A 72,089-nucleotide genomic window follows, 5' to 3' on the forward strand; every position below is an offset into this window, starting at 1 on the left:
GTACATAACAAAGTATTGAGATGAACTTTGGCATTGACCAAATACTTATTTTCCACCATGATTTGCAAATAAATTCTTTAAAAATCATACAATGTGATTTTCTGGTTTTTTTCCACATTCTGTCTCTCAAAGTTGAGGTTTACCCATGTTGACAATTACAGGCCTCTCTAATATTTTCAAGTGGGAGAACTTGCATAATTAGTGGTTGACTAAATGCTTATTTGCCCCACTGTATCTTGAATTTCATTGACAGGTATTGCATATCCAACAGTATAACTTGTAACAATGGAAGAACAAATGTGAACAGGCCCCAGGTGCGATGAGCGTAAAAGGGACCCCCCCGAGCGGAACGTCAGACAGGGGCGGGGGGTTCTCGATGTGCTAGTGGACAATTATTCGTGCACCCCTTCACACTTTTGCGGGCCACTCAAGACGATCGTCCGGTGTGTGTGGGGATGTTGCTACAGTTGTCTGGTTACTTACCTACTTGCTTGTTAGCAGTCGTGAATGATGTCATGCATACTGTGATCTTGTACATTTTTGATCCACAGCCTTTTATCTATAACCTTTAACAGGGCAATGTAGAAATGGACACAAAGTGTTCATTAGCATTGATTTAGTAATGTTTTCTGTCAGACAACGACAATATGATTTGGATTATGTATTTCTCTCTTTATTTTCATTTCATGAATATTGTTGGGTGAGCTCCAATTTTCTGGAGCTACTTCCAACACAGGAGTCATGTTGAGTGCTGATGGCAAGCTTGACAACATGCAAAAATTATTGTGGAACTTGTCCTCTCTTCTTGATGACATGCTCCATTTCAGCCATGTTGGAAGTATCCAGTTGGGCGTCATACTTGGCCAGGATTTTTAAGACGGGCCTCAGCCTTATCCACCATTGTTCTTTTGGAATACGGTGCCTTGAAGGAAAAAAACGACCAATTGGAAGTTCAACACAATACGATTTTGTCAAATCTGATTGAAACAACAAAATGTCTTACTCAAAATCGACTTGTTCTTTCAGCTCTGTCAGAGGCTGGAAAATCAAAGACCTCTTCCTCATGCCCAGCACACATGCGGAATCATGAGAATTGGCAAAGATACGGCCTGCAGATATAAAGTAACGTAAAAAACGCAATCGGACGTATCAAGCGACATGTCATCAAACTATCCTTTTTAGCATTTTGTGTTTTGGTCTCACCATGTCGGTAGCATTCCTTCAATTTGTCGGTCAACCATAAGATAGACTTGATTCCCATCTTAGTTGCAAAATTCCTATCGAAGGGGCTTGGGGTTCCACCCTAAAGAAAAAATGAAGTTTTTGCTATATTCATGGAACTGAAAAATAATTAATGCTTAACCGTTGTCTAACTAAAAATGCCATACTTGCTGCATATGACCAAGTACATTCTTCCTACAGTCAAAAATGCCTTTTCCTTCTTCAGAGTACAGATTGAAAAGAACATCTGTAGTGTAGTTTTCATTGCATTTCTCATTTCTGTGGAAGAAACAACGGCAATGAACCCCTAGGAAATGTCTCTAAAGGGAATTTTACCTGTAAAAGTATTGCATTCTGTCATATCTGTATGCCTTCTCAGTTGTTTTTTTCTTTCCAGCATCTGATTCAGCTGGATGGGCGGGGCCGTGGCCGCACACCTGTGGCGCATTAGGAGCGCTCACTATTTAAGGATTCCTGTCACCGTCTGCGAGTGTCGGACTATTGCATATGCTTGTTCCTGCCTTGCTTACCGCTGTGTGCTCATCGTCATCCTCGGTGCCTTCCGACGTTCTTCGGTCGTGTTCTGGTTTGATCTTATTTACTTTTGTGCTCTTCTGGTTTTTGTAGTTAGGATTTTGTACTCTGTTATATTCACGCCATCTTGGGTGCTCTTTTAGTTATACTTGTTATATCCGCGTTTTCTAGCGTGCGTCCTAAGTTGTACTTGTTATATCCGCGTTTTCTAGCGTGCGTCCTAAGTTGTACTTGTTATATCCGCGTTTTCTAGCGTGCGTCCTAAGTTGTACTTGTTATATCCGCGTTTTCTAGCGTGCGTCCTCAGTTGTACTTGTTATATCCGCGTTTTCTAGCGTGCGTCCTCAGTTGTACTTGTTATATCCGCGTTTTCTAGCGTGCGCCCTTTGTTATACTAATTAAACACAAACAATTGTTCTATTGATCTCCTGGTCTGTGTTTTTGGATCCACATTAACGGCTTGCCGTCATAACAGAATAGTCCGACCATGGATCCCACAGACTCTGAGGGTATTCGCCACGCGCTTGCCGGTCATGGTCATATGATCAGCAAGCATGAACAATCTTTAAATGAACTAGTGAACGTGATCACCGCGCTAACCACTAGAATTGAAAATATGGCCCCACCTGCACAGTCCGGTGGCGTAGGTAACGCTGCCGCGGCGCCCGGTCACTCCGCCCCGTCTCCGGTTGTTCCACCGGCTGCTTTCCGGGAGCCAGTGTTGCCACACCCCCATCGTTACGAGGGAGAACCCGGCGCATGTCGACAATTTCTGCACCAGTGCTCCCTTGTATTTGACCAGCAGCCATATACGTTCGCGAGTGACAGGTCCCGTGTAGCGTATACCATGAGTCTCCTCGCCGGTAAAGCGGCCACTTGGGCAATGGCGGTAAGCAACGCTAATCCCGCAATCCGTCAGTCATTCGAGACTTTTAAAACAGAGTTTGTGAGAGTGTTTGATCACCCGGTTAGAGGCAAGGAGGCAGGCAGCCGCCTGCTGGATTTTTTTCAAGGCGAGCTTAGCGTGGCGGACTACTCCATCCAATTCCGCATTTTGGCCGCGGAGTGCGGTTACGATGAGGCGGCGCTGTGTGGAATTTTTCGGAGGGGGCTGTCGTCTGCGGTGAAGGACGAGTTGGCGGCCCGGGAGGATTCTTCGGGCCTGGAAGACCTTATCTCCTTGTCCGTGAAGTTGGACAATCGACTGAAGGAGCGCGAGAGGGAACGAGCCTTGGAGCAGCGGGGCCGTCGTGGGTCGTCATCGCGGTACGGTCCGGCAACGTTACGTGCAGACGGCTTCGTCGAATCACCATCCACCTCTACGCCGACGCGGAGTCCGGTCCTGGCGGGGGAGGAGCCAATGCAACTCGGCAGCGGTCGTCTTTCTACGGAGGAGCGGCGGAGACGGATGAGGGCGGGCTTATGTCTTTACTGTGGCTTGCCGGGACACCACGTTGCCGCCTGTGACGCGATCTCTTCACGTCGTCCTGGATCTTCGGCCCCTGGGGTTCCTCTCGCCAGAGGGGGGACCAGGTTCGTACATTATGGCAATCAGTCTAATGATTTGCCTCGCAACGAGTCGATTGAACTAAAACAAACTCGAGGTGAAATGAGACTGCAATTGCCGGGAGAGGTTTCGCATGGGGGGGTTAATTTTAGGTTCACTGCTTTAGTAGATTCAGGGGCAGATGAATGTTTTATAGACCAGAGTGTTGTTGATGCTCTTAAATGCCCATTAATAAGACTCTCTACTCCTAAAAAGGTTCTAGATCTCGATGGGCGACCCCTGGCGGACGTAAGGTTTATAACGCCCCCGCTTAAAACAAAGCTGTCCGGGAACCATTTTGAGGTTCGTAGCTTCTTGGTTATGCCATGTAAATCGGCTTCGGTTGTGCTAGGGCTCCCCTGGCTAAAGATGCATAACCCTAATATTGACTGGACTAAAACACAAGTAGTGACTTGGAGTTCCTTCTGTTACGCGCACTGCTTACGCTCGGCGTGCCTGCTTCCGGATCAAGCCCAAACAGTTGCCGAGCCTGTAAATTTAGTAAATGTTCCTGCCGAGTACCATGATCTCGAACAGGTTTTTAGTATAGACCAGGCTAAGACCCTGCCTCCGCACCGCCCTTACGACTGCGCCATTGACTTGCAGCCCAATGCCCCACTACCTAGCTCGAGGTTATATCAAATTTCTAAACCTGAGCAGGAGGCTATGAGAGATTATATAACCTCTTCCTTGGCAACTGGCCTAATTCGCCCTTCGTCCTCACCGTTGGGAGCGGGGTTTTTTTTCGTTGGCAAAAAAGATGGGGGTCTTCGGCCGTGCATTGACTACCGGGGTCTTAATGAGATTACTGTTAAAAACAAATATCCGCTGCCATTATTAGATTCGGCCTTCGCACCGTTAAAGTCAGCCACCATATATACCAAGTTAGACTTGCGCAGCGCTTACCACTTGGTTAGGATTCGGGATGGAGATGAGTGGAAAACCGCTTTCAAAACCCCGCTCGGACATTTTGAATACCTAGTCATGCCTTTTGGTCTGACTAATGCACCCGCTGTTTTCCAGAGCCTCATAAATGATGTGCTTCGTGACATGCTAAATGTCTTCTGTTTTGTTTATTTAGATGACATCTTAATATTTTCTAGAAACTTGCAGGAACACCGCCAACATGTCCGCATGGTCCTCCAAAGGCTTCTGGAAAATAGGCTGTTTGTCAAGGCCGAGAAGTGCGAGTTCCACCGCGGGTCAATGCAATTTCTTGGTTTCATCGTCGAAAAAGGGCAATTACGGCCTGACCCAGCCAAAATTCAGGCAGTTGCAGATTGGCCAACCCCCACTTCACGTAAGCAGTTACAAAGGTTCCTCGGGTTTGCCAATTTTTATAGGCGTTTTATTCGGAACTATAGTATGAGGGCCGAGCCCCTTACCAGGTTGACCTCTAATAAACGCCCGTTTGTGTGGTCCTCTGTGGCGGAAGCCGCTTTTGTAGGTCTTAAAAGGGCATTCACTAGCTCACCTGTCCTTGTTCACCCTGACTCAGATCTTCCTTTTGTGGTCGAGGTTGATGCGTCGAGTTCCGGAGTGGGGGCCATCCTATCCCAGAGGTCTGCAGTCGACCAGAGACTACACCCCTGCGCATTCTACTCCCGCCGCCTCACCCCCGCGGAGGCAAATTATGACGTCGGCAACAGGGAGCTGCTCGCTATAGTTCAGGCTTTACAGGAATGGAGGCACTGGTTGGAGGGGACGGAGGTGCCGTTCCAAATACTCACCGACCATAAGAATTTGGAGTACCTCCGGGCTGCCAAGCGCCTCAACACACGCCAGGCCCGTTGGGCGCTGTTCCTGACACGTTTCAACTATGTGATTACTTACCGTCCGGGATCACGCAACGGGAAGCCCGATGCCTTGTCAAGAATTCATGAACCGGTGGAGGAAATGTCTTCAGAGGAGCCTGTTGTTCCAGAGAACCTGATCATCGGCGCACTCCGATGGGAGGTTGAGCGGCTAGTGGAAGACTCTCTACGGGGTGTTAGGGTGCCCGGAGGCTGCCCTGCTGGCAAACTTTTTGTTCCGGACGCTCAGCGTGCAGGTGTGCTAAAGTGGGGGCACACCTCGAAGTTTGCCTGCCACCCGGGTGTGTCCCGCACGTTCTTCCTCATTTCCCAGAGGTTTTGGTGGCCGGGTATGCGAAAGGACGTCATGGACTACATTTCTGCGTGTTCCATCTGCGCTCGGGGCAAATCGGCCCATCAAGCTCCAGCAGGACTTCTGCGTCCGTTGCCTGTTCCATCTCGTCCTTGGTCCCATGTTGCACTCGATTTTATTACTGGCCTTCCACGCTCAAGGGGATATTCCGTCATCTTGACAGTGATTGACCGATTCTCCAAGATGGCGCACTTCGTCGCTCTCCCCAAGTTGCCTTCAGCTCTGGAGACCGCTGACCTGCTGGTAACACACGTTTTTCGAACCCATGGCATTCCGTCTGACCTAGTTTCTGACAGGGGACCCCAGTTTGTGTCTCGGGTTTGGAGAACATTCTGCAAAGCTCTGGGGGCCACGTCAAGTATGTCTTCCGGCTACCACCCACAGTCCAACGGACAGACAGAACGGGTCAACCAGGAGCTGGAGGCTGCCCTCCGTTGCGTTTGCCAACTGCATCCGGCCTCCTGGGCCTCACACCTGCCTTGGGTGGAATATGCCCACAACACCCTCATTAGCTCAGCCACTGGGAGGTCGCCTTTTATGTCGGCATACGGGTTCCAACCACCACTGTTCCCTTCTCAGGAAGCCGAGGTCGTCGTGCCGTCCGTCCAAGTGCACCTGCGGAGGGCCCATAGAGTCTGGAGGGACGCTAGGGCTGCACTAGTCCGCACTGCAGCCCGCAACCGCCTGATTGCTGACCGCCACAGAAGACCCGCTCCGGTCTATCGTCCGGGCCAGATGGTCTGGTTATCAACGCGGGATTTGAACCTTGCTGGGACTTCCAAGAAGTTGGGCCCTAGGTTCGTGGGCCCTTTTGCTGTGGACTCTGTGGTGAACCCCGTCGCGGTCAGGCTACAGCTTCCCGGTTCAATGAAGATCCACCCAGTCTTCCACGTGTCTCTGCTCAAGCCGGTCTCCACTAGCCCCCTGAACCCTCCACCAGTGCCTCCTCCTGCCCCTCGCGTGGTTGACGGTGGGCCGGTATATACGGTGCGTACTATTCTCGATTCTAGGAGGCGGGGAAGGGGGGTGCAGTACCTGGTCGACTGGGAAGGTTATGGCCCTGAGGAGCGCCAATGGGTCCCCCGCTCCTGGATCCTCGATCCATCGCTTTTGCGGGATTTCCACTCCCTTCATCCCTCTAAACCAGGTGGTCCGCCAGGGGGCGTCCGTTGAGGGGGGGGTTCTGTCATATCTGTATGCCTTCTCAGTTGTTTTTTTCTTTCCAGCATCTGATTCAGCTGGATGGGCGGGGCCGTGGCCGCACACCTGTGGCGCATTAGGAGCGCTCACTATTTAAGGATTCCTGTCACCGTCTGCGAGTGTCGGACTATTGCATATGCTTGTTCCTGCCTTGCTTACCGCTGTGTGCTCATCGTCATCCTCGGTGCCTTCCGACGTTCTTCGGTCGTGTTCTGGTTTGATCTTATTTACTTTTGTGCTCTTCTGGTTTTTGTAGTTAGGATTTTGTACTCTGTTATATTCACGCCATCTTGGGTGCTCTTTTAGTTATACTTGTTATATCCGCGTTTTCTAGCGTGTGTCCTAAGTTGTACTTGTTATATCCGCGTTTTCTAGCGTGCGTCCTAAGTTGTACTTGTTATATCCGCGTTTTCTAGCGTGCGTCCTAAGTTGTACTTGTTATATCCGCGTTTTCTAGCGTGCGTCCTCAGTTGTACTTGTTATATCCGCGTTTTCTAGCGTGCGTCCTCAGTTGTACTTGTTATATCCGCGTTTTCTAGCGTGCGCCCTTTGTTATACTAATTAAACACAAACAATTGTTCTATTGATCTCCTGGTCTGTGTTTTTGGATCCACATTAACGGCTTGCCGTCATAACACATTCAAACCTCAGAACAAGTCCTCTCTTCACTGTTGTCTTCATCTTCTCTGTCAGATGCTCCACGTTCATCTAAAAGGAAGTTGAGAGAAAACAAGTTCGTGCATAAGGATGTTAGAAAAGAAAACAAATGTATGTATACTGTATTTTACCAGACAAAAAAACAAACAAAAAAACTCTCTATGCTTTTTTTCCCTGATGGTCACGACGCATGAAATTTTCCGTTATTTTTATGGACTTTTCACCAAAATGAAACAAAAGAAGCACTCATGACATTAACCTAAACTATGTCTTTGAAGATTTTAGGGATATTGTCAGTCTGACAACCTGAAATAGTTCATTTTTAGTTGTAAGACGGTTGTCTATTACATAGACTTCATAAATATATTGACGGGTCACAACCGTCACACACGAGCAATCTAACACCGGATTTAGGTTAAAAAAGTACGAAAGCTGTACCGCATAAAAACAGGAAGGATTGTCTTAGGAGTGATTTGTCGGAGGATTCAAGGTAATTATTATATTTTTCGTACCATACATGCATTTTGAAACGTGAATAAAAATAAATTAGCTGCTGCAGCATTGGCGTCATAGTTGGCAATATTTACATAAAATAAATGCTAACTGCACGTTTTTTTGCTTTTAACCAAGAATTAAGATTGTTTTACGTCCTAATCTATAAAGTATTAAGAGATTTAAGCATTTATGCACAAGAATTTCAACGCAAAAAGCTCTTTGTTGTACTAAGGGGGCCGCCACATTGGGTAACAGACTAGCATCACATTCGACATATTTATGTAAAATAAATGCTAACTGCCCGTTTTTTTTTTTTTTTTTGTTGCTTTTAACCAAGAATCAAGACTGCTTTACGTCCATATCTAGAAAGAATTCAGGGATTTAAGCATGAATTCGCAAGAATTTCAACGTAAAAAGCTCTTTGTTGTGGTAAGGCGAAGCCACAGTGACTGAAGGACTAGCAGCATATTTGACATATTTACGTAAAATAAATCAAGAATCGAGACTGTTTTACGTTCATATCTATAAAGAATTCAGAGGTTTAAGCATTTATTCACAAGGATTTCAACACAAAAAGCTCTTTGTTGTACTAAGGGAGCTGCCACATGGGCTAACAGGCTAGCATCACATTCGACATATTTACGTAAAAAAATAAAAGCTAACTGCCTTATTTATTTTTTGCTTTTAACCAAGAATCGAGACTGTTTTATGTCCGTATTTATAAAGAATTAAGGGATTGAAGCATTTACTCAAAATAATTTTCAACATAAAAAGCTCTTTGTCTGTGTTTCCACTCGGTCAGCTTAGACGGAGATAGGCCCCCTATTAATCGGCCCCGCGCCTTGTGTCCTGTCAATATCATTATGAAGTCTATGGTCTATTATGTGGCCCAGTCCACAATTTGTTACCAAAATAGTATTATGTGTGTTTTTCAACTAATATTAGTCGTAAATTTATTACTGTAATGCGTCCACGAAAAGCTTTGATGTTTTCACATCAATACAGCATCATAAATATTCAATTTCATGAATATATGAATTTGTTTAGAGTGAAATAATTTAGTAGATTATGATATGATATAATGGTTTCTTACTTTGTATTAAAAAATATTTAAGGAAAATCAATATCCAAGCATGCAGCTTTCATTATTGTTGCACTGTTTTCATAGTCCAATCGTAATCACAGTGTTTCCTTTCCTTTTCTTTTTAAATTTTTTAAATGTTTTATTTATTTATTTTTTTAAATAATGTTATTCTGACCCATAATGCACCACAAAGAAGGCAAGACAACAGGTGGCTACAAGGTAAGATGGTTTGACCTTTTTTGACATTGTTAATAGTTAGGTTTAGGTATTTATATATGCCTTTTTCCCCACCATAGGTGATCATGACCATATTGTGTAACACAAGTTTTTAGACATTAATTAATATATATTTACTGTAAATCAAATATTAGGGAGCTCAAACTGTTGATAAAAAAATACTGAGTCATCATAGTATTCTGCCTTTTTTAAGATAGCTTTAGTAAATGTCCTTCATTACCGTAATGCATGGCTTTCATGAGACTTTTGTGTTTTGATTTTTTTTTTCCCTTGTCTTTATTTCGAGCTCATCATAGCACTAAAACTGCATTAGTCAAAGTAACTAATGACTTGTTACTAGCCGCTGACGTTGGATTAGTCTCGATCCTGGTTCTGTTGGACCTGAGTGCAGCCTTTGACACAATCGACCATAATATCCTATTGCAGAGACTAGAATGTGACATAGGCATTAGAGAAGCAGCCCTCTGCTGGTTTAAATCATATTTATCGAATAGGTACCAGTTTGTCAATGTAAACCAGCAATCATCACTGTACTCTAGAGTTAGTTATGGTGTGCCGCAAGGATCGGTCCTCAGGCCCATCTTGTTTACGCTGTATATGCTTCCTCTTGGTAATATCATCAAAAAAACATGGCATTAATTTCATTGTTAGGCTGACGACACACAACTGTATTTATCAATTAAACCTGAGCAGATCAGGCAAGTCGACAAACTAAGCACCTGTGTCCGAGATATAAATACCTGGATGAGCACTAACTATCTCCTACTTAACCCTGAAAAGACAGAAGTCCATATAATAGGCCCGAAAAGTGTGAGAGACTCTATAGCTGGCCAGATAGTCACTCTGGACAATGTAAGTGTAGCCTCCAGCACCACAGTTAAAAAGCTAGGAGTTTTATTCGACCCTGACTTATCGTTTAAAGCTCATATTAAACAAACCTGCAGAACGGCCTTCTTTCACCTGCGCAAAATAGCCAAAATTATAAATATTTTATCTAAAAGCGATGCAGAAAAATTAATTCACGCGTTTGTTACATCGAGATTGGATTACTGTAACTCCCTACTTGCAGCTTGTTCTAAAAGTTCTCTAAAAGGTCTTCAGCTGGTCCAAAACGCAGCAGCAAGACTTTTAACAGGAAACAATAGAAGAGAGCACATCACCCCTGTGCTCCAGGCCCTTCACTGGCTTTCAGTCGAGTTTAGAATTAAATTTAAAATCCTCCTTCTTACATTTAAGACCATTAATGGTTTGGGGCCATCTTATCTCACCGATGCTCTGGTTCCATACCGCCCCAACAGAACACTCCGCTCTCAGAATGCAGGTCTACTGGTAGTTCCCAGGGTTTCTAAAAGTACTGTCGGAGCTAGAGCCTTTAGCCACCAAGCCCCTGTTTTATGGAATCAGCCTCCAGCTAATATTAAAGAAGCCGAGACAGTCTGCACATTTAAGATTTGATTAAAAACGTTCCTATTCGACAAAGCTTATGGTCAGGCTAGTTGAAGGCGGAGTAGACTCACAGTTTAGTCTACGCTGCACTAAAAGCTATAATGCTGGGGGAAGTGCAGCCTCTGAGTTCTATCTCCTTCTTTTCACTCTACCTAGCACTTGTCTTACTTCATTTCTATTTACCAATGTTAATATCTAGTTGTCTAGTCTCTTCATCACTAGTCACCCGGTGTCTCCTTTCCCTTCTCCCCTCTGGGGAGGGGCTATTTTTCAGCTGCAGCCTCCTTACTGTCCGGACCCCTGGCTGGATGGACGTCCTCGTTGCTACCCCCGTCTCATCTGGCTAGATGGACCTCTTCTTGTTCCTTTACTCCACTGCATCTTTACGGACTGTAACTTTGCCTGCTAATTCCCATTAGCAGTCCTGGGGCTTTCTGTCTATCCGTCCTGGGAGTGGATCTCTCCTGACTGTGGTACTCCCCAAGGTTTCTCATTTTCTCCCAAAGACTGGAGCTTTTGTAGTTTTTCCTTGCCGACATGGAGGGTCTAAGGATGGGCGATACCCAGGACTTAAACTGTATTTATTCATCTTTGTTGCTTCATTTGCTGTTTCTGATTGTGTATCATATTGCCTCTGCAAAGCCCTTTGAGACAACCTTGTTGTGATCCAGGGCTATACAAATAAAATTGAACTGAATTGAATTGAATTAAAAAATTTCAAGGGGGGATCTTTTATGAACCTTGAATTTAACATGAACAGATTAATTAGTCTTAATTTAGACAGACCTTCAGGTCCTTAATGCCGAAAGGCTCTTCATAGATGTAAGCGTTATCAGCTCCAGCGGCTAAACCAGCCATGGTTGCCAGGTATCCACAGTATCCCCCCATGGTCTCAACAATGAACACTCTTCGCTTGGTGCCGGCTGCTGATTGCTTAATCAAGTCACATGACTAAAAGGAATAAATAGGAGAGGACAAGGCATTATGACAATGTTAAATGTTTGCTCATCTATCCTCTTGTGTGTAAAGAACTATACCGAGGTTATTGTGTTAAGCGCCGTGTCTGCGCCAATACTGAAGGCAGAACCGGGAACATTGTTGGACACAGTTGCAGGAATGACGACAAAAGGGACGCAGAATTCTTCAAACTTCTGTCTCGCCTCCACCATCTCCAGAGCGCCAACAAATGCCTATGTAAAGAACAAAAGAAATAAAATAGAGTTTTATCAGTTAGGACAAGTTGATTTCTATATCACGGATCATTCAATATAACAGTCTACAAGAAGCGTCAGTTAAATAACTGTTCTGCCACCCACCTCAAATCCTCCGACAAGGACAATACCATGAATGTTGAACTTCGCGATGTTCACACTTATTTCCTCCAAGTGCTTACCTGGCAGGGTTCTTCACAAAGACACAGGATCAAATCACAGAGTTCACTCATAATGGGACTTAATGTCCATTTAGGATGAATAAATATTGCTGTCTTACCTTTTTGTACCAAGGAGAGAGCCACCCTTTCCTACCCATCCAGCCACTCCAGTCCAGCCAATTGGCTCAATCTGTGCAGGGAAAAGCACTTTTGCTAAATATTTCTCATATACACTGCATACACAATGCATGCAACTATATGTTTCTGACAAAAACTTACCTGACCATTGGCTAAACCATCAAATCCATCATGCACAGCTAGCATCTGGTGACCTTGAAGGAGTCCAGTTCTGACAACTGAACGAACTGCAGCATTCATTCCGGCACATGGGGCTCCCACATTTAATACTGCTATGTTGATATTACTCTGTTATGTTGAAAGTCAAAAATATGTCTTGTTAGATATGCAAAATCAAGTGGGTGACATAAAATTTTGATCAAGGTCTTGCCTTCGTATCTGGAGGATGAATGTGAGACAGCATTTTATAGGCATTCCAGTTGTTCTCGAAGCTCCTGTTTTCAAAAAATCGCAGAGATATGCAGACATTGAGAACATAATGCAACAATCAGTAATTTCTAAATGTAGATCTCAAAAGTGGATGACATACTTTCCCCTGAGCTTCACTGCATCCTCAAACCTTTTTTCAGCCATTGCTTTGGTGACGTCTTTTGTCTATGAATGTGAGATTACATATGTTTAAATGTCAGGCTTTTGTGATATAAAACATTAAAAAATGGGAACAACAGAAATGATGTGGTTTCTGAAACTTAGATGTGGTTGGTTAAAAATTAACCAAAAATCACAAAACTCAAATTCAAACTCATTATAAATGGACTTAAAAATCCCTGAAGGAATTTTGCTAACCAAGGCTCTTTTTAGTTTTTTCATCATTACCTAAACCTTATCTTTGGACCTATTTCCTTCTGAAGACAAAAAGCTCCATATAATGAAGATTCCACTAGGATTTAATAGCTGTACTGGAGTTATACAAGGAAAAAGTATCTAAACCTTGTGGAATTTTTGGCATTTCTGCATAAAATCACCATCAAATGTGATCTGATCGTTGTCAAAATCACACAGATGAAAAAACAGTGCATGCTTTAACTAAAACCACCCAAACATTTATGGTTTTTCATATTTTAATGAGTAGTATGCAAACAATGACAGACGGGGGGAAAATAAGTGAGTGAGCCATTACATTTAATAGTTTGTGCCCCCCCTTTGGCAGCAATAACTTCAACCAGATGCTTCCTGTAAATGCAGGTCAGTCTGGCACATCGATTAGGACTAATCTTGGCCCATTCTTCTCTACAAAACTGCTGTAGTTCAGTCAGATTCCTGGGATGTCTGGCAGGAATCGCTGTCTTTAGGTCATGCCACATCATCTCAATGGGGTTCAAGTCTGGACTTTGACTTGGCCACTCCCGAACGTGTATTTTGTTCTTCTGAAACTATTCTGAAGTTGATGTACTTCTGTACTTTTTGATTATTTTCTTGTTGCAGCATCCATCCTCTTTTTAGCTTCAACTGTCTGACAGATAGCCTCAGGTTTTCCTGCAAAACATCCTGATAAACTTTTGAATTCATTCTTCCATTAATGATTGCCTGTTGTCCAGGCCCTGAGGCAGCAAAACAGCCCCAAATCATGATTCTCCCTCCACCATGCTTCACGGTGGGGATGAGGTGTTGAGTTGGTGAGCAGTTCCATTTTTTCTCCACACATGACGTTACGTGTTACTCCCAAACAATTGAACTTTATTTTATTAGTCCACAAAATATTTTGCCAAAACTTCTGTGGAGTGTCTAAGTGCCTTTCTGTGAACATTAAACGAGCAACAATGTTTTTTTTTTAGACAGCAGTGGCTTCCTCCGTGGAGCCCTCCCATGAAAATTATTCTTGGCCACAGTTTTACATACAGTATAATTGATGTGTGCTCAGATATTGGACTGTGCCAGTGATTTCTGTAAGTCTTTAACAGACACTCTACGGTTCTTTTTACCTCTCTGAGTATTCTGCGCTGAACTCTTAGCGTTATCTTTGGTGGACGGCCACTCCTTGGGAGAGAAGCAACAGTGCCAAACTCTCTCCATTTGTAGACAACTTCTCTGACCGTTGATTGATGAACGTCCAGACTTTTAGATATGGTTTTGTATCCTTTCCCAGCTTTATACAAATCAACAATCCTTGATTGCACGTCTTCAGACAGCTCTACTGACTGAGCCATGATGCACATCAGACATCATCAAGACATTTCTTACCAGGTGTGTGTTTTATAGTGGGCAGGGCAGCTTTAAACCACTCATCAGTGATTGGGCACACAGCTGACTTAAAATGTTTGGTCAAAATTGGTTTCAATTGCTCTTTAAGTCTCCTTAGGCAGAGGGTTCACTTACTTATTTTTCCCCCTTCTGTCATTGTTGGCATGCTATCCTCATTAAAATATGAAGACCTATAAATGTTGGGGTGGTTTTATTTAAAGGAGAAACTGTATTTTTTTATTATTATTATTTTCATCTGTGTGATTTTGACAAAGATCAGATCGTATTTGATGGTGATTTTATGCTGAAATGTGAGATATTACAAAAGGTTCAGATACTTTTTCATTCCACTGTACATGTTTATATGGTGGTGAGCAGTGTTGCATAATTTTGTGAATTTTAATTAATAGTTTAAACCCTGGTTTCACTGAACCATAACCGATTTCCCCACAAGTGTGTCAGAGATTATGCTGTGGTTTGGTAAAACTAAGTTTGAACTTTTTCGCCATCGTTCTAAAATGTTTGGTCCCAACCTGGCACTGCTTACCATAAAAGAACACCAAATATTAGCTCGTCTTGGCACAAAATATGTCATAAAAAGCCCACTAGACACAACCGTGCCATATCTCAGTTGTGAGAGCATTTGCACACTTTTTCAACCATATTATTGCAGTCATTTGTTTTGATTTTCTTACTATAAAGTGTTTCTGAAGGCCACACTAATAATAGAATAAGTATATTTGATGTTTTTTCCCCATGTCATTTTCTCAACTCATTCACTGTCATTGATCGTGGTGACCAGAGGTAGGTAGAAAGAGTAGCAGTACTCAAATCCAAGTAAAAAAGTTTTCGGTGAAAAGAATACAGTAGTACTCAACTAATGATTAACTGCTTACAAGTTCTGATTTTTGGTATGGTATTTTTTTTCTCAGGACAACTTCATATATATGAAATGTTATTAATATAGAGTACTGTAACTTACTACATGACATGACATTAGACATTATTATTAATAGACAAACAAACAAACAAACAAAAACAAAAACACACACACAAATAATCAAATTCCGACTACAAAAATCTACAGAAATGAAACGTCACCCATCCAAAGAGCATGAGTGCCCTCTAGTGGCGAAAACATATTTCCTACCATGAAATAAAACTGATCATATCTCCAGTTTTCCATGGTCTATCGGTGTAAATTAAAAACTGCAAGAGAGGTTGAAATCCGCCCTTTCGAGTAATGTTGATGGCGTTTCAAGTATACTTATGTGAAAGAAAGAGTTTTTTCTTTAAAGACGTGATCATAGGACATTCGACTGCAAGCCTGTGTGTGGTCATGTGATTGTATTGTTACTTTGATTATGGAGTTATGTGATTATTGTTGCGACATCTCATTGGTGAAACTGATAGAGCCACTGTGGGCGTCTCTGGCAAAAATAAAGTCAAATCTCATATGTAGAATAAAGAGGAAATATGTAACGAATGTATTGTAGCCCAAAGTAGTGGAGTAAGAGTAGCATTTCGTCTTCACAAATCTACTCAAGTAAAGGTAAAAACTATGGTGTGGGAATACTACTTTTAGAATTTTTTTTTTTTTTTTCAAAACGTTACTCTATAGCCTCCCAATACAAATGGACTGGACATGTAATGGCAGCCAATGAGTTAATTTTTAATGTATCTACTGTAGCACAGATAATGCTTGTTGTGTAAATATTGTGTTGACCTACCACTTGGACACATTCCATCAGAGGCAGCCTGACAGCCATGTTTCCTGACAAGCTAACTACACTGGCAGGAGTTTCGGGTGTGGCCTCTAATAAGGCCATCACTGCCTGCATACCCATCCTGCTAGCCTGAAAAATCGCAGATGAGAAGAGAAGCCAACAAGTAATATTTTATGATAACATTTTAGACATCTTGCATAGTTTATTAGGTAATGGATAAGTACCAGGATTCTGTCAAAGGCAGAGGGGGTTCCGCCTCTCTGCACATGGCCCAAAACTGTGGTACGAGTATCAAAGCCAAGCCTTTTTGTAACCAGCTGAAAAAAAATATGTTGAATTCATGAGCAGGAGTTAATTTCTCAAATTAAAACATGTCTCTTGAAAGAATGATATCACTGACCTGCTTGACGTAGTCACAGCTGATGGGTTGGCCACTGAGGTCTATTGCTCCTTCTGCGACAATGATGATATGCAAGCGGTTGCCAAGCTGCCTTTGCTAGGAGAAGCAGTAAAAAAAAGTAATTATCAAACATTATTTTGAAGAATTATTCATTTGTGCAGGATCAAATCAAGTTTACCTGAGTCAGTCGTCTGCACATATGATCCTCCCAGTCCTTTTCTGGGGGCATTTCTGGAATGAACACCCAGTCGGCAGCACATGCCAGAGCAGTCACCAAAGCCAGGTAACTGCGAGTTAGAGGTTAAGAGCTTGGGTCTGGTTTGCAGTTGCAGAAACACTTGACTTCCATTAAGATTACCACTAAAACGTTTTGGACAACAGTAAAACATTGTCGTTCCCAGTGTGCATGCAGATTTTCATTCTTTCCCTTATTTACCACTAAATGTGCTGTTGAAGTTGAGCAAATGTGAATAGGGTTGAATTTTTTTTCTGATTCCACATTCATATTTTCCCATTTGAAAAAAGGTTCAAACTTTTGTAATCAAAAATTCGTTATTGACGTGTCTATGTTGTCGTATAGTAAGTTCTTTTTTCCCGCTTATTTTGCCGTCACTATGCTTTGACCCTCTGAACTCCCTTTGAGATAAGGATGGATTAGTCCCACTGAACAAAAACTTCACTCTGCAAAAGCGTTTCAGTAGGCATCAATGGAAATCAGTTAATGTTATAATATACATGAGCATTGTTGTTGAAGCAATGTTTTAATGAGCATATTCTCAGTCCACTGAATAAGCATGTATTTCTAAATGGAGAGAATAATTTTTTAAATCATAAAACTAGCGACATTTTAAGCATGCTACAACTCCAGCCAATTTAAACATAAATGAAATGAACCTTTTAATGCCATCACCTAACTGATAAAACAGAGTTAATCGATTTATAAGGCATTTTTGTGTAAATCTGTGCATTGATATTGACATGATAGCTTTGGTGTAATTTAATAGTATTTTAGAAAATTTACTTGATGCCACAGAATGTGACCTACTGCACATCACATTTGCAAGCTTTGACTATAATCACCACTTTTGCTCAGCTGAGTTACACACAGGCTGGACTCACCCACAATGTCTGCCCATCACCTCCAGGATGAATGTCCTTTGGTGACTGAATAGGGACACAATTTTGTTAAAGAGCTTCTTAGTATCTCATAACCCTCCATGTATGGTGGTGTAAGGTGTAAACCGAGGTGTGTCAGAAAACTTCCAGGACTGGATGAGACAAAATACTGTATGTATTTCTCAAAGTTAAAGTAAAAATCCTCCTAGTGACTAAGGCACTTTCCCCAGATTCTCTGCCACAGTATGCACTATTGGAGGGATGCTTCATCATGGCCATCTTGATTTTCTCCAACACTTCAAAACATGTCCTATGATGATCCCATTTAGCCAAGAGGAAAAAACTAAGGCTGTAACGATACATCAATTAGTACATCGATCGATCCTTTGAATAGAATCGAGATTGTGGTAGATTTAGGATGTTGGCAAATATCGTATCCTATCTTATAGTTATGAAATTGCCAATGTACACCTTTAGTTAAAAATAAGGGTGCAACAATATATCGATTTGGATCAATACACATACAGTGGTACATCTACATACGCAGTATATTCGAACCAGGACCTTGTTTGTAAAAGCAGGATTTTCCCACAAGAATACATTATATTTCAATTAATTCGTTCCACAGCCAGAAAACCAACACTACATTTTTAAATAAATACTGCTCGTACTATTATAAATGGCAATTACACATAGCAAAACAAATAAATTATAAATAAAAAGTGGAATAATAACATACTAATAATTCCTGTAATAATGTAACGAATCCGGTTCTAATGTGACGGACGTTTTTTGCTGTACCTGAACGCATCGCGTGGGTGACGTGACGGTGAGATAGTGAGTGTGGTTCTATTTTACTTTCTCTCTTAATGTTTTGTGTCTCTCTTAATGTTTTGTTTCTGGTGTCAACTGCAGCGGACAGTAGGTGTGTTGTGTTGCCCAAGATGATGAAATAAATTATTAGAAACCTGTCAAAGCTAGGGATTTCTTTGGCGATGTTACCACAATAATAATTTTCACCTGAACTTATAAAGACTGGCAGAGGTCGGAGGAGGACCGTCGAGATCGACACTCTACGGCCATAATGTTGAGCCAGTTCACGGATGCGCACGCAATGCTCATATTTTTCTATCATTTCAATGGTTTTCATTTTTTCAGCTCCTTTACTAACCTTCTTGAAGCCAGTGAAAATCCGCTGTGCGTCCGTCTTCCGGCAAACCAAAAAAACTGCGGGCTGTCATAAATCGTCATATTTCGAGCATGTCGTCGAATATAGAAACAAATGGCGAGTCAAATTTTGCGTCGGGTGTCGAAAAGATCGTGTGTCGAAGTGACCGTATGTCGAAGTACCACTGTAGACTGTTTAAGCAACGATCCAATCAAATTGCCCCAACCCCCTAAAAAACATTCATCACTAACATTGTTTAAATAAGCCGATTTTTAATCTAATTTTTGAAATGTCTCAGCAACAAAAACTTAACATATCATCAATAAAATTGCTTTGTATTTTCATTTTTAATTGCTTTAATTGAAATGTAAATCACTGTGTTAAATGTGTACATTCATTCATCTTCCATACTACTTATCCTCATGTTGCGGGGGTGCTGGAGCCTATCCCAGCCAACTGTAGATAGGAGGCAGTACACACCTTGAATTGGTAGCCAGCCAATTGCAGGGCACAAGGAGACAAGCAACCATTCATGCACACACTCATACCAAGGGACAATTTGTAGTCTCCAATTAGCCTAGCAGGCATGTTTTGAGATGTGAAAGTAAACTGGGGAAAACCCACACAGGCATGGGGAGAACATGCAAACTCCACACAGGAACGCCAGAGCCTGGGCTTGAACCTTTAATCTCAGAACCTTGAGGTAGACGGGCTAATCACTTAACCACTGAGTTGCCTTAAATTTGTACATAATATCAAAATAAATTGATTGGAAACTGAAATCATAATGTGTCAGACTTTGAAACATTGGCAAATATTGTATATGTGGCCAATGAATTGATAACGTATCGTACCATCATGATCTTGGCAATTCACACCCTTAGAAACATCCACCCATCTCATGTCCTGGAATTTTTTGACACACATCGTATGATATACTGTATAAACTATATGAAGTCTACCTCTGTGCTGTGGTAGCAATGGCATCCACTATCTCCATGATGCGATGCAGGGCAGAGTCTGTGCCGATGGTCATATCAGTTCCGCAGAAGTCATTGTCAATAGAACCCACCATTCCGACAATGTTGAGGTGGGAGGATGCCTTTGCTTCATTTGCCGTAATCTTACCTGAGTACAGGTTAAAATGGTAGAGGTCTCAGAAATGTTCAATCAGTAGTATAACCAATGAGAGTGTCATTTGGAGGTCATAGAAACCTCACCAGCTTTCATTAAATCTGCCAGTAGCCCGCTCCATTCAGTCCTGAACTGGTTGGCACCTGTGAGACTGCCATCACCTCCAATGACACAAAGATTGGTGATGCCCAGTTTGACCAAATTATAGGCCGCTTTGGTACGACCCTCCCTTGAGCGGAAGTCCTGACAGCGGGCGCTCCCGATAACAGTTCCACCCTGAGGAATGTCTCATAGTCAACAGCAGGACCAAGCAGGAAGCATGGCAAAGGGTTCATTCCAAACTCCACAAGTGATTCACTGCTTAATGAACCCTGACATTTAAATGCCCATTTCGTTGACGTACAGAATTACACTGTCGAGGCTAAAGCTTTGCTAGGATTACTCACCAAAAGGTTAGCGTGTGACCTGATGTTCACAGGTTAAAAATAGTGCTTAGAAAATTGTACAATATATTAAAATGGGATTTGGGGGGTTTCCTCACCAGCTGCAACATCATGGATACACTTTCCCACGTAGCAGGGCGGATGTTGTCTCCACCATCTACTAGTCCCTGGTAACCCTGTCAATAAGTAAAAAGAATGGAAGAGCACATTGTTGCCTTACAACTCTTTGAGTGAACATGAGTTCAGTGTTTTTGTTTCTCTTAACATGACGCTGGGTGGGTTTGAGTCTGGGCTCCAACATTTGATTGCTATAGGACCAGTTTTTGACAGTTGCTTTAAATCATAACAATGAGCAATCATTTAAAATACGATCAAGTAGATTTTACCTCATGGACAAAAAAGACTTTGGCTCCAGTGTACAGTCCCATCCGAACTGTGGCCCTCACAGCTGCATTCATGCCTGAAGAACACAGTGTGTACAGTAGTCATGTTCAGTAACATAGATTTTGATTTTCATATTTGTTTGTGTACTAGCTTTGGATAACATAAGAGACGTGCACTGGGCACATTATTTATCAAAGAATCATCATTGTTTCTTCATTCATCTAAAGCAGCAATGTAGAGTGACGGTTAAAATAATAAAATGCGTTTTAACTACCGTAATTTTCGGACTATAAGCCGCCACCCACCAAATTGGCACGGAAACAACATTTGTTCATAGATAAGCCGCACTGCACTATAAGCCGCAGCTGTCCTCATTGTATTATGGTATATTTATACCAAAAGATTAGGGCTGTCAAAATTATCGCGTTAACGGGCGGCAATTAATTTTTAAAATTAATCACGTTAAAATATTTGACGCAATTAACGCACATGCCCCGCTCAAACAGATTAAAATGACAGCACAGTGTCATGTGCACTTATTACTTGTGTTTTTTGGTGTTTCTTCGCCCTCTGGTGGCGCTTGGGTGCGACGGATTTAATGGGTTTAAGCACTCTGAGCATTGTGTAATTATTGACATCAACAATGGCGAGCTACTAGTTTATTTTTTGATTGAAAATTTTACAAATTTTATTAAAACGAAAATATTAAGAGGGGTTTTAATATAAAATTTCTATAACTTGTACTAACATTTATCTTTAAACAACTACAACTCTTTCTATCCATGGATCGCTTTAACAGAATGTTAATGTTAATGCCATCTTGTTGATTTATTGTTATAATAAACAAATACAGTACTTATGGACAGTATGTTGAATGTATATATCCGTCTTGTCTTATCTTTCCATTCAACAATAATTTACAGAAAAATATGGCATATTTTATAGATGGTTTGAATTGCGATTAATTATGATTAATTAATTTTTAAGCTGTGATTAACTCGATTAAAAATTTTAATTGTTTGATAGCCCTACAAAAGATATTAACCGGTAACACTTTATTTGACAGCAGCGTCATAAGACTGTCATAAGACCAAATAAACCACCATGAAGCTTTGAACCAATTGGCTGCAAAGCTTCAAAAAGCCTCACTTGGCCATCACCGCTCCCTTAGGTGAGACAATCAACCTCTGCTGAAACCTTCTGTCAGCACTGTTGTCGTCTATCATGCCTCCTAGCATGTGTTGCAGCACTATTAAGCTTTGAACTAATTGGCTGTAAAGCTTCATTGCTTCAGAAAGCTTCATTTGGCCACCATAGCTCCCTTGGGGGAGACAGTCAAACTCTGCTGACACCTGCTGTCAACACTGTTGTCATCCAACATGCCTCCTAGTATGCGTTGCAGCACCATTAGGCTTTGAACTAATTGGCTGTAAAGCTTCATTGCTTCAAAAAGCTTCATTTGGCCATCACTGCTCCCTTGGGGGAGACAGTCAACCTCTGCTGACACCTGCTGTCAACACTGTTGTCATCCAACATGCCTCGTAGTATGTCTTGCAGCACCATGAAGCTTTGAACCAATTGGCTGTAAAGCTTCATTGCTTCAAAAAGCTTCATTTGGCCATCACTGCTCCCTTGGGGGAGACAGTCAACCTCTGCTGCCACCTACTGTAAACACTGTTGTTGTCCAACATGCCTCCTAGTATGCATTGCAGCGCCATGAAGCTTTGAACCAATTGGCTGTAAAGCTTCATTGCTTCAAAAAGCTTCATTTGGCCATCACTGCTCCCTTGGGGGAGACAGTCAACCTCTGATGACACCTGCTGTCAACACTGTTGTCATCCAACATGCCTCTTAGTATGTCTTGCAGCACCATGAAACTTTGAACCAATTGGCTGTAAAGCTTCATTGCTTCAAAAAGCTTCATTTGGCCATCACTGCTCCCTTGGGGGAGACAGTCAACCTCTGCTGCCACCTACTGTAAACACTGTTGTTGTCCAACATGCCTCCTAGTATGCGTTGCAGCACCATGAAGCTTTGAACCAATTGGCTGTAAAGCTTCATTGCTTCAAAAAGCTTCATTTGGCCATCACTGCTCCCTTGGGGCAGACAGTCAACCTCTGCTGCCACCTACTGTAAACACTGTTGTTGTCCAACATGCCTCCTAGTATGCGTTGCAGCACCATAAAGCTTTGAACCAATTGGCTGTAAAGCTTCATTGCTTAAAAAAGCTTCATTTGGCCATCACTGCTCCCTTGGGGATGGCAGTCAACCTCTGCTGACATCTGCTGTCAACACTTGTCATCCAACATGCCTCCTAGTATGCATTGCAACACCATGAAACTTTGAACCAATTGGCTGTAAAGCTTCATTACTTCAAAAAGCTTCATTTGGCCATCACTGCTCCCTTGGGGATGGCAGTCAACCTCTGCTGACATCTGCTGTCAAGACTGTTGTCGTTCCAACATGCCTCCTAGCATGAGTTGCAGCACCATGAAGTTTTGAACCAATTGGCTGTAAAGCTTTATTGCTTCAAAAAGCTTCATTTGGCCATCACTGCTCTCTTGAGGGAGACAGTCAACCTCTGCTGACACCTGCTGAACCAATTGGCTGCAAAGCTTCATTGCTTCAAAAAACTTCATTTGGCCATCACTGCTCCCTTGGGAGAGACAGTCAACCTCTGCTGACACCTGCTGTCAACACTGTTGTCGTCCAACATGCCTCCAAGCATGTGTTGCAGAACAATGAATCTTTGAACCAATTGGCTGTAAAGCTTCATTGCTTCAAAAAGGTTCATTTGGCCATCACTGCAAAAAACTTCATTCGGCCATCACTGCTCCCTTGGGGGAGACAGTCAACCTCTGCTGACACCTGCTGTCAACACTGTTGTCGTGCAACATGCCTCCTAGTATGCATTGCAGCACCAGGAAGCTTTGAACCAATTGGCTGTAAAGCTTCATTGCTTCAAAAAGCTTCATTTGGCCATCACTGCTCCGTTGGGGGTGGTAGTCAACCTCTGCTGACACCTGCTGTCAACGCTTGTCATCCAACATGCCTCCTAGTATGCGTTGCAGCACCATGAAGCTTTGAACCAATTGGCTGTAAAGCTTCATTACTTCAAAAACCTTCATTTGACCATCACTGCTCCCTTGGGGATGGCAGTCAACCCCTGCGGACATCTGCTGTCAACACTGTTGTCGTTCCAGCATGCCTCCTAGCATGAGTTGCAGCACCATGAAGTTTTGAACCAATTGGCTGTAAAGCTTTATTGCTTCAAAAAGCTTCATTTGACCATCACTGCTCCCTTGGGGGAGACAGTCAACCTCTGCTGACACCTGCTGTCAACACTGTTGTTGTCCAACATGCCTCCAAGCATGTGTTGCAGAACAATGAATCTTTGAACCAATTGGCTGTAAAGCTTCATTGCTTCAAAAAGCTTCATTTGGCCATCCCTGCAAAAAACTTCATTTGGCCATCACTGCTCCCTTGGGGGAGACAGTCAACCTCTGCTGCCGCCCCCTCCCTTTGGAACTCACTCCCAAAACCCATTCGTTCATGTTCAGACCTTCCCACATTCAAAAAACTGTTAAAAACTCACATTTTTAAACTAGCTTTTAACTTGTTTTGTTCTGTCCACGTTGTTTGCTGTTTCTGTTCCTACTGTAAAGCGTCTTTGAGCATTGGTAAAAGCGCTCTGCAAATAAAATGTATTATTATTATTATTATAACCTGCTGTCAACACTGTTGTCGTGCGACATGCCTCCTAGCATGCGTTGCAGCATTAAATAACAATCAAAATTCATGTTCAGTGCTAATGATTCCTTCAGTTATTGTTCCAGTGGTTTCATTAATTGCTATTTATGGTGTTTGTTAACATTTTATATGACAGTAGCATCATAAGACTGTCATATGACAATCATAATTATGACATGACACTGTCATGAGCATTAATTATTGCTTATAACACATGTCGTTTAGTGTCATTGGCAAATTATCTCACTTTTGAATGGATGTAAAAGATGGAATTAGTCTTTCATAAGCATTCAGTGATGCAAATCATAGTGTCATTTCTTAATTATGACAGTCTTATGACTTTCTGATGATGCCACTGTCCAATAAATGGTTACTAATTAACCCAAATAAATCAACAACTAAGCCGCACTGGACTACTAGTATAGGCCGCAGGATGCAAAATGAGGGAAAAAGTAGCGGCTTATAGTCCGAAAAATACGTTAGATGGACTTTTCACCATGAAGTTTGAACACTTTGCCCTCGCTTGCATGTATTTCTCCAGCTACTTTGGCTTCCTTTCACTGAAAACATCAATGTAAGCTTAATTGACGGCTCTGAGCTTTCTTGTCAATAAATCAACAGAACCCATCTTGCCTCGTGCCCAAAATGTATAGCTGGGATTACTCTGGCCCATAATAAAGTCGAGCTTTTATTGAATTAGGAATTTTTGATAGATGAAGACTTTTTTTCATGTGTATTCCCAAGAAAATCTCGGCTGACTTTTTGTGTAACAAGCCTTAGATTTCTCTAACTTATAGAAATAAAGAAGGTAATATTGTTGAAATTTTATGTGAAAGCAGTTGCTGCGCTCTCATTACTCAAGGGTCACTTAAAGGGCAAGATGTGGATAGATTGACTTTGCAGGCGCTTTACGTTACAAGAACAGAGAAGAGTGGGGTCGCTGACTCATTTTACTTCAGAGCTTTAATAACACATGTCAGAGAGGTCATGATACTATAATTAGCGAGAAAAATAAATCCTGTGTCACAGAGAGATGAGCAAAATAAGTACTTCGCGTAAGGCTGAATTGAGACTTTCTGGGGTGAATAAATGAGTCAGTGTGGACAAATGCCCGTTGAGGATGTCTGGGAGAATTCATTAAAGCTAGAAAAACTCTGTGGAAGACACTGCAGCCTTGTATGCTCCAGCAAGAAGAAGGTCAGAAGTAAAATCAAGTGAAATGTCAATGGAAAATTAGCCTTACTTCATGAAATACTTTCAATTTCTTGCAACAAAAAAGGAGTAGATATTGATTTAAAATATCTGCGTTTTGTATTTTTGTCATCTGTCTTTAAATCTGTTCATCAAACCCTGACTTTCCACAAACAATCTTCTGAACTCCAAACAAGTCGTATCCTGAATCTCCATCACTTACCCTGGGCATCACCACCCGATGTCAACACTGCAATTGCCCGGCCTTTCCCCATTTTAGTGGGGTCAGTTGGAGCCATTTCCGCCATGGTCTTGGAGCTGAAGCTGGCTAAGGAAGATAGTCCTTCACAATGAGAAGCCCCGCAGCCCTTCTGCACAAGGAGCCGTACCACGTCTAACAGTGATAGCACTTGTAAATGTTGTCCAACTTGACATACGAGGAGGCAGACATAATTGCCAAGACATTTCGACGCATACACTTCCAGCCCTCCATTCCTGTCATGTTGTGTATTTTTATAGCACTGAATCCAAGGGGGATGTAATGAGGTTATTTTGGTAAGTGCATATATGAACTTGACTACATGAGTTATTTTGAACACTTCATTGTCAAACCGCCTAAATCCACTGGGTGTCACAAATGCTGCATGGCAGCTTGCTATAAAGAAACATATGGAACAATATATGGGTGTCATTAAAAATCAACGAATACTAAAACGAAATATGCCTGAATTTACTTAAAGACCTGAATGTTACACACAAAAAAGCCAAAAAAAGTTCCATAATTATTATTTTTCATCCAGTGGATTGACTTTACTGATTTGGATAATTTATAATCAGTATGTGTTTTTCTACATGTTGATGAATGTTTTGCCTGAATCTACCTTATCTATTGTTGCTTTGATCCCAGATAAATAAAAAAAAAATCAAAACGATGTGAACATTTGGAATTTCATTTAAACCTTTCAGGGACAGTGGTCACTACAGTGGACAGTAATTCAGAAGTTATCACATTCTTAACTCAGTGCTTCTCAATTATTTTCTGTTACGCCCCCCCAAGGAAGACGTAAATGTTTCACGCACCCCCAAACTCTGCCGCCACTGTAAATAGTATCATTTGTCTATAATATTACTATTATAAGTACACCTCTGCCTCACATTGTGTCCTTTTTTTCTAGTAGAGAAAATAACAGAGATCAACTTACAAACAAAACAATGTTTATAAAGTTATACTTTATAACAGAAAAAGACTTTAAATGCATCAATTTGCCCGAATTAAAAAAAAAAAAGTCACATCCAAACTGTAAAAATACACTCAAGGTAACTGATAAATAAAATCAGTAAATAATAACAAATTTAAATTGATTAGAAACATTAATTAATGAGGACAATATGCCAGAAAATTTGACCGAAAAAACAAAACTGAATAGAAAAAAAAAAATGTCTTTGGACAGAAGGGCAGTATTTATTTTCGCTGCTCACAGTATCACCTCCAGTTTGCTATGGTGTGGGGTTATTTTGCACTGAGCATGCTAACATTGCTCACTGGTTTACTGATAACAATGACAAAGCGGGACGATTGTTGCAGTGGATTGTTGGCAATATTCGGTGCGTTTTCGCTGAAAAACAACCAAGCGGCTTATCAATGAGATTGGGGTCTCATGTCTTTAAGTGGCGTCTTAATTGATTTGGCTTCCGGCTGTCCGCTATAATTATTTTTAGACATAGTAAACAGTGGTCTTACCTCATCTACCACTGTATTGAATGTCAAAGTCAAAAGGCAAACGGCCCGAAAAAAGCGCATTCTTGGCGGCCGAGGGAGAACCGTAGGTGAGGGCGGTCGTCGTGACGATCCCAAGCCGAAAATGGCACTTTATTAGTCTTTATTAAAAAAAGAAAAAAAAAAACGGGGAGCTATCCAACTTTTATATGACAGTACTTTATTTCTAGTTTAAGGGTGTCTATCAATTAGGTTCATATTTGTAAGAAATGTAGCCTTGACACCTATTCACCCAATCTGTTTGATCTTATTAATGTTCCGTCCCTAGCAAAAAAAGTGTACATGCAGGTTATGCTGTTATATCGTCCCTACCAATGTTGAGACCAAACCTACGCCCTTGAATTGTACATCCACCCACATGTCTTGGTGCATGCATATTGAAAATAAAAGACTTGAGTAGACAAAGGGGTGGGGGGTCATCTTGAAGTGTTTGTTATTTATTATGTACTAGGATTTTAAGCTTACCAAGGATGTATGACACATGTATATAGGACAAATTTGAAATTTTGCCAAATTGGGGGTCTCAGATCGGAACTTCAAGTCATCTGAGCGTTTTCCGGCATATATACGTATATGAATATATTTATGTATCGCCCATTGCAAAATACGTGCAGGCAAAACTAATAGACCCCAATCACGTGACGTCACAGCTCCGCCCCCCTGACTGGTGCCGCCATATTGTCCGTCAGCTCATCGTGTTTACATATTACCGCTACGTACATTCCTCCCATTACTGCGTGTTTTTCTGCTTGTCCAAAGAACCACCGCCTAGTAAACGAACCCAAAAACCTTTCTGACAATCGTTAACAGTGATGAATCAAAATGGTGAAGGCATGTGTGGCGGTTGGTTGCTGTAACAGAGAAGATAAACAGTCATTTTAGTAGTTGCTGTGTGCCCATTGTTAAAAGGGCAAATCTCGAAAGCAGCACGGTTTGTTTATCTCGGTCCATGATGCGTTTGTGTCGACAGCCGTTAGACAGCGGCGAAAACATCAATATGATGCCAACACGATCGCAGACATAATCAGACGGAGACTACGAAGCTCGTCGCCACGGTCGTGCAGCAAGAAGGTGAGCGCAACAACAGGTGTTGTGCCGAAAAATAGCTGCCCTGCGTGAAATGTCCCCCCTGACGGGAGCGCCCACACAGAAACGATTTTCTTGTACCGTGAATATGTATTGTGTAACTCTGCTTGAACTAATAAATGTCATATCTGTGTGATTGTCATTGGGATATGGTCGTGAAAACCTGTAGACTAATACATTTCTGTTCAAAGATGGTTATGTGGCCCAGTCCACAATTTGTTACTAAAATACAGTACTAATATTTTGTGTAATTTAATTATTTAAAACTGATCTTACAGTCGTAAATCCATTACCTTAATGCATCCATGAAAACATTTGATGTTTTCACGTCAATAAAGCGTAAAAAATAAGTGCTCCCGTCAGGGGGGACGTTTCACGCGAGGCAGCTATTTTTCGACACACACCGGCCCGTTGTCGATCAAGTTTCATTTTACCATCGTGACAACGGTGACGCTCGGCTGACCAAATGTCGGTTTATATTCGGGCCGGTGCTGATTTTGCGTACCCGACTCCTCATCGTGACATAAACTGGAGTATGATTGGAAATTTTGTGGTCTCAGGACGAGCTCTGACGCACGGCACGGGACTGGACGGGAGAAACATCGGTTTGGGCATCAAATATGGATCTGGCGACTGGATCGACCGAAGCTTTTCCAAATAACGGCTTTTATGCAACTCATCCAATGAGTTTACAGCGTCTGAAAGCACCGGGGCTTCCATGATTTGCAAGTGAATCCAGCTTTAGAAACTACGATCAATAACAATATGGACACACAATGACGGACAATATGGCGGCACAATACAGCGATCACGTGATTGTGTGACGTTGGTGATTGGGGTCTATACTACAATTGGATGTCAAATGAGGCCCACAACATATTGTCCCGTAGGCCGTTATTGGCTCCGGGGTTGCAAGTTTGAGACACTGAATTCAATGAATATAATAAAAACAAGGGCGTAGGTTTGCAAAGGGACAGTAGGGGCATAACACTACCATCTTTTCAGGATGCTCAGATTGTCCCCACCAACTTTTAAGCAACCTTGTTTGCATTTTGTAATGAGTTCAGTTATATATGTTGTATAGATTGTCTTCCCATATTTTGTAAGGATAGAATTGACCCCACCATTATTAAGCTAATTATTTTCATTATGTTCAGACTTACATTAATCCCTTTTTACTAGCTGAATGTGCCAATCCACCCCCCACCCCCAAAACGCACGTTTGATTGGCGGATGACTTGCCCCCGCCGCCCCTTAGCCCCCAAACACACACAGACACGCACAGTCAAACATGTTGTTGACAACATGCCGCCTCCTCTACCCCCTTCAAAGGGGAGGAATATTAGAAGTTTTTTGGCCAGCAGCAGCTACTGCAAGTAATGTAAAAAGACGTCGATGTTGTGGAGGTGGGGGAAACACCACTAATTTTGCTACTGAAAGTCCAACCTGCATTAGAGTTAGCATAACACTAAACTGTGTGAACCTGCTAACCTGCAAAACTACTGCGGTCAGGACAGCCTCCACAAGGAATAACGAAGTGAAGCTAGCCGTCGCTCATTTGGATCATTGTTTGCATTATGTGCATTATGGTAATTGTATCATTGTTTGCATTATGTGCATTATGGTAATGCAACGCGGTGGCTTCAGAGTGCAAGTCGCTTTAAAACAAAAAAAAACAAACAAAAAAAAAACAAACTGGGAGCTATGCAAGAATGGGTCCACTTCAGGGGGGACACATACATGAGCATTAACTGACACGGGAAAAAATCTGTGAAATGAAATCCCACATCAGAATTTCATGAGAGTACTTTGGTTCGAGTCTTGGGGTAGTCTTGTATGCCTCAGATGTAGATCAGTCCTTGGATATCTTGATATGTTATATCGTCCCTACCAATGTTGAGACCAAACCTACGCCCTTGAAAAAAAACATTTATGAAAATTAAAATTACGATTGGTGCATAATCCGGTTCAATGGATACAGGCAACATCACCATGAAAATATAGGAGAATATGACTATCTCCGTGTCATATTCGTTTTGGCCACTTGGGAGCAGGAAAAGCAAGCACTGTACTGGCAAGTCCTGGGCATTTAGCTCAATGTTGAAATCCTGTGATTGTTAGAGGTTGCATTAAACATTTACAAGCAATTACTTTTTGATTCTGAGATGTTTGTGGATGATTGGTTTTGGAGCCTTTTTACTCGAAACTTATTGTAGTAGTGGAAAACAAAGAATGCAGTCAGCAGTGAGCTGGAGCAGCAAAACAATCTCGACCATCACACGGATTTGAGCGTTTGATAATTCAAACAGGAGGAAAAAATAAAAAATAAAGTTGGTATTATAAAAGGGGGGAAAACGGTAACAATCAGTGTTGTTAATCTTACTGAAAAAAAGTAATTAATTATAGTTACAAATTACTTCTCCCAAAAAGTAATTGCGTTAGTAATTCAATTACCTGAATGTAAGAGTAATTAGTTACTTGGCAAAGTAATTGGTGATAATTACTTTTTTTTTTTTTCCTCCAAAAAAAAAAACAAAAAAAAACATTGGCAGCACTATGTGAAGTTTTTTGTGAAGGTTTTTGGTACAATTGGCCCGAGCCCAATTCTTTACCCTAATTTACCCTTTACCCTGAATCAACTGTTAAAAGTTGTTAAAATTGCTCCCATTATTGCATTAGTTCCCTTCTCTCTACTTTCGACATATGAAAATTTTTAAACTGTTCCATCATTTAAAGATAGATTCAAGTCAAGATTTTGCCGATTTAGAAGTATTTTAGATAAAAAGTTACTTAGGTTCGCTAGGAAGGTTCTCTACAACAGAGCCGTCCTAAAAAGTCTACTGCTTTAAGATGGCGGCTGTCTACTAACTCATTTAGGGCCATGTCTGTCGTTTTGCATCTAGTTATATCTATATACAGAACATGTGATATCTACCATGTCTACCATATTTACCATAACATGCGGGTGTAGTTTGTACTAGCTATCGGCTATAACATGTATTATTGGAGCTACCTAGCATCGCGTTTGCTCGGCGTCACAACTTTCTTGCCTCCTCCCTACTCCTGCTCTGCTCTGTCGTCTCGGTGAGTCCGTCTCCCTCAGACTTTTCGACCAATATAGTAACGCATAGTAACGCATGCCTTTCCGTCCTCAGTAACGGTAATGGCGTTGCCAAGATGAGAAAAGTAATTAATTAGATTACCCACTACTGAAAAAAATAACGCCGTTAGTAGCGCCGTTATATTTTAACGCCGTTATTAACAACACTGGTAACAATGAACAAGAGTGAAAATTATTTGCCGTTATTTTTATGCAGGATCTCTATGTAGGGATGGAATTAGTTGTCTCTTTTTTTCAAAATTGTTTTTATTATTACTATTATTCTTATTATTCATAGTATCTGTGTGCATATATTGTATTACACCATATTTTAAACAAGTAACTACAACCATTCAGGAATGTGCTGATAATGGGTGTGCCCACAAGTGCACTGTAAATGATTGTCAGGGATCAATCATGCCTGCCATCTTTTTTCTCAGGTTCATTTGACTAATTTACAGATTTCAGGTAATTCTAGCAGCTTTAAGAAATATGAAAAACAATATTTTTGTTTATTTGGTACTCATAGTTTAAACATTCAAGTACAGAACCCTGAAAAATTGTCCTAAACACAGAAACATGGTATTTGGTCTTCAATAGTTTTCAGCACTAGGATATATATACTTGTACATCTCGATGATGTTAAACAGGATTCACTAAATCTGGACCTCAGTGCGACTTTTCCTGTCGTGTTTTCCATGTCTCCCTCCTCCAACACACCTGAATCAAAATAATCAGGCTCATTAACAGGCTTCTGGAGAGGTTGCTGATGACATAATCATTTGATTCAGGTGTGTTAGGGGAGAGAGAGACGTGGAAAACACGACAGGAAAAGTGGCACCGAGGTCCGGATTTAGTGAACCCTGATGTAAAGAATTTAATTCTTCAAGTCATTTTCCTCAGCTTCATACAGTGCTGACCATAAGCGGATTTTAAAGGGGAGCCAGGCCCCCCTGGTGGGTGCAAAGTGTCATTGCATGTAATTGACTTTCCTGTATATATAGAAGTTGTAAAGCAATAAAACTGCAACAAAAATACATTAAATTAATGAAAAAAAAATTTTTTTTATAATGGGTCAAAATTATTTTTCGAACAGATCATGTGACTAGCAACGTAGACGGTCATTTGCTTTGCATATAATTAAAAAAAAATTAGGGGAGGGCAATTTTATTTTTCAAATTATTTTTTTTCTTTGATTTAAAATATGTATATATGTATATTTTTGATTGAAGCAACTTTTTTAGGGATTAAATGATTTAGACACAAGTGTCCTACCCATAATGGATTGCTTCAATCAAAGCAAACCTTTTCAATGCAAAATTTTCAATCTCAAATATTTTTTTCGCGTTCAAAAACTTTTTCCATGATTAAAATTGTTCTTTTTTTGGATTGATTTTTCTTTTTGAAAATGTATTTTTTATTTTTTGATTGAATAATAAAGACAGAAATGAACTAGCCAAAATGTGGGCCAAACACAAATCAACATTACTTCAATCAAAAAACAAACAAACTTGACTTCAACCCCCACACCAAAATTTTTGATTGAAGTATTTTTTTAATTGTTTATATTACTATATTATTATTATTATTATTATTATCATCTGTGTGCATCTATTGTATTACACCATATTTTTAACAAGTAACAACAACCATTCAGGGATGTGCTGATAATGGGTGTGCCCACAAGTGCACTGTAAATGATTGTTAGGGGTCAATCATGCCTGCCATCTTTTTTCTTGGGTGATCATTTGACTAATTTACAGATTTCAGGTAATATCTGGTTTTTGCACTGATTTATAACTGTTTTTATCTGGTATATTTTGCTATGCACTTTAGCACTGACATGACTATGCTGCTGTTGAATCTTTGTTGTACTTATGTCCAATACTGTGTCAATGTTTACACTGAAGGGTATTTGTTAAATGGGTTTTGCACTTTACCAACTTAGCTGTATGGATGCTACGAACAAAGTTTCGTTGTGCTCTTTGTGCTCTAACAATGACAATAAATATTCTGAATCTGAATCCAATTATAGCAGCTTTAAGAAATATGAAAAACAATACTTTTGTTTATTTGATACTCATAGTTTAAACATTCAAGTACAGAAGCCTGAAAAAATGCCCTAAACACAGAAACATGGCATTTGGTCTTCAATATATATCAGCACTAGGGAATATATACTTGTACATCTAGATGATGTAAAGAATTAAATCTTCAAGCCATTTTCCTTAGCCTCATACAATGCTGAATATAAATATCATTGATGCTAAAACTTTAGCATCAATGCATAATTTTCAGCTTTATGAGTAAATGAGCTTTTCTATCACTTACAGTAAGTTCCTGCAGACAAAAAGACTATCGTAAACACACTTCAGTTAGAGGTTTCACATTGTTTTCTGAGTTGTGTCTATCCAAACCTAGGCCTAACCGATCGTCGAGGGACACACAGACCTCTCCTAAGGCACAGCCCCAAAGCGATCAATAAGGCCATTTCCAGATAATCACCACTCCTGTCTTCCTGGGCAGTGTTAACACTTGCACAGCCTGTAATAAAACATAGGGATCAATACAGCAGCAGTTCAACATGGAACTTTTCCACCTCAGTTAATGCAGTGAAATGTGAACTGGATTTTGGTACAATCTGACCTTCTTTCTGCTTCAGTCATCTGAATCCCGCTAAACCTGTCAAGATCAACAAGTGAAACAGACAGGTCTTGTTACATAATAACATACGATTTTTACAGACTGACAGACAGCATATCTCCATTGGGGTATGTTTTATTCTCATATGACCTACATTCAATCGTAAAAATGTATTTTTGGTCTCTTTTCCATTTATGATAGGTGTTTTGAAATGACATGAATGAATTTATTCCAAAGAGGAACAAGATTGCAATGGTATCCAAAGTCTGGTGAATAACTCACAATAAAAGTAATACAATAGAGTGAAGTCAACTTGACTTTTTCCTTATTGCACACACTTCGAAAACCTGTAATATCCTGCTTTCTAATAACCTATATAATAAATACAGTGGGGCAAATAAGTATTTAGTCAACCACTAATTGTGCAAGTTCACCCACTTGCAAATATTACAGAGGCCTGTAATTCTCAACATGGGTAAACCTCAACCATGAGAGACAGAATGTGGAAAAAAAAACAACAGAAAATCACATTGTTTGATTTTTAAAGAATTTATCTGCAAATCATGGCGGAAAATAAGTATTTGGTCGATACCAAAAGTTCATCTCAATACTTTGTTATGTACCCTTTGTTGGCAATAACGGAGGCCAAATGTTTTCTGTAACTCTTCACAAGCTTTTCACACACTGTTGCTGGTATTTTGGCCCATTCCCAGGGGTGAAAGTGGCTAGAATTTCTTGCCGGAACCCCCCAACGTGAAGGTCGCCACGGAGCCAGAAATTTGATTTATTTATTCTATCATGTATTTATTTATTTATTTATTTTGTGTGTGTGTGTGTGGGGGGGGGGGGGGGGGGGGGGGCTGTCAACCCTCTTAAACTACTGAAATGCAAAGAAAACTGTTTTAGCACCGTTATTTGTATAACACATACAAAAACTGATTTTCATTCAAAATTGTATTTTTTCAATGATTTGCAAAATAAAAGTTAACAAAAAACAGCAATAACCCCAACCTCCATCTCCTAATTTTTATTTTCCCTCATTTTCTCACATACTAAATGCCAAATCTCAATTATAACTACTTAAGAACATAGGATGTATATTTAAATTGAAGTTAATGTAAACATTTACTTTTTTTTTTTAATAATAAAGACATAAGTAACATACATTCAGAAAAATAAGTACAAATGACTTATATTATGCAGAAGGAAATTGAATATATTTTGAAGATCGCGCAAACATTGACCTTTTTAAATAATAAGGAAATGAATAAGTAGCCTAACATAAATGAACAAATATAAGTCCAAAGTGCACGTTGACAGCTAAGATGTTCAGAACCTCCGCATCAGAGCAAGTAAAACTAAATATGATAAATAATCCTCCTCAACTCTTTCGTTGCTCTTAAAAATTTGATCCATTTTATGTTGCATTGCCCTTTTAATTTGAACCAATCATACCTAACTATCTCTGCTGGTCACATGTCAGTATGTCAGCTAATTGAACGTATAAATGGGTCCAGGCGTTTTGCTTAGCTGCGTGCATTCGCATATTGACGTGACTCATCATCGTCAGACTCAGATAACTGCACCAGCTGGGGAAACCTCCCTGCCGTCCGTGGAATAAAATAAATAATAAATACTGGTGGAAATGGATTACGCTACACAAGTACTTTATTATGTTTGTTGTTAACACTTGTGTATGTATATCTGATGTTGATAGATTGTTTTCTTCTTGGAGATGAAATGCATGTGTGGCAGCTTAGCATTTTTTTTTTTTTTACATAATGTTTTGACAGTTACCGTCATATTTTTCGGAGTCAAAACACCTTGTACCGGAACAGTATTCCGGCCCTGAATCTTATACCGGAACTGCGTTCTGGCACCAAATCTTGTACGGGAACTGCGTTCCTGTCCGTTCTGGCTTACTTTCACCCCTGCCCATTCCTCCTCTAGAGCAGAGATGTTTTGGGGCTGTCGTTGGGCAACACAGACTTTCAACTTCCTCCACAGATTTTCCATGGGGTTGAGATCTCTAGACTGGCTAGGCCACTCCAGGGTCTTGAAATGCTTCTTACGACGCCACTCCTTTGTTGCCCTGGCTGTGTATTTGAGATCATTGTCAAGATGAAAGACCCAGCCACGTCTCATCTTCAATGCCCTTGCTGATGGAAGGAGATTTTCACTCAAAATCTCTCGATACATGGCCCCATTCATTCTTTCCTTTACACAGATCAGTCGTCCAGGTCCCTTTGCAGAAAAACAGCCCCAAAGCATGATGTTTCCACCAACATGCTTCACAGAGGGTATGGTGTTCTTCGGATGCAATATAGTATTCTTTCTCCTCCAAACACGAGAACCTGTGTTTCTACCAAAAAGTTCTATTTTGGTTTCATCTGACCATAACACATTCTCCCAGTCCTCTTCTGGATCATCCAAACGCTCTCTAGTGAACCGCAGAGGGGCCTGGACATGTTCTTTCTTCAGCAGGGGGACACGTCTGGCAGTGCAGGATTTGAGTCCCTGGCGGTGCATTGTGTTACTGATAGTAGCCTTTGTTACTGTGGTCCCAGCTCTCTGTAGGTCATTCACTAGGTCCCCCCGTGTGGTTCTGGGATTTTTGCCCACCGTTCTTGTTATCATTTTGACGCCACGGGGTGAGATCTTGCATGCAGCCCCAGATCGAGGGAGATTATCAGTGTTATTGTATGTCTTCCATTTTCTAATAATTGCTCCCACGGTTGATTTCTTTACACCAAGCATTTTACCTATTGCAGATTCAGTCTTCCCAGCCTGGTGCAGGTCTACAATTTTGTCTCTGGTGTCCTTCGACAGCTCTTTGGTCATGGCCATAGTGGAGTTTGGTGTGTGACTGACTGAGGTTGTGGAAAGGTGTCTTCTATACCGATAATGAGTTAAAACAGGTACCATTAATACAGGTAACAAGTGGAGCCTTGTTAGACCTCGTTAGACCTCGTTAGAAGATGTTAGACCTTTTTGACAGCCAGAAATCTTGCTTGTTTGTAGGTGACCAAATACTTATTTTCCACTCTAATTTGGAAATATTCTTTAAAAATTAAACAAAGGTTTTTTTTTGTTTTTTCTCCCCACATTCTGTCTCTCATGGTTGAGGTTTACCCATGTTGACAATTACAGGCCTCTCTAATCTTTTCAAGTAGCAGAACTTGCACAATTGGTGGTTGACTAAATACTTATTTGCCCCATTGTATATCTGGTATTTCATTATAATATATGTGCGGTCCGCTTTCCTTTGTTGCACTCGGACTAGTTTGACTTCACGCCACCGCGACTTTCTGTTGTTAGTTTCGAGTATTGCTTTCACATTGGGAAGCGGGGGTGAACGCAAGTTCACATTACAAGAAGGCAGAGGAAGGGTAAGCAGCGCAGGCTCGACGATGCCCCCCGTTAGCTCGCAATTAGCCCGCTAGCTTTTAGAGCAGTGTTCGTTCTCACCGTTGGACCGGTGCCACTAATAGCTGCTGTTTTCTGGTGCCACTAATAGCTGCTGTTTTCCTAGTTGATTTGCCCAAGATTTGGACTTTATTTCCCTCCGTATTATTGTGCAGCCATTGAGGTATGTTTTTGTAAGCAACACTGTTGTTTTCGTCAACGATGACGATAACCAAAATATTTCGACAAGGAATTTTTTTTTCAGTGTTTGGTCGTGTCACTCATGTGACGTGCTGCGCCACCCCTCCCCCCGCCCAGTATAGGCCTACACGTTTTAAGCGCTGTGCCCATTCCAGGTTCCTTTTGTGAAACACTTTTGTCAGGTGCTGCTTGGTAAGTTTTGTGTTCTGATCTTGGTTTTGCCATGTTGATTTAGCCTTTAAAGGTCTGTGCTGAGTGATTATTACACACTAAACTAACTTGTAACGTTAGCATAGCATTTGTGTTAGCATTAGCATTTAGTGCGGCGACTCGGTGTCTTCTTAAACACTTGGAAAACATTTTACATACATTTAGTGGCGTCCAGGTGAGTTTAATTAATTGCAAATAATGTGCTGGTTTCCTGCTGAGTGTGTATTATCATCATGAAAATGGTGATGTCCTTGTAGACTATAGTTATGTGCCTGTCATATATTTATTTATTTATTTGTTTATTCATTTATTGATGGACTAAAACTTTTGAAGTTGGTAGACTAAAACCTTTTTCTAAATTGTTGACTAAAACTAGACAAATTTGTCAGAGTTTTCATTGACTATAACATCGACTTCATAATATATTGATGGGACACGGGACGTGGGGCCGATTAATAGGGGGCCTGCATTTTTTGGCGTGGCCGTCAAAATTTCTTGTGAATAAATGCTTATATCCCTGAAGTCTTTATAGATATGGACGTAAAACATTCTCGATTTTTGGTTAAAAGCAAAAAAAAAACGTGCAGTTAGCATTTATTTTTCGTAAATATTGCGAACTATGATGCTAGTCAGTAAGCAAATGTAGCGACCAACTTGTGATAACAACAAGCTTTTTCTGTTGAAAACTCTTGTGAATAAATGCTTAAATCCCTGAATTCTTTATAGATATGAACATAAAACAGTCTCCATTCATGGTTAAAAGCAAAAAAAAAAACAAAACGAACAGTTAGCATTTATTTTATTTAAATATTGTGAACTGTAATGCTAGTCAGTAAGCAAATGTAGCGGCGGCCTTATGAAAACAAAGCTTTTTCCGTTGAAATTCTTGTGAATAAATGCTTAAATCCCTGAATTCTTTATAGATAGGGACGTAAAACAGTCTCGATTCTTGGTTTAAAGCAAAAAAACAAAACAAAAAAAAACGTGCAGTTAGCATTTATTATTCGTAAATATTGCGAACTATGATGCTAGTCAGTAAGCAAATGTAGCGGCCGCCTTATGAAAACGGAGCGTTTTCTGTTAAAAATTCTTGTAAATGAATTTTTAAGTCCCTGAAATCTTTATAGATATGGACGTAAAACAGTCTCGATTTTTGGTTAAAAGCAAAAAAAAACGTGCAGTTAGCATTTATTTTTCGTAAATATTGCGAACTATCATGCTAGTAAGTAAGCAAATGTAGCGGCCGCCTTATGATAACAACATGCTTTATCTGTTGAAAACTCTTGTGAATAAATGCTTAAATCCCTGAATTCTTTATAGATATGGACATAAAACAGTCTCGATTCTTGGTTAAAAGCAAAAACAAACAACAACAACCAAAAAACATGCAGTTAGCATTTATTTTTCGTAAATATTGCGAACTATGATGCTAGTCAGCAGTGTTGTTAATCTTACTTTAAAAAAAGTAATTAATTACAGTTAAAAATTACTTCTCCCAAAAAGTAATTGCGTAAGTAACTCAGTTACCTGAATGTAAGAGTAATTAGTTACTTGGCAAAGTAATTGGTGATAATTTTTTACCTCAAAAAAAAAAAAAAAAACATAGGTCACACTATGTGAAGTTTAAAAGGTTTTTGGGACAATTGGCCCTAGCCCAATTCTTTACCCTAATTTACCCTTTACCCTGAATCAACCGTTAAAAGTTGTTAAAATTGCTCCCATTATTGCATTAGTTCCCTTCTGTCTACTTTTAACATGTGTAAGTTTTAAAACTGTTTCATCATTTAAAGATAGATTCAAGTCAAGATTTTGCTCTGCTCTGTCGTCTCGGTGAGTCCGTCTCCCTCAGACTTTTCTCGCGTCATTCAACCAATATAGTAACGGATAGTAACGCACGCACTTCCATCCTCAGTAACGGTAATGGCGTTGCCAAGATGAGAAAAGTAATTAATTAGATTACTCACTTCTGAAAAAAATAACGCCGTTAGTAACGCCATTATATTGTAACGCCGTTATTAACAGCACTGCTTGTCAGTAAGCAAAGTAGCGGCCGCCTTATGAAAGCAAAGAGCTTTTTCTTTTAAAAATTCTTGTGAATAAATGCTTAAATCCCTGAATTCTTTATAGATATGGACGTAAAACAGACCCTAAGTATTTTTGTCCAAAAGACTAAGACGAAAACTGAGATGGCTGCCAAAAACAACACACGTATGTCTCTATTGATTTACTTTATAGCATTATTGCACGCTCTCTCATGATTGTATTTTCTTAATGTGTGTTCATAGTTTGATGGTGACAAATAAATAAATGTCATTTGTAAGAAGAACTAGGGTGTGATCAATGTTAAGGGAGGGAAAAATATCTATGTAAATGTTTTACTTTACTTTATTAATATGACTTTTAATACATGTTTTTGGATAGTTACTTTGAGATTAAAGGTACTTAAAGGGTTCATTCCGACTGGTGCGGAAATTTGGGTTACGTCCAGGGGTGAAAGTGGCTAGAATTTCTTGCCGGAACTCCCTGACGTGAAGGTCACCAAGGAGCGAGAATTTTTTTGGGGGGGGGAATCAAACCTCTTAAACAACTGAAATGCAAAGAAAACTGTTTTGGCACAGTTATTTCAAAAACACATACAAAAACTGATTTTCATTCAAAATTGTATTTTTTCCATGTTTTGCAAAATAAAAGTTAACAAAAAGAGCAATAACCCCCACCCACATCTCCTAATTTTTATTTTCCCTCATTTCCTCACATACTAAATGCCAGATCTCAATTTTAACTACTTAAAAACATAGGATATACAATAAAATTGAAGTCAATGTAAACATTTACATTTTTTTAAAATAATAAAGATCTAGGTAACTTACCTTCAGAAAAATAAGTACAAATGACTTATATAATGCAGAGTGAAATGGAATACTGTATATTTTGAAGATTGCGCAAATATTGACTTTTTTAAATCATAAGGAATTGAATATGTAGCCTAACATAAATGAACAAATAAAAGTCCAAAGTGCACGTTGAAAGCTAAGATGCACTGAACCTCCCCTTTAGATCAAATAAAACAAAATATGATAAATAAGCCTCCTCAGCTTGTTCGTTGCTCTTAAAGATTTGATCCATTTTATGTTGCATTGCCCTTTTTTTGTCGCATCAGTTCAACAACTTTTTTTTTTTTTTTTGCTGTTCCAGAAAACACATTTGAACCAATCAGAGCTATCTCTGCTGATCACATGTCAGTATGTCAGCCAATTGATTGGATAAATGAGTCCAGGCGTTTTGCTTTGCTGCGTGCATTCGCACATTGACGTGACTCATCATCGTCAGACTCAGATAACTGCAGCAGCTGGGGAAACCTCCATGCCGTCCGTGGAATAAAATAAATAATGAATATTGGTAGAAACGGATTACGCTATACAAGCACTTTATTATTCTTGTTGTGAACACTTGTGTATGTAAATCTGGTGTTGATAGATTGTTTTCTTCTTGGAGATGAAATGCATGTGTGGCAGCTTAGATCTTTTTTTTTAATTAAAAAAAAAATTTTTTTTTACATAGCGTTTTGACAGTTGCGGTCGTATTTTTGTAATCAAAGCACCGTGTACCGGAACAGCATTCCGGTCCTGAATCCTATACCGGAACAGCATTCCAGCCCTGAATTGTATACCGGAACTGCGTTCCTGACCGTTCTGGCCCACTTTCACCCCTGGTTACGTCGCCAGCGCAGGAACGGACCTCGTTCGTAAACCGGGGACTACTTGTATTGACTAAAAAAACAAGATTCAAATCATAAAAAAATACAACATTTAATTCAGAATATCACTATCCATTTGATTGTCATAAATATTATGTACACGATATTGTACATTGCAGATCAAACATGCATCCTTCAGCGTAAGCTGTCAGGTGATGGCCATCAGCAATGGTGATCCGCATGCAAAGCCTTTCCCCTCGTAAATCACTCACTGAAAGTGTCGTTGCAAATGTTGCCAGGTTTTATTGCAGTTTAATCAGCTCAATGAATGTTTTAATAGGCTGATATTTCAGAGAGCGAATGACACTGCAGTGATGAATCGTGAAGGGGGAACTGTTCCCCACCCTCCAATCCTTTTTCACTGCCAAGAATCATAAAAAAGAGTGTTCTCTGGAAACCCTTGTATCGACAATGTACATTTATTTCAACGTTAACAAACTCATCTGCAAAGCAATCTTGCTGTAATTGGCTGATTGCTTAAGCAATGTTTCCCCTCTGTTAATGCTCAATGATTTTTTTTCGAAATACAGATTGTAAAATCTCCATTTTTCCCCTCCTTACTACTTTCCACGGGTTTGTTATGAATTTGTCAAGAGGCCTATATCTCACATTCTCACTCCCTGGTCTCCTATACCATTTAATATGTCTTTACCCCTCCTCCTTTATCTGAGGATTGCGCTGTTTCTCAATTTGTCATCCCTGATACCCCACTCACATTATGTACATATCTTAATCAGCCCGTTTTCCTCCTCTCCTCAGTTTCATCACTTTCTCCACCGTTCTTCTGACCTTCAGCTACCCAGCTTCATTACTCCTCCATCTCTGTATTTCCTCCCAACTCTCCTGACCGTAAGGCGGTAATGGAATGTAAAATCAACATGGTTGTGACATTTTGGGTATTTCACCGACCAAGCCTTTGCCCCGATCTACCAATCATGTATAGTGTTGTCTGGTCGCGCACCTTCCCGTCTACGATACGTGGTGTGACTTTTGTAATAAGGACATGGTGGGATGATGGAGGCGGCTGGGGGCTTTAATTAAAGACCAAAGGGTCACTGTGAATAAGTCGGGTTGGGTTTTTCGGGGAAGGGAGGAGGGCAGACGGTTATCTGCCGCTGGAGTGATAAATCAACCTGCCCCTTCAGCCGCCCTCAACACAACATCACGCCACTGCATTGGGTCCCCCTCCCTTTTGCAAAAGCAATTCCGTCATGTCTTGTTAGCTCATTCGTCTTCATCAGTAGCAGTGGGAGGTTCGAGCCCCCTCACCCACCGCTTCACCTCATCCTCCATCCCCAACCAATGCCAAGCCCCGATGATCAAAGCTGTGATAGCCTGTGCATTGGCATGGGCGGCCATGCAAGCACAAATAGTTTATGTGCAAAAGCTTGAGCAGATCTTAGTTAATAATGAAGACAGGGATAGCTCACACTGTGCGCTAATGGCATTTAGGGCCAATTAAAGGATGACTAATTAATGAGACATTTCCTGTAAGACTTATTGATGCTTATTTGCAGTCCAATAAATCACTTAATTGTATTCTCCACAAATAATATCTTCATGCGGATGCATTGGTGAAATGGTTGATTTAAGAAAAGTACTGTAATTGGTTTATTAATGTTATGTGAAAATCGATAATGAAAACAAAGTTAGATTTGTTTTTTTTCCCCTTAACTAAATTAGCAGCTATTGACGGTGATAGCTGTCCAATCCATTTGATCTAAGAAGGCTGGCAGCAAATAATCATCGCACTCCCTTTTCAAATAGTAGCCAATGGTTTAAGAAGGACTTTTTATGGAAAATATTTTACCAAAAAAATGTAGTGGTTTGAGTGGGACTTATTAACTCATTTGCTACCAAAAATGTATAAGTACATTCTATTTTTAATTGTTTCAGTGTCTCAAAGATGTATTTATACGTCTTTTACGTTTTTTTATTTTTATTTTATTTTTTTACAAGAGACATCGCTGGGTTCTGATTCAATTTAGCTCCAAAGCACAAAGCTGAAAATCCATTTTAAAGCAATAAAACTGGTCACTAGAGGGCAGAAGGGCATTTGGTAGGACCCGCAACCCAATTCAACGGCAATGAATGGCCGACCGAATGGCGTCCAGGATGCTAGGCGGCGGACAACCGAGCAGAACAAACTAGAGGACGCCCGGGATGCCAGGCGCTGGACAACAGAGCAGAACGACCGGGACCACCAGTGCAGCGGACAATGCCGTTGAGTTCGTGCTGGTCGCCGAGCAGACCCCGCAGAGACTCAAAAAAATCCATCTTTATGAGACAGGCAGCAATGAGGGAAAAGTTTACCCGGCTGTCGCGGCCACAACAGCGTCATCTCTCAGTTAGTTATGTGTAAATAAATTGTTACTTTGCGATCAAAAGCTCTATTTGTCTTGTTGTTTATGTTATTTTGTAAAAGGAAAACATTATTCAGATGTTTGGGATGTAACTAAAGTACAAAAAAGCTGTGTTAAAGTCAAAGTTATGTTTGAAATGTATAGTAGGGCAAATAAGTATTTAGTCAAACACCAACTGTGCAAGTTCTCCTTCTTGAAAAGATTAGAGAGGTCTGTAATTGTCAACCTGGGTAAACCTCAACCATGAGAGACAGAATGTGGAAAAAAAACAACAGAAAATCACATTGTTTGATTTTTAAAGAATTTATTTCCGAATTAGAGTGGAAAATAAGTATTTGGTCACCTACAAACAAGCAAGATTTCTGGCTGTCAAAGAAGTCTAACTTCTTCTAACGAGGTCTTACGAGGCTCCACTCGTTACCTGTATTAATGGCACCTGTTTTAACTCATTATCGGTAAAAAAGACACCTTTCCACAACCTCAGTCAGTCACACTCCAAACTCCACTATGGCCAAGACCAAAGAGCTGTCGAAGGACACCAGAGACAATATTGTAGACATGCACCAGGCTGGGAAAACTGAATCTGCAATAGATAAAACGCTTGGTGTAAAGAAATAAACTGTGGAAGCAATTATTAGAACATGGAAGACATACAAGACCACAGATTATCTCCCTCGATCTGGGGCTCCATGCAAGATCTCACCCCGTGGCGTCCCAGAAAAAAATCCCAGAACCACACGGGGGGACCTAGTGAATGACCTACAGAGAGCTGGGACCACAGTAACAAAGGCTACTATCAGTAACACAATGCACCGCCAGGGACTCAAATCCTGCACTGCCAGACGTGTCCCCCTGCTGAAGAAAGAATACGTCCAGGCCCGTCTGCGGTTCGCTAGAGAGCATTTGGATGATCCAGAAGAGGACTGGGAGAATGTGTTATGGTCAGATGAAACCAAAATAGACCTTTTTGGTAGAAACACAGGTTCTCGTGTTTGGAGGAGAAAGAATACTGAATTGCATTCGAAGAACACCATACCGACTGTGAAGCATGGGGGTGGAAACATCATGCTTTGAGGCTGTTTTTCTGCAAAGGGACCTGGACGACTGATCTGTGTAAAGGAAAGAATGAATGGGGCCATGTATCGAGAGATTTTGAGTGAAAATCTCCTTCCATCAGCAAGGGCATTGAAGATGAGACCAGGCTGGGTCTTTCGGCATAACAATGATCCCAAACACACAGCCAGGGCAACAAAGGAGTGGCTTCGTAAGAAACATTCCAAGGTCCTGGAGTGGCCTAGCCAGTCTCCAGATCTCAAACCCATAGGAAATCTGTGGAGGGAGTTGAAAGTCCATGTTGCCCAACGACAGCCCCAAAACATCACTGCTCTAGAGGAGATCTGCATGGAGGAATGGGCCAAAATACCAGCAACAGTGTGTGAAAAGCTTGTGGAGAGTTACAGAAAATGTTTGGCCTCCGTTATTGCCAACAAAGGGTACATAACAAAGTATTGAGATGAACTTTTGGTATTGACCAAATACTTATTTTCCACCATGATTTGCAAATAAATTCTGTAAAAATCGAACAATGTGATTTTCTGTTTTTTTTTCCACATTCTGTCTCTCATGGTTGAGGTTTACCCATGTTGACAATTACAGGCTTCTCTAATATTTTCAAGTTATTTGGGTTATTTGCCCCGCTGTATTTTTTAGTATGCAGGTGAGGCTCTGAATCTCCTGCCTCTCCCATCTTTGCTCTCTGTCATATTTGTTTGAGTTCTGTTCTTTTTTCCTATATTCAGCACCTGATTGAGCCAGATGGGTGTGGTAATGCGACACACCTGTGCTGCATTAGGAAAGCTTGATATTTAAGGAAGCCTGTCACCATCTGCAAGTGTCGGACTATTACATGCCAACCTGCTTGCTTACCGCTGTGTGCATCTCGAGTTCTACTTGCCATTTACGGTTGTATTCTTTGTTATCATATTGTTGTGCTAGTATTTTTGTTGAACTTTGCTGTCATTTAGTTTAGCCTTTTTCCGGCCCTTGCGCCTCCTCCTTAGTTTACTCGCCGACTAGGTTCGTGCCATTTTTATTTTGTATTTTGTCTCGCGTTTTCTGGCGTGCTCCCTTAGTTCTCATTTTGTAATAAATACGACAAACTTCCACCTCTGTGTTGGACCCATGCTTAACGGCTTGCCGTATCATAACAGAATAGTCCGACCACATGGATCCCACAGACTTGGAGGGTGTTTACAATGCTCTGGCTGGTCACGACCGCATGATCGGTAAACATGAGCAATCGTTGCGCGAATTAGTGCGTTTGATCGGTTCTTTAACCACAAGAATTGAAAACATGGCATCCCCTAAACAAACTAGTGCTACTAGTAATATGGCCGCGGCGTCTGAACAATCCACCCCACCGGCGTCATTTCGAGAGCCGGTACTGCCACACCCCTGTCGTTACGAAGGCGAGCCTGGCGCATGCCGACAATTTTTACACCAGTGCTCCCTCGTCTTCGATCAACAGCCATACACGTTTGCTAGTGACAGATCCCGGGTAGCGTACGCTATGAGTCTACTTACCGGTAGAGCAGCTACATGGGCCATGGCGGTAAGCAACACAAGGCCCGCGATCCGTAATTCATTTGAAACTTTTGAGGCGGAGTTCGTGACAGTTTTTGATCATCCGGTTAGAGGCAAGGAGGCAGCCAGCCGCCTGCTGGATTTTTTTCAGGGCAGTCTGTCCGCAGCTGACTACTCCGTTCAGTTCCGCATTTTGGCGGCGGAGTGCGGGTTTGGTGACGCAGCACTGTGTGGAATTTTTCGGCGAGGGCTGTCTTCTAAAATCAAAGATGAGCTGGCTTCCCGGGACGAATCTTCAAGTCTGGAGGAGCTGATTTCCTTATCCGTCTCTCTGGATGGTCGGCTGAAGGAACGCGAGAGGGAACGGGCCATGGAGCACCGGGGATATCCGTGGTCGTCGCCGAGGGGCTGCCCGACTGCCATCGGTGAGGACGGCTTCGTTGAGTCACCGGTCGTCCGGGCGCCGTCGCAGAGTCCGGGCTCGATGAGGGAGGAGTCCATGCGAATCGGCGGTGGGCGTCTCTCTGCAGCGGAGCGACGGGGACGGATGAGAGCAGGTGTGTGTCTGTACTGTGGTTTGCCGGGGCACCGTCTCGCCACCTGTGACGTGATCTCCTCGCGTCGACCTGGATCTGCTCCCCCTGGGGTTCGCCTTCCCCGAGGGGGGACAAGGTTCGTGCACGACAACATCCCATCAAGTGAGTCTCATCACGGAGAGTTAAAAGAACAAATAAAACCCCAGGATATTACGCGACTGCAATTACAGGGGGAGATGTCGCATGGTGGGGTTAATATTGGGATTACTGCTCTGATTGATTCAGGGGCAGATGATTGTTTTGTAGACCGGAGTGTTGTAGAAGCTCTCAAATGTCCTTTAATAAAGCTAGCTAGAACCAAAATGGTTTTGGACCTCGATGGGCGCTCCCTGGCGGACGTGAGGTTTATTACGGCGCCACTCAAAATTAGACTTTCGGGGAATCATTTTGAAATCCGTAGCTTTCTGGTTATGCCATGTAAATCGGCTCCAGTTGTGTTGGGGCTCTCCTGGTTAAAAGTGCACAACCCTAATATTGACTGGACCAAAACACAAATATTAACATGGAGTACATTTTGTTATTCGCACTGCTTGCGCTCTGCAAGTTTACTTCCTAGCCGAGCGCAGGCACCTACCGAGCCAGTTGATTTGGGGAATGTTCCGGCCGAATACCATGACCTCAAACAAGTTTTTAGCACGGAGTGTGCTAAGACACTGCCACCTCACCGTCCGTACGATTGTGCGATTGAATTGTTGCCTAACGCCCCGCTACCTAGCTCTAGATTGTACCAGGTCTCTAAACCAGAGCAAGAGGCGATGAGGGAATACATCTCCTCTTCCTTGGCTGCTGGCCTTATACGCCCTTCATCTTCTCCTTTGGGGGCGGGGTTTTTCTTTGTCGGCAAAAAAGATGGGGGCCTTAGGCCGTGCATCGACTACCAGGGTCTCAATGAGATTACAGTTAAAAACAAATATCCACTGCCGTTGTTAGATTCGGCTTTCGCCCCATTAAAATCGGCCACCATATTCACAAAATTGGATTTGCGCAGTGCTTACCACTTGGTCAGGATTCGTGAGGGAGATGAGTGGAAAACCGCCTTTAAAACCCCGCTCGGGCATTTTGAGTACCTTGTCATGCCTTTCGGCCTCACAAACGCACCTGCTGTATTCCAGTCTCTCATAAATGATGTATTGCGTGATATGTTAAACGTTTTCTGTTTTGTATACTTGGATGACATTTTAATTTTCTCAAGAAATGAGCAGGAACATTGCCAACATGTCCGCATGGTTCTACAAAGACTTCTCGAGAACAAATTATTTGTCAAGGCCGAGAAGTGCGAGTTTCACTGTGGGTCAATACAGTTTCTGGGTTTTGTAGTGGAAAAAGGAAAGCTCAGGCCTGATCCAGCTAAGATCCAGGCAGTGGCAGATTGGCCGACTCCCACGTCACGTAAACACTTACAAAGGTTTCTTGGGTTCGCCAACTTTTACAGACGTTTTATTCGAAATTACAGTATGAGGGCCGAGCCGCTTACTAGACTGACTTCGAACAAACGGCCCTTTGCATGGTCTTCTGCGGCTGAGGCCGCATTTGTAGGTCTAAAACGTGCATTTACGAGCTCACCTGTCCTAGTCCACGCTGATTCTGATCTTCCTTTTGTGGTCGAGGTTGATGCATCGAGTTCCGGAGTGGGGGCCATTCTATCCCAGAGGTCTACGGTTGACCAGAGACTGCACCCCTGCGCATACTACTCCCGCCGCCTCAGCCCTGCAGAAGCAAATTATGATGTCGGCAACCGGGAGCTGCTCGCTATCATACAGGCTTTGCAGGAATGGAGGCACTGGTTGGAGGGGACGGAAGAGCCGTTCCAAATACTCACGGACCACAAAAACTTGGAGTATCTTCGGGCTGCCAGGCGCCTCAACTCCCGCCAGGCCCGTTGGGCGTTGTTCCTGACCCGCTTTAACTTTGTGATCACTTACCGTCCAGGGTCGAGGAACGGGAAGCCCGACGCCCTGTCAAGGTTGTATGAACCATTGGAGGAGGGTCCTTCGGATGAGCCGGTGGTGCCAGAGAACCTGATCGTTGGAGCACTGCGGTGGGAGGTCGAGCGTCTGGTGGAGAAGGCCTTGCGGGGTGTAAGGGTGCCTGGAGGCTGTCCCGTTGGCAAGTTATTCGTACCAGACGCACAGCGCGCAGGAGTGCTTAAGTGGGGCCACATTTCGAAGTTTGCCTGTCACCCGGGCGTTTCCCGCACATACTTTCTTGTGTCACAGAGGTTCTGGTGGCCAGGCATGCGCAAGGACATCATGGACTATGTCTCCGCGTGTACCATCTGCGCTCGAGGCAAGGCAGTTCATCGGCCACCTGCGGGATTGCTGAATCCACTCCCTGTTCCATCTCGCCCCTGGTCTCATGTTGCACTGGACTTCATCACTGGTCTCCCACGATCCAGGGGCCATTCCGTCATCTTGACCGTGGTGGACAGGTTCTCAAAGATGGCACACTTCATCGCGCTCCCCAAATTGCCTTCAGCTCTAGAGACTGCTGACCTTTTAGTGACTCATGTATTTCGCACTCACGGCATTCCATGTGACCTTGTGTCGGATAGAGGACCACAATTCATCTCGCGGGTTTGGGGATCATTCTGCAAGGCCTTGGGTGCCACGTCAAGCCGGTCCTCTGGTTACCACCCGCAGTCGAATGGGCAGACGGAACGGGTCAACCAGGAGCTGGAGGCTGCCCTTCGCTGTGTTTGCCAGCTGCATCCATCCTCCTGGTCATCACACCTCCCTTGGGTGGAGTATGCCCACAACACCCTCGTTTGCTCGGCCACAGGGAGGTCACCATTTATGACCGCATACGGGTTCCAGCCTCCGTTGTTCCCGTCCCAGGAAGCAGAGGTGGTTGTGCCTTCTGTCCAGGTCCACCTGCGGAGGGCCCATAAAGTCTGGAGGGACGCAAGGGCTGCACTGGTCCGCACAGCAGCCCGCAACCGACAGATTGCTGATCGCCACAGAAGGCCTGCTCCAGTCTATCAACCGGGCCAAATGGTCTGGTTATCGACGCGGGATTTGCACCTTGCGGGGACGTCCAAGAAGTTGGGCCCTAGGTTCGTGGGCCCTTTTGCTGTGGACTCGGTGGTGAACCCCGTCGCGGTCAGGCTGAAGCTTCCTAATTCAATGAAGATTCATCCAGTCTTCCACGTGTCTCTGCTCAAGCCAGTCTCCACCTGTCCCCTGAACCCTCCGCCAGTGCCTCCTCCTGCTCCTCGTGTGGTCGATGGTGGGCCAGTGTATACAGTACGTACCATACTTGATTCTAGGAGGCGGGGTAGGGGTGTGCAGTACCTGGTCGACTGGGAAGGTTATGGCCCTGAGGAACGCCAATGGGTCCCCCGCTCCTGGATCCTCGATCCGTCGCTTCTGCGGGATTTCCACTCCCTCCATCCCACGAAACCAGGTGGTCCGCCAGGGGGCGTCCGTTGAGGGGGGGGTTCTGTCATATTTGTTTGAGTTCTGTTCTTTTTTCCTATATTCAGCACCTGATTGAGCCAGATGGGTGTGGTAATGCGACACACCTGTGCTGCATTAGGAAAGCTTGATATTTAAGGAAGCCTGTCACCATCTGCAAGTGTCGGACTATTACATGCCAACCTGCTTGCTTACCGCTGTGTGCATCTCGAGTTCTACTTGCCATTTACGGTTGTATTCTTTGTTATCATATTGTTGTGCTAGTATTTTTGTTGAACTTTGCTGTCATTTAGTTTAGCCTTTTTCCGGCCCTTGCGCCTCCTCCTTAGTTTACTCGCCGACTAGGTTCGTGCCATTTTTATTTTGTATTTTGTCTCGCGTTTTCTGGCGTGCTCCCTTAGTTCTCATTTTGTAATAAATACGACAAACTTCCACCTCTGTGTTGGACCCATGCTTAACGGCTTGCCGTATCATAACACTCTCGTTGTTTTGACTAAAAAACATAAGACAAGGTTCATGGACACTTCACTCAAGAGAAGTTTAGAGCAAGTAATTATTTTTGGTAATTGAAAAATATACTGTATATAGTAGTGCTGCAATGAATAATCGATTAAGTCGAGTAATTCGATTAGAAAAAACCTTCAAATCAAATTTTGCTGCTTTGAGTATTCGTTTAATTTTGAGTGGCGTTGTAATGGTTTGTTTTGAAAGTGTTTGCTTTTAGTTTTATTGATTTGGGTGGATAGACTGCCCTCAAGTGGCATTATTATATTGTAGCGTCTACAAGGACAACACCAACTTGTTGATAATGCACACTCAGCAGGAAAACAGTACATTATTTTCAATTAATTGTACCCACCTGGACGCTCTGCTCTCTCCCAGGAAACTGTGACAAAATCAGACAACTCGCTCTTCATTCAACCAAATTGTATTAACACGGCCCTTCACATCCTCAGTAATGGTAACACCTTTGCAAAGATAGGAAAAGTAATTACATTACTACAACTGAAAAATAATAACGCTGTTAGAAAAACGCTGTTATACTCTAATGCCGTTATTAACAACACTGGCGGTGGCATACAGTTTTTTAGGTTCATGATAAGTGCCGCTTGCTTGATTGCTCGGTAAAGTGGTTAGCCTGGGTGCTTGTGGTTTTCACAATGTGACCAACAAAAATTCTTACACCGTTTTGCTCTTTTTTCTCACACGCAGAGCAGACTTTCACTGAGCTACATGCCCGATATGATCCACCGGCTTACTGGTCATTATTCTGCAAAAGGCGTGTTTCTGTTTGCCAGGCAGTGAACGGGACAGAATGATGGTTGGTTCACTTGCTGGGCTCTAATATGGCTTGAATTTTGCATGGAAGACAAAAAAATGCTCTAAAAATGTATTTATTTAAACATTGAAGAACTGTTTTAAATTGTGAAAATGCATGATATTTTTCAAACAGATTAATGATGTTTTCTTCATTCACTCATTTGACTGCCTTTGGGAGTGATAGACCTCCAGACCAATTGAAGTGGACAAATGGATTGGATGTCCATCACCGTCACTGGTAGCAAGTAGGTTAACAATTGTCCCTGTACGAAATAATGGAACACATCCCATTATTAATAAACATTTTATTCTTATTTGAAATATTAATCTACAGGAACGATGATAACGTAATCTGGATATATCTGGATATATATGGTTTTATTTTACAGATTTTTTTTTAACACTGTTTATTTAGACACATTTTTCTTTTGGAATATGTATTGAAAGCCACAAAAACAAATATTTGGGAGCTTTTTTTCCGAGACATTGGGCTGCAAATTGGAGAACCTCACGTGTGTTTAACCCTTTCAAGGAAAGTTGTCACTAGTGTAGACTGCTAAAAAGTTCAAAAGTTGACACTTAAGAGAACCTTTAACTTTCTGTACGGCAAGTGTTTATTTTTGTTAATAATAAAAAACGTATATATTGGCAATTATTAATATATCATTTATAGAAATTATTAACCATAATTGAATATTTTCTTTTTTTTTTTAATAAGTATAAATACATTTATAAATTAATACAATGTTAAGAGCCAATAATGAACAGCATTATAATTAATAGAAAACACAAATACACACTGGTTACGGCCCCAAGTAAGACTTTAAAGTTGATATTGCATGTTATTTATGGCGATAGATATGCAATCACTTTTGACTGTGAGGTGGATGAACGAACCTCAAAACGGATCGGACATCTTTGACTTAAATAAGTGTTCTGTAAGGGTTACAAAAAAAAATCATAATTCGTGTATGACAGACTTTTAAATTCAGTAGTCTCCCTGGAAAATGTGATTTCACTTACAGTATTTTTCGGACTATAAATTGCACTTGAGTATATGTCGCACCAGACCCCCCAAAAACCATATACGGTGTGTAGAAGAATCTATTTTTTGTGTGCTGCAATAAACAGCCTGGCCGACATCTTCTACTTGCAAATTCTTTTATTCTCTCGATTAGACAGAAGAAGTTAAACATTGAATAACAAGATGACAAAACGTAACAAAACAGAACATAGAACAGTAAGACATATTGAAACAACAATGAGACAAATCAATTAGACAATACAGACCGGTCTGGGCCCCCTGTCTCTGTTCACCTTTCGGTCATTCTTGGGTTCAAGGGCCCAGCTTTCAGGGCACATCAGCTTTTAAGTCTATATGCAAATTAACAAGTGAGCCCACTCCCAGTGGTCGTAAGCAGTGTTGGGCACGTTACTTTAAAAAAGTAATTAGTTACATTACTCACTACTTCTTCCAAAAAGTAACTGAGTTAGTAACTGAATTACTCTATAGTAAAAGTAACTAGTTACCAGGGAAAGTAACTATTTCCGTTACTTTAAAAAGAACTTGTTGTATGTCAAAGAATATGAAATTTTCTGAGCAGTATTCGAGTCAGTGGAATAGAGAAGAACAGACAGGTAGTTAACTTGTTAGGTGCTTCAGCAGATTTGAATTGCTTACCACAGATGTCGACAAAAGCTTTGCCCCGGGACATAAATTACACATTACATGCAGGTTCTTTCATTTAATTTCGACAAACTTGAAATAGTGTCTATATCTCCACCTCTTAAAGGACAATTTTTCTCCTGAATGCTCTGCCATCCCGACCCTGTGCATCTGTTTTGCGTATGTGTGTTTGCCGCACGCGCTGTTCCGGTTTGCTTGTGAAATCACCGGCTCTGATTGGCTTACCACGACACATGACTCTAACCCTCAGCCAATCACAATCACTTCCATCGCATCTCTCGAGGGGCTGCATTTAGGTAGGCTCGTTTCCCGACAATTCACGTCACCTTCAAAGCGCCTGCCGTCCTCAAGATGGAAGCAGAATTATTGCTGGCTGACAGTGGGAGATGGGAGCGAGGCTAGCATCAGGTGTAGCAAACACAGAAACGTTACCAAACTTTGGAAAGCATTGTCTAATTGAATGAGCAGGGACAAACAGCTTGGAGTCAGAAGTACGTGCGCTATTCTCGAACCTGAACGCACCCCAAGTCTTGGATGACAAATCAACAGAGCAGAGAGTCGACTCGACACGGCTGGTAGTTTCTTCAATTTATTCAGAGTAAGTAGCGCACCGCTTTTGACCGTCAGTAACGGTAATGGCGTTGTAACGGCGGGAAAAGTAATTAGTTAGATTATCCCGTTACTGAAAAAAATAACGCCGTTACGTAACGGCGTTATTTATAACGGCGTTACTCCCAACACTGGTCGTAAGTACGGCATTCATATAATGTATTGACACACCAAACAACAAGTTTCATTGCGAATAGAAGATAAAGACTTTTCTGTTAACTGATAACAAATGGTGAGATGTCATCAAGGCAAACATTCCTTTGGCCTATTTGCTCCCTCTTACAGTAATAAAATGTAAAGACAGGAATGCTCTTACATTGATTACAAAGTTCTAAGAGGGTCTTAAACCCCTCAAGTCTTCTGGTCACAAACCAAATAATACAGTAAGTAAATGACCTAGATTGAAATACATATTGTTTTAAAGTAATGAAAGAATATATGTGAAATATCAGAAATATTTCTCTACAAGTGGTATGAAAAGTAATTCACCTTTTGGAATTTCTCACAATTCTGCATAAAATCACCATGAAATGTCATCTGATCTTTGTCAAAATCACACAGATGAAAATACAGTGCCTGCTTTAACTAAAACAACCCAAACATTTATAGGTTTTCATATTTTAATGAGGATAGCATGCAAACAATGACAGAAGGGAAAAAAATAAGTAAGTGAACCCTCTGCCCAAGGAGACTTAAAGAGCAATTGAAACCAATTTTTAATCACTATTCACTGATAAGTGGTTTAAAGCTGCCCTGCCCACTATAAACACACACCTGATAAGAAATGTCTTGATGAGAAGCATTGTCGGATGTGCATCATGGCTTGGTCAAAAGCTGTCTGAAGACTGCGATCAAGAATTGTTGAATTGTATAAAGCTGGGAAAGGATACAAAACGATCTCTAAAAGCCTGGATGTTCATCAATCGACAGTCAGAGAAGTTTTCTACAAATGGAGAGAGTTTGGCACTGTTGCTTCTCTCCCAAGGAGTGGCCGTCCACAAAAGATGACACCAAGAGTTCAGTGCAAAATACTCAGAGAGGTAAAAAAGAACCCTAAAGTGTCTGCTAAAGACTTACAGAAATAACTGGCACAGTCCAATATCTCTCTGCACACATCAACTATATGTAAAACTATGTCCAAGAATGGTGTTCATGGAGGACTCCACAAAGGAAGACACTGCTGTCTAAATAAACATTGTTGCTCATTTAATGTTCGCAAAAAGGCACTTGGAGACTCCACAGAAGTTGTGGCAAAATATTTTGTGGACTGATGAAATCAAAGTTGAATTGTTTGGGAGTAACGCACGATGTCATGTGTGAAGGAAAACAGGAACAGCTCACCATCATCAACACCTCATCCCCACTGTGAAGCATGGTGGAGGGAGCATCATGATTTGGGGCTGTTTTGCTGCCTCAGGGCCTGGATAACTTGCAATCATTAATAAAAGAATTAAAAATGTGTATCAGGCTGTTTTGTAGGAAAACTTGAGGCCATCTGTCACACAGTCGAAGCTAAAAACATGAATGGTGCAACAAGACAATGATCCAAAACACAGAAGTAAATCAACTCCAGAATGGTTTCAGAAGAATAAAATACACGTTCTTGAGTGGCCAAGTCAAAGACCAGACTTGAACCCCATTGAGATACTGTGACATGACCTAAAGACAGCGATTCATGCGGGAAATCCCAGGAATCTGACTGAACTACAGCATTTTTTTAGAGAACTGTTCCACAATCTGAGCTACGGGAAGCATATAGATGTTAAATAAGAGTGGTCCACGAATTGACCCTTGAGGGACTCCACACGTGAATTTGGTTCATTCTGACTGATGGTTTCCAACTGACACAAAGAAATCTCTATCATGTAAATAAGATGTGAAACACTGAAGAACAGTCCCAGTAAGCCCTACCCAGAGGCGTAGCAAGGGTCCCCCGGGGCCCCAGGCAACAAGCAACATGGGGCCCTTCTGTGTCACGTGACACACATACTGTACGTACTTGGGCAGTATAATGAACACAAAGGTTGCGGGATGCGAGTGCACGTGCGGTCATCTTGGCCATAAAAGTGGCGAAAACTAAGCACTTTACACTGACTCATATGGATGTACTTACATTCGTTCATGGACGCACACATTTTAACAGGTGGCCGTCCTCTGCTCGAAATACACCTATTCTCGCTCCCAGAATACGCAGGGCTCGTGACGTAGGAAAATAACAGGACTGGTTGCTATGGGAACGTACGCATACCCATGGAACCTTGCTAAAAGGAGTATTAAAATAGCTAATAAAATCGTTTAGGATTATTTTAGATGCATATATGTTATATTTTTCTTATAGAGTATTCGACGAGGAATACGATAAACCCATTAATACACGTTTTTGGAAAAATCAATATTTCTTTAAGTATTCACATGAATGAGGTAGCCTGTGAAAATCAACGTTAAGCAACTCGGCAAGGACTTTCCAGAGAGTACCTGGGGAGTCACTCTTTAAACAATACTGTGGTACTTATAGCTGATTGGACTTTCTTAAACATGTATAATCTACGTGACATGATTAGTGCTCATTGAGATTGATAACAGAATCATTTGATAATCTGCCAAATGATTCCATGGTATTGAAACACTCCCTACACTTGTCGCTGCGACAGTGCAGTAAAGCTGCGTGTGCTAAATCTGTTGGCCCGATGGGGGCCCCTGCTGACTGGGGGCCCTAGGCAATTGTCTGGTTTGCCTAATGGGACGGGACGCCTCTGGCCCTACCCACTGTTCCAATCTGCTGAGTAGTATGTTGTGATCATAGGCGGATTTACTATTCAGGCGAAGTAGACGATCGCCTTAGGCCCCCAACCAGTAGGGAGCCCCCAACCAGCTGCCCTTGCCCCAACGAGCAACGGCTTGGGCCACCGGAGCCAGCAGCTCCCCCAACTATTCGTCATGTATAATTATGTCAGTACACCAAACAAACAAACAACAAAACAAAAAAGAAAGCCATTTGAATGCTGCATTTAAAGTGCCTTGCAAAAGTATTCGGCCCCCTTGAACCTTGCAACCTTTCGCCACATTTCAGGCTTCAAACATAAAGATATAAAATTTTAATTTTTTGTCAAGAATCAACAACAAGTGGGACACAATCGTGAAGTGGAACAAAATTTATTGGATAATTTAAACTTTTTTAACAAATAAAAAACTGAAGAGTGGGGCGTGCAATATTATTCGGCCCCCTTGCGTTAATACTTTGTAGCGCCACCTTTTGCTCCAATTACAGCTGCAAGTCGCTTGGGGTATGTTTCTATCAGTTTTGCACATCGAGAAACTGACATTCTTGCCCATTCTTCCTTGCAAAACAGCTCGAGCTCAGTGAGGTTGGATGGAGAGTGTTTGTGAACAGCAGTCTTCAGCTCTTTCCACAGATTCTCGAATGGATTCAGGTCTGGACTTTGACTTGGCCATTCAAACACCTGCATACGTTTATTTTTGAACCCTTCCATTGTAGATTTGGCTTTATGTTTTGGATCATTGTCCTGTTGGAAGATAAATCTCCGTCCCAGTCTCAGGTCTTGTGCAGATACCAACAGGTTTTCTTCCGGAATGTTCCTGTATTTGGCTGCATCCATCTTCCCGTCAATTTTAACCATCTTCCCTGTCCCTGCTGAAGAAAAGCAGGCCCAAACCATGATGCTCCCACCACCATGTTTGACAGTGGGGATGGTGTGTTCAGGGTGATGAGCTGTGTTGCTTTTACGCCAAACATATCGTTTTGCATTGTGGCCAAAAAGTTCAATTTTGGTTTTATCTGACCAGAGCACCTTCTTCCACATGTTTGGTGTATCTCCCAGGTGGCTTGTGGCAAACTTTAAACGAGACTTTTTATGGATATCTTTGAGAAATGGCTTTCTTCTTGCCACTCTTCCATAAAGGCCAGATTTGTGCAGTGTACGACTGATTGTTGTCCTATGGACAGACTCTCCCACCTCAGCTGTAGATCTCTGGAGTTCATCCAGAGTGATCATGGGCCTCTTGGCTGCATCTCTGATCAGTTTTCTCCTTGTTTGAGAAGAAAGTTTGGAAGGACGGCCGGGTCTTGGTAGATCTGCAGTGGACTGATGCTCCTTCCATTTCAATATGATGGCTTGCACAGTGCTCCTTGAGATATTTAAAGCATGGGAAATCTTTTTGTATCCAAATCCGGCTTTAAACTTCTCCACAACAGTATCTCGGACCTGCCTGGTGTGTTCCTTGGTTTTCATAATGCTCTCTGCACTTTAAACAGAACCCTGAGACTATCACAGAGCAGGTGCATTTATACGGAGACTTGATTACACACAGGTGGATTCTATTTATCATCATCGGTCATTTAGGACAACATTGGATCATTCAGAGATCCTCACTGAACTTCTGGAGTGAGTTTGCTGCACTGAAAGTGAAGGGGCCGAATAATATTGCACGCCCCACTTTTCAGTTTTTTATTTGTTAAAAAAGTTTAAATTATCCAATAAATGTTGTTCCACTTCACGATTGTGTCCCACTTGTTGTTGATTCTTGACAAAAAAATTAAATTTCATATCTTTATGTTTGAAGCCTGAAATGTGGCGAAAGGTTGCAAGATTCAAGGGGGCCGAATACTTTTGCAAGGCACTGTATATTATCCCCCCCCCACACACACGCACTACAATGGACTGTTCCACGACGACGGACAGAGTATCAGTCACTTACCTTCATTTAGCGCCGTTTAGCATCGCTTAGCTCCACTTAGCTGTTCGTTAGCTTCACTTAGTTCTCCCGCAGTTTTCACGCCACTAAGCTCGCTATTTTTACAGCTCACTTGCTACTTTGCACATTGGCTATCGTTTATATACGAACACATGAGCGAACAAGCTCTCCATGATAGCCAAAGTGCTGTGAGGGAGAAGTTGAGAACAGGTCTCTAATGCCGCTTTTAACTTTCTTCTTCTTCTTCACACTGAACATAAAATACGACAGCACACCCTGTGGCGAAACAATGTAGTACAGTTCCATTCTGTCATATAATAACACTCAACAGCTGGTTAACAGCAAAAGCACGTCATGCTAGTCATATAAATAATGATTTCTGGAGTTAATCCCACATACTTTAGAATTAGTATTATAATATGTTGAGTAAATACTACATAATACAGAATAAGAATAGCTTTCAAATGACACTTCATGACAAATATGATTGCAATGAATAATTATTATACTACTATTATATATAGTAGTATACTTTCATTATATTGCTAGAATTTTTTAAAGAATTGTTCTCAATAATGTTGGAAAGGCAAAGTCACTGTTCTGAATCTGTTTACCTTCCATTCTTTTGCACTAGTAAATGCGATCAGCATTTAACCTCATTGTTTATTTGTGATTAATTATTGTTATTTACATGATTATTTGTACTTTAATAAAGAATTTAAGTGATCCAAAATAGTTTTGTGAATTAATAATCGTCAACAAAAATTTCATTGCTAAATTAGTAAAAAAAAAAATTTTTTTTAAAGAAAATTATTGGATAAGTCGATTAGTCGTAAAACTAGTCGGCTGACTAATCAGGATAAAATTTGTCGTTTAGGACAGCCCTAGTGTACCAGAACATATTTCCTCCACACCCTTCTCACCTTTTTAACCCCTGACCCATGAAAAGGGCCCCTGGATATGTTCGCCTTAGGCCCCAAAATTGCCAAGTCCGCCACTGGTTGTGATCAACCATGTCGAATGCAGCGCTGAGATCCAATATGAATGAAACTGTGACTTAAAGTCCGAAAAATACAGTAATTAAAAGTTGGGGGCTTCCATTTTACAGTTTTAAAGTTATCGTTAAAGATCGTAAATGTATTTGCCATCAAAGTTGTTTCCATTACACTATGCCGTATTGAGATATAGACCGACAAACTGGCTTGAGTAATAACCAATTTATTTGAAGTTTAAATAATGTACAGTGTAGACCTACTATATATTTTCTTTTGCTTCAGAAGGGGAAGATGTTGCATGCTGTTTTTATGTTTCCTCCCACCTCATACCTTATGGTGATGGTTGCCATTAGATCTGCAAAGTTGCAGAATGCAGCGAAAAGATGGGTTTGATCTGGATGCTATGTCATTAGTGGTTTGCTAGCAACAAAAGAACAAGAAATACAGAGCAAGATAATACAATGGATGTGTCTGCGCCAGTACAACAAAGAAAAGCTCACTGCTCTATCTGTTTGCCACTAACAACAACACCGCGACATCTCGTCTTTTGCTGGCAACACGCAACAATTAATGAGCTGGCTTTTCTAGCTTCGGCTAATTATAGTAACCATGCTCAATTACATGTGCAATAAAAAAACAAAAAAAAAAACAAAGCTTAAGAGAGTTAGTTGGATATTCACACATACTGTATTTAATACAAAGTTCTCTTTTTGAAAAAAATGATTAATCAAAACTGGCCCCCCTCTCGAAGAAAAATTAGACAGCTCTGGCATTTCAAAAATGATGAGCATACTCTTGCTAAACATAAACAACAACAACACAAACTGTCCATAATTGTTCCCCCTGGTCTAGCAGCAGCTCCGACTTTGATTGACAGCTGTCAATCCGGGCGATGAGGGTTGACTGAGGAGGTCAGCCATGGGCCCGGGGGCCCTCGTGTCATCAAATAGGGCAAGTCGGGAAGGGTATAGAAATAGACAAGGTCTGCCGTGGTCCACCGAGCTTTGCCGCCCTGGCAAGTTGAAGTGAGAAGCATGGAGAGATGGAGGTAAATGGAAAAAGCCCCCCGGGGACCTTGAGAAACCGTTTAACTTTGTGACAGCAGGAGTGGCATCTGTGCGGGCTGCACATGTCCAGAAGCATAATTCTGTACATACTGTTTATCAGTTTTGTAGCATGAACGTAAAGTAAGTCGTTTATAACATGAGAGGCGATGTACAAAAGGCTTAGCACCAAAATGAGGGGAAGGTGTTTTGTGATGACACCAAGAAGAATACAACACCTAAGATGAACGGCAAACACCTCATGATGGTGTTCCTAAATATTGAAACATGTGAAAGGCATAATGGGAAAAACTGTGAAAAAAAAAAAAAAAGCCAATGACTGAATGAGTAAATGAGTAAACACCTGTGCAAAAGTAAGAGAGGCGAGAGTGTCAAAAACTGATGGCACACAAGCGCCATGAAGAAGTTTTTTTTATTCTTTTTTGAAATAGGCCGCCGGTCTTGACAGTTTTTAATAAAAGTAATAGCCACGCATTGGATTTATGGGAATACAACAACAAAGAGAGGTAAGGATATTTTTCAAGAGGATAGGAAGCAACGTGTAACTATTCAGATAGCAAAATATAACTGGAGAAGACACGGCAAGGGCGTAGGTTTGCATAGGGACGGTGCGGACAAAACACTATCAACTTTTCAGGAGGCTAAAATTGTCCCCACCAACTTTTAAGCAACCTTATTTGCATTAGATAATGTGTTCAGTTATATAGGTCATTTAGATTGCCTTCACATATGTTGTAACGACAGAATTGACCCTACCATTATTAGGTGAATTATTTTCATTATTTTCAGACTTACATTTACCCCTTTTTCACTTGCTTATTGTGCCATTCCATGTTTTTTTTCCTCAAACGCACGTTTGATTGGCTAATGACTTGACCCTCCCCTGCTTCCTCCTCCACACACACGCAACTCTCACAGAACAGAATTATGTTACATGGGAGGGATAGTAGAAGTTTTTTTCAGCCAGCAGCCCTCTGAAAGTAATGTAAAACGTAATTGTTGTGAAACGCACCACTAATTTTGCTACTCAGTCTGAAATGCATCACAGTTTAGCATTACCATAATATTAAACTGTGTGAACTTGCCAACGGAGTAGGAAGCTGCTTAGGAGAAGTGTCCTTCTGTATGTGTTTTCTATAGGGCTGTCAAATGATTAAAATTTTCACTCGAGTTAATTACAGCTTAAAAATTAATTAATCGTAATTAATCGCAATTAATCGCAATTCAAACCATCTATAAAATATGCCATATTTTTCTGTAAATTATTGTTGGAATGGAAAGATAAGACACAAGATGGATATATACATTCAACATACGGTACATAAGGACTATTTGTTTATTATAACAATAAATCAACAAGATGGCATTAACATTATTAACATTCTGTTTAAGCGATCCATGGATAGAAAGACTTGTAGTTCTTAAAAGAAAAATGTTAGTACAAGTTAGAAAAATTTTATATTAAAACCCCTCTTAATGTTTTCGTTTTAATGAAATTTGTAAAATTTTCAATCAAAAAATAAACTAGTAGCCCGCCATTGTTGATGTCAATAATTACTTACACAATGCTCATGGATGCTGAAGCCTATAAAATCAGTCGCACCCAAGCGCCAGCAGAGGGCGGCAAAACTCCATAAAACACAACAAGTGAGCGTTTCACTGTGTACTGTCATTTAAATCTCTCTGAGCGGGGCATCTGCGTTAATTGCGTCAAATATTTTAACGTGATTAATTTAAAAAATTAATTAACGCCCATTAACGCGATAATTTTGACAGCCCTAGTTTTCTACTATGTTAACGTTAACGCCACTTCTCTCTGGCCTCATGCCCCTTTTGAGGCCATTTTACTGGTGGCCATGGGAAAAAGTACAAATCCAGAAAGATAAATTGTTTGAGTCATGTGTTTTTTAAGAGCAACAGATTTTCACTTGAAACTATTTGTGTCAAGTAAAAATTCAATCAGCAGGAGCCTAGTTCTTTACACTTTATTAACCCGGGAGATTGATATCAGTTTTAACTCTAAGTACTGCATAAACACCGACGTGTGCAAAGGTGTTGAAATATATGCTGCAAGGTTGTCGAAATACATGTAACAGACCAAGGAGCAAACAGTTACTTGCCAAGTGATTCCGGTCAAACACCGAATATGTGTAACGGCACTTGGTTGTTTTTTTTTTTTAAGCTATCCATCATGATAAGAGTGAAGTCAAGCAAAACTGTTTCAGGAAAATAGGACCTGATAGACATTATCCTTCAGAAACAAATAACCACATTCACAGACCCACCAAATCTTTTTCCCTATCAAAGATCCAAAAAAGTGCAATTTCTGTATGGCGTAAGGAGCAGTTGCAGCCTGTACACAGACTTCACTTTCTAGTGACCTAATTAATTGGTTGGCTAAGTTATTACGGCAAAATAAACCTGGATTGACTTATATTAACTTTCATGTGTCACTGTTCGAGTCACACCTTTGTTAAAAACTACTAAAGAAACATTTAGAAATCTTCCAGAATAAATGTCTGCATTTTATTAGCAATTTTAAATTGCAATATTTGAACATATCTTAAATACATACATAAATATAAACTTGTTAATAATCTCTTAAATGGAATGGAAATAATAAACATTTGTCTTAAGACCACTCAACATTGTCTGTCTAAATGAAAAAATTAAATTGAACTGAAAAAAAAAACTTGTAGAGTATAACAAAAATGAATAAAAATGGAGCCTTCCTTCCTGTCCATAGGCACAGCCAAACTCAACAAAAAATGAAAACTTTTTACCTCGAATATGTTTAATGTATGATTATCTGAAAAAAAATGTCTGCACTGGATGCAAATAGAAATATTTTAAAATAAATAATGTAGAAAATTAATATATTTTAAATAAATGCAAGCCCGTTTGAGGGGGAAAATGGACCGGCACATTCAGCAAGTAAAAAGCAGTAAGTGTAAGTCTGAACGTGATGAAAAAAATCACTTAATAATGGTAGTATGAATGACCTATATTCTGTAACTGGAGTCATTGGTATAATGCAAATCAGGTTGCTTAATTAAACTGAGAAATATAGTGAACTCTGCTCAGCTGTAAGAAATTTAGTGTACCAAGGTTTAACCCCTTCTCCCCAGTTTTCATTTTTATTTTACTTATGTGGTCTAAAAGCAGCCCAAAGGAGCTTTCATTTTTTTGTTGAGTTTGGCAGTGCTTGTGGACAAAACCAGTAGTGTTTTTCCTGAAAGACGGCTCAATTTTTATTTATTTTTATTATTCCCTGACTAAGAATTTTTTTCTTTGTATTTAATTTAGCGTATTGGCCCGAAAATAAGACAGTGTTTTTTGCATTGAAGTAAGAGTGAAAAAGAGGGGGTCGTCTTATATTCGTGGTCGAGACATTATACCCATTCACGACGCTAGATGGCGCCAGATATCATTGAAGCGATGTTCTGTCATGACAGATCTGAGCTACTCTCCCCATTCAAAACGCTAGATGGCACCAGATATCATTGAAGCGATGTTCTGTCATGACAGATCTCAGCTTCTCTCAAGTTTAACCAGTTTGCAATTTTTTATTGCAGTGTTTTTCCTTATTCAGATTTGTTTCAAGACTACAGTTGCAGTTAGACTTCACTTTGATGATTAATGCAGTTCTTGCAATTTTGTTGTTTCATCACAATAAATTGGTTTATTTACATTTCGAAAACCAGAAGCCATTCATTCACGAATGTGATTGCACTTTAGTTTACATATTTAAATGTTCAGATATTAAGATTTGAAGGAGGCAAAATAACATGCTTTTTCTCTCAAATATATTGTTATAATCATTTGTTTCGGATGTACTGTAATTATTTTTTGTATAAAAATTAATATGGTGTTCAAAAGTCTTTTTTCAAAGTTGAGTCTTGAAAAAGAGGGGGTCGTCTTATAATCAGGGCCGTCTTATATTCGGGCCAATACGTTATTCAGACAAACAATTTTGAGTGGTATTAAGACAAATGTTCATTTATTTATATTTTTTTGCTTTCCTGGATACTTAAGAGATTATTAAGAAGTTTGTATTTCTTATGTATGTTAATATAATTTATGTTCAAATAATGCAATTTAAATTTCCTCATAAAATCCAGACATTTATTCTGGAAGTTTTAAAAATGTTTCTTTAGTAGTTTTTTTGAAAACAAAGGTTTGAATCAGCATCTTCCCACTTTATTGTCGCAACAATTGATAATAATAAACAAAATAACAACGGCATCCGCAACATTCGACCGCTAACTTCACTTTCACGCCGTTCTCCCTCCCTCCTAGCTTGCTTCCCGTTACGTCAACACTCTGCAGTCTGATGGCCCCTTCAAGGGCCTGCACAGTTACGGACATTACAAAATTTATATATATAAATGCGACATTAGATAATATCTCGCGGCACACCTGACGATCTCTCACGGCACCGTGGTGCACCAGTTGAAAAACACTGATTTAAACTCCTATTTACACATTAAATAAACAAATTGCTCATTTGTCACTGAAATTCACGATTCAAAAATACTGTTTATCTACAATTTTACATCGATGATAAATACTACATATGATGAGTTTGACCAAAAAAATACAAAATAAAAAAAGACCATATGGGGGAATGGGGGTGCTGGATCAATATCAGAAAATTATTCTGCCTGGGGCCTCAAATGAGAGAATGTCAACACACACACACACCAGTCCCAGCATCACCTTTTCACCAATTCATTAAAAACAAGCTCGCCGGGCCTCATTAACAGCAGGACACACAGTGTTGCATCCATAACCAAAGCCCGCAGCACCACCCTACTCTTGCCCCCATCTATCTATCTATCTATCTATCTATCTATCTATCTGTCTGTCTGTCTGTCTGTCTGTCTGTCTGTCTGTCTGTCTGTCTGTCTGTCTGTCTGTCTGTCTGTCTGTCTGTCTGTCTGTCTGTCTGTCTGTCTGTCTGTCTGTCTGTCTGTCTGTCTGTCTGTCTGTCTGTCTGTCTGTCTGTCTATCTATCTATCTATCTATCTATCTATCTATCTATCTATCTATCTATCTATCATAACCATAAAACCAGGCAGGGGAGAACTTTGTCAGGAGGAAAAATCAACAAAAAGGGTAAAACAGCAGCGATGCTCCACTGCTTGCTTGACTGTTTGTGGTCTCTGCAGACTGAAAGGATGCTAGAGAGAGTTGTGTGGTGCGTTCAAGTCCTTCCCTTGCTCCCCCACCCTGCAGTGAGAGTGTATGCTTGGCTTCCCCTGGTTCCTTAACATTCCTCGCCATCCTCCACCAAAGCCTGGGAGACGACTGAGGCAGACAGCAGCGCTTGTTATAGTCACAGGCCTCAGTCCAGTGTGTGTGTGTGTGTGTAAGTTGCGTGCACTGGGGTGTGTGCGTTGGGGTGTGTATGTATGCGTGTGTAAGCAGTCGTACTATACATGAATATAAATTGTGTAAAAGGAATTTGTATTTAACTGCATTCATTTGGGTATGAATCCCAAGACATCAGCCAACTTCATGTCTTAAAGAGTAATATTTAAATGTAAAAGCGTGTGGGTAATATTACAAACAGCCTTGTGGTTCATTAAATGAAAATTTCTGAATATATCATGAAATGAATAATTCCGACTGCCAAACATCTAGTTTTAGCCATGGCAAGGAAGCCTAATTATATACTGTATATTATGTATGAAACACAAGGTAACTCAATGTGTTTTACATGATTAAACGTAAAAAAAGAAGTGCAGAAAGTTCATTCAAATGAAAGTACAATTTAAAAACAAAGAGTTGATAATGTTATTTTCCTACGTCCATATTTGTTTGCATAATTTTCTTTCTCTTTCTTGTCTTTCTAGAATTGGATATTCCAACATAATTTCAGTAAAGCTCATGAAGCCCAAGGTCAGGGTGTGGCAGCGTGTGCCCATGGTGAGTAAGAAATGATTAACATTTCATCGGTCACATCTCTGTTCTCTGATTGGTTGTTTTTCCTACAATGCAGAGGTTTCTTTCAAATCAGATTATGGTAGATCCATAAAATGTTTTTTTCTATAGATAATTTCACCCATGTAAGATTGTCAGGTCACACTGACAGCTATTTTTTACATGCAATATCCTTAATGAATACAATAAAGATTAATGCAAAGTTATTGATTTATTATATTTTACATGGGCCGCATTCAACCACTTTGGAAGAACTTAGTGAAGTTACACTGGTGTCTTAGTAGCAACTCATCCATGCATGTGTGTTTGGGATGTACATATAGTATTCCAATCAAAGTGCACAAGAACAGGCACATTTGTACCCATTTAGGACTTTTAAAATTCTATACAGCTAATCCACAATATGTAGACAATATACTGTATTTATATGTTGATTTGTACATTTTAACTTTTTGGAATTTCTCACATTTCTGCATAAAATCACCATTAAAGGTGATCTTTGTCAAAATCACACAGATGAAAAAACAGTGTCTGCTTTAACTAAAACCACCCAAACATTTATAGGTTTTCATATTTTAATGAGGATAGTATGCCAACAACGACAGAGCGGGGTGAAAAATAAGTAAATGAACCAACACTTTGGCAGCAATAACTTCAACCAGACGCTTCCTTTAGCTGCAGATCAGTCTGGCACATCGATCAGGACTAATCTTGGCCCATTCTTCTCTACAAAATTGCTGTAGTTCAGTCAGATTCCTGGGATGTCTGGCATGAATCGCTGTCTTTAGGTCATGCCACGGTGTCTCAATGGGGTTCAAGTCTGGACTTTGACTCGGCCACTCCAGAATGTGCATTTTGTTCTTCTGAAACCATTCTGAAGTTCATGTACTTCTGCGTTTTTGATCATTTTCTTGTCGCAGCATACATCCTCTTTTTAGCTTCAACTGTCTGACAGATGGCCTCAATTTTTCCTACAAAACATCCTGATAAACATTTTTAATTCTTCCATTAATGATTGCAAAGTTATCCAGGCCCTGAGGCAGCAAGACAGCCCCAAATCATGATGCTCCCTCCACCATGCTCCAAGGTGGGGATGATGCGTTGATGTTAGCAAGCTGTTCTATTTTTCCTCCACTAATGACGTTGTGTGTTCCTCCCAAACAATTCAACTTTGATTTCATCAGTCCACAAAATATTTTGCCATAACTTCTGTGGAGTGTCCAAGTGCCTTTTTGCGAACATTAAACGAGCAACAATGTTATTTTTAGACAACAGTGGCTTCCTCCGTGGAGTCCTCCCACGACCACCATTCCCTGGCCATAGTTTTACATATACCGGTAGTTGATGTGTGCACAGAGATATTGGACTGTGTCAGTGATTTCTGTAAGTCTTTAGCAGACACTCTAGGGTTCTCTATGACTATTCTGCGCTGAACTCTTGGCATCATCTTTGGTGGACAGCCACTCCAGACTTTTAGAGATGGTTTTGTATCCTTTCCCAGCTTTATACAAACCAACAATCATTGATGGCAGGTCTTCAGATAGCTTTGTTGAAGGAGCCATGATGCACATCAGACAATGCTTTTCATCAAGTCAATTCTTACCAGGTGTGTGTTTTATAGTGAGTATCTTTAAACCACTAATCTGTGATTGGGGACAGACCTGACTTACATTTTTTGGGAAAAATTGCTTTCAATTGCTGTTTAAGTTTCCTTAAGCAGAGGGTTCACTTACTTATTTTTCCCCCTTCTGTCATTGTTTGCATGATATTCCCATTAAAATATGAAAACCTATCAATGTTTGGGTGGTTTTAGTTAATGCACACGGTTATTTTTTTCATCTGTGTGATTTTGACAAAGATGAGATCGCATTTGATGGTGATTTTATTCAGAAAACCTTTTCATACCACTGTATATATGTGTGTACACATATATACTTTATATACCACTTTATTAGGTACACCATGCTGGTAACGGGTTGGACCCCCTTTTGCCTTCAGAACTGCCTCAATTCTTCGTGGCATAGATTCAACAAGGTGTTGGAAGCATTCCTCAAAGAGTTTGGTCCATATTGACATGATGGCATCACACAGTTGGTGCAGATTTGTCGGCTGCACATCCATAATGCGAATCTCCCGTTCCACCACATCCCAAAGATGCTCTATTGGATTGAGATCTGGTGACTGTGGAGGCCATTTGAGTAGAGTGAACTCATTGTCATGTTCAAGAAACCAGTCTGAGATGATTCCAGCTTTATGACATGGCGCATTATCCTGCTGAAAGTAGCCATCAGAAGTTGGGTACATTGTGGTCACAAAGGGATGGACATGGTCAGCAACAATACTCAGGTAGGCTGTGGCGTTCCAACGATGCTCAATTGGTACCAAGGGGCCCAAAGAGTGCCAAGAAAATATTCCCCACACCATTACACCACCACCACCACCAGCCTGAACCGTTGATACAAGGCAGGAGGGATCCATGCTTTCATATTGTTGACGCCAAATTCTGACCCTAACATCCGGATGTCGCAGCAGAAATCGAGACTCATCAGACCAGGCAACGTTTTTCCAATCTTCTACTGTCCAATTTCGATGAGCTTGTGCAAATTGTAGCCTCAGTTTTCTGTTCTTAGCTGAAAGGAGTGGCACCTGGCGTGGTCTTCTGCTGCTGTAGCCCATCTGCCTCAAAGTTCGACGTACTGTGCGTTCAGAGATGCTCTTCTGCCTACCTTGGTTGTAACGGGTGGTTATTTGAGTCACTGTTGCCTTTCTATCAGCTCGAACCAGTCTGGCCATTCTCCTCTGACCTCTGGCACCAACAAGGCATTTCCGCCCACAGAACTGCCGTTCACTGGATATTTTTTCTTTTTTGGACCATTCTCTGTAAACCCTAGAGATGGTTGTGCGTGAAAATCCCAGTAGATCAGCAGTTTCTGAAATACTCAGACCGGCCCTTCTAGCACCAACAACCATGCCACGTTCAAAGTCGTTCAAATCACCTTTCTTCCCCATACTGATGCTCGGTTTGAACTGCAGGAGATTGTCTTAAACCATGTCTACATGCTTAAATGCACTGAGTTGCCGCCATGTGATTGGCTGATTAGAAATTAAGTGTTAACGAGCAGTTGGACAGGTCACAGGTGTACCTCATAAAGTGGCCGGTGAGTGTATATATATGTATGCATATATATATATATATATATATTTATATATATATTAGGGCTGTCAAAATTATCACGTTAACAGGCTTCAGCACCCATGAGCATTGTGTAAGTAATTATTGGCATCAACAATGGCGGGCTACCAGTTTACTTTTTTGATTGAATATTTTACAAATTTTATTAAAACGAAAACATTAAGAGGGGTTTTAATATAAAATTTCTATAACTTTTATTAACATTCATCCTTTAAGAACTACAAGTCTTTCTGTCCATGGATCGCTTTAACAGAATGTTAATAATGGTAATGCCATCTTGTTGATTTATTGTTATAATGAACAAATACAGTACTTATGTACCGTATGATGAATGTATATATCCATCTTGTGTCTCATCTTTCCATTCCAACAATAATTTACAGAAAAATATGGCACATTTTATCGATAGTTTGAATTGCGATTAATTGCGATTAATTACGATTAATTAATTTTTAAGCTGTAATTAACTCGATTGAAATTTTTAATTGTTTGACACCCCTAATTATATATATATATATATATATATATATATATATATATATATATATATATAGATAGATAGATAGATAGATAGATAGATAGATAGATAGATAGATAGATAGATAGATAGACATATAGCTATATATACAGTATAGCTATAGTATATAGTATATATACATAGTATATACAGTACTATATATAGATATATATACAGTATATATATGTTTATAAACACACATATATATAGATATAGATTTATGTATATGTACATATATGTTCATTGACTAAATTACAAAGAATACCACCAAAATAGAGGATTGTTCATTAGCCCAGTCCCCACCGAGTGGGAACATTTAAATGCTAATGTAGTGATTCAATTCAATTCAATTTTATTTGTATAGTCGATAAAGTATCAAGATATACTGTATGAGTATATTCACCCCCAGTGTATAAGGCAACGTGTGTGGGTGTGTTGATTTACCCTTTGTGTGCGTTGACTGTCAGTGAGAATGAAGTGGAGGGCTTAACTGGTGGACAATATTTGCAGTATGACTCAAGGGACTCAAAGAAGCTTATAAAGTCTCACCCGGGACCTTGATTGGACACATATAGGTTCTTCTGACACCGACTTCTAAATTATTCATCAGGTCTCGTTGATGGGGCAGAGATTCTAATGAGGAAAATGTTAAAAGGAGCCTCAGTCATGTCTGTTCACATGCAGTAAGTGTAAACAGATATTGTGACATGCATAAGTAGAGGATGTTTGCTTGGCTCTACAAACCGTGGACTAAAAGACTAATTAGCTTCAGGGTTTCTGGACAAGACGAACGATTAAGTCTTGTGTAATTAAGTCTTGGTGGGAGAGGAGAAATGTGTTGGGGATAAGGTACATACTGCGGTACGAATACAAGGTAAATAAACTTGGTTTCCACCAAACAAACAACCTTGAAACTAGATGATCTACAGGGGAAATATACTCATTGAAGAGGAAATTAGTTTTACTCTGAAAGTGAAATCACTAATATGTGTTTCGACAAATAAAATGCTTTGAACATTGATTTGATGTTACATTTGTAGCTCATTGGCTGACATTAATAGCGAAAGACGTCGAACTGCTAGGTCCTCCCAGGTAATAACAGTGAACATGTTACATTTTGGGCTAGGCTAGTGGACATGGAATCTAATCAAACCTTAGAGGAAAAAAAACAGGCAAAATGATTACTTGGAAGAGGAATATGTTGCATAGCAAAATGGATGAAGACCTCACAAAGACAAAATAAAAATCCAGTGCTTTTATAGAGAGACCAGGGGAAATGAAATGATGAGGAATAGGTGGGTGACACGAGAGGCAGCTGATT

The 72,089-nt window shown here is 40.8% G+C and overlaps 1 protein-coding gene across 1 annotated transcript; it reads right to left on the bottom strand.

Moving 5' to 3' along the window:
• Positions 1-657: 657 nt before the first annotated feature.
• pfkmb (phosphofructokinase, muscle b) lies at positions 658-26,024 on the bottom strand. Its single transcript, XM_057846382.1, has 22 exons — positions 25,814-26,024; positions 20,652-20,725; positions 20,364-20,441; positions 19,909-20,098; positions 19,651-19,816; positions 17,524-17,568; positions 16,583-16,691; positions 16,405-16,500; positions 16,229-16,321; positions 16,008-16,133; positions 12,626-12,690; positions 12,467-12,530; positions 12,238-12,384; positions 12,078-12,148; positions 11,903-11,990; positions 11,624-11,776; positions 11,373-11,537; positions 7,314-7,375; positions 1,389-1,500; positions 1,204-1,303; positions 1,004-1,109; positions 658-922 (listed from the first exon to the last, which is right to left on the bottom strand). The coding sequence occupies exons 1-22, from the start codon at positions 25,896-25,898 to the stop codon at positions 781-783; spliced, it is 2,337 nt and encodes a 778-aa protein (XP_057702365.1). The 5' UTR covers positions 25,899-26,024; the 3' UTR covers positions 658-780.
• Positions 26,025-72,089: the final 46,065 nt, after the last annotated feature.

The sequence above is a fragment of the Corythoichthys intestinalis genome, chromosome 9 (assembly GCF_030265065.1).
Source record: "Corythoichthys intestinalis isolate RoL2023-P3 chromosome 9, ASM3026506v1, whole genome shotgun sequence".
Lineage (NCBI taxonomy): Eukaryota > Metazoa > Chordata > Actinopteri > Syngnathiformes > Syngnathidae > Corythoichthys > Corythoichthys intestinalis.

Coding starts and splice junctions, on each gene's coding strand:
- pfkmb (XM_057846382.1), bottom strand. CDS start 25,898: ATGGCGGAAATGGCTCCAACTGACCCCACTAAAATGGGGAAAGGCCGG. Junction 16,134..16,228: donor CTGCCTTTGACAGAATCCTG/GTACTTATCCAT, acceptor GCGATTTTTCAG/GCTAGCAGGATGGGTATGCA. Junction 7,376..11,372: donor TCGGCATTAAGGACCTGAAG/GTCTGTCTAAAT, acceptor ACTTCCTTTTAG/ATGAACGTGGAGCATCTGAC.